We start from the raw sequence: 72,089 nt of genomic DNA, 5'->3' as shown, positions 1-72,089 counted from the left end.
AATATTTAAAAAATGATATGTATTTCATTTCAAAATAATCATGTGTAAGAGAGATTATTCAATGAATATTCTCCTTTTAAATTAAAATAATATTTTAATATTAAAAAATAACTTTTTAGTTGATCATTTTTTTTTCAAAGACATTAGATTTTATTGATGCAAATGAAGGAATGATGTCTACTAGTGAAAATTACAAAAAAGAAGTAGGATAGTGTACCCAAAATTATATTAAAGAAATATAAAAAATAAAATATCTAATTGAGAAAGAAAGAACAAAGAGTGTGTGGTTGATAATTATTACAGTCTCTCAAGTTCTTAGAACAGCTTGACCGAAGAGAAAAAGATCTCTGCCAAAGCTCGTCGATCACTTTCAATGACCCAAAAATTATGATTTTTTCAAATATTCCAAAAGAATAATTATAAGATGGAGAGTCAAATGGGTTGAATTTGTTTTTACCTTGACTACATTAAGAATTCTCAATCATCATTCATAAAACTTGTTGCTACCTCCAACAGCTCTTGCCAGATATGATAATAGCGGACTTTGATTCTAGATTTCTTCCATCGTTTTGTATCTAAATGAACAGTGTACAACTGTTTCATCTTTTTTTTAGCAATTTGAACAAATTTTCGATGTGGAAAGGGAACCGCCGATGGAGAAGGTAGAGCACATGGAGTCGTTCATGAAGATACTTCCACAAAAAAAAAAAATTTGTGCAGAGTCCCAAGTCTCCAAATAGAGTTTCAAAGTTCTGTTTGCACGCATGAGTGGGGTGCATAACTCAATAGGTTCATGAAGAAAATTATATGCAACTAGGTAACTTGAGGCTATAGTATAAGACTTGTTTTTATTCAGTGTCCATTGGAGTTGATCCTCCTCTTCCTCAATTTTAATTGAAAGATTTTATTGTTGATTTCTTTAGAAAAAAAGGCTTTGAACTAGTTGCTGATTCCACTGCTTTTCTTCATGTAACGGGTCTTTGACCTAAATAATTGTTGTAGCTATTGCGTGGAGAGTTGAACTTCGAAAAATGGTGAAAAAGTATGGGGAGGTAGTCAAAAATCGTCAAAAATTTTTATGGAAGAGCCCGAGCCAACTTGCCAGTTCAGGCCTTTCTCAACAATATTTTTACCGTCTAGCAAACTTCACCAGCCCCATGAAGATAATGTCCCTATTTCTGCTCTTATTGCATCAGAATATCTGAAAATACTTTTCTTTGAGAATTCTTGCTAGTAAGGATTTAGGTTGAGCGATTATTCTCGAAAACTATTTTTCTAGTAGAGTTAAGTTCTGAGATTTAGATCTTTAATTTCTAAAACACCTTCTTTCTTTGGCCTAGTTAGTGTATTCCAGCTTATCCAAACCATTCTCCTCTCAGAATCCTTTTGCCTCCACCAGAATTGTGAAAGCATGCTATGAATTTCTAAAATTAAAGTATCAGAAAATTTGAAGCATGACAAAGTATATTGGGATTGCTTCACCAACTGCTTTAAGCAAAACATATCGTCCACCCGATGAAAGAAAGCTCCTCTTTCACCCCTATTATATTCTTTCAAATTTTTTCCTTGATTAAAATAAATGTCGCCTTCTTTGATCTATGCACAATGGAGGGTAGACCAAGATACTTGTCCTGTGCACCAACATGGCTAATATTTAGAGTTTCTGTCAGTTGAGTCCGTAGTGATTGTGGAGTATTACTACTAAAAAAAATAGTAAATTTGTTGAGGTTAATTCGCTATCCACTAAATCTCTCATAGTGCTCCAACAACTCTAGAACTCTACCTCAACTATTACTAGATGCCTTACAAAATAAGATAGAATCATCTACAAATAGAAGGTGGTTTACTCTTGGGCATCGTCTATTTACCTGGATACCATGAATTGCACTGCTTTGTTCAGCTTTGTGTAGCAAGAAGGAGAGGCCTTCTGCACAAAATAGAAAAAGATATGGAGATAGAAGATCATCTTGTCAGATACCTCTATTTGGTTTAAAGAAACCATAAGGTTGACCTTTCACAACAATATATCAAGAAACAATAGTTACCAATTCACGAATAGAATTCATCGCAATATCATCAAAATCTAATTTGTCCAATATAAACCACAAAAGTGTTATTCCACTCTATCATAAGTCTTGTTCATATCTAGTTTCATAGCCATTTCGTATTCCATCCCCTGCTTTTTAGTTTTTAAGTAATGCATACACTCATGAGTTATCAGAATATTATCAGATATTAGACGACCTTTGATACATGCACTCTGATTTAAGCTGACAAGCTTATTCATTAAACATTGAAATTTGTGCAATATCACCTTAGATATAAATTTATAGACAATTGTTAAGAGGTTAATAGATCTTACCTGAGCCATGTTGCTTGCATCCGGTATTTTTGGAATGAGACAAATATGCGTGTGGTTGAACTTTTGAGAATTTGACCACCCGCAAAGAAGCTCCATACTGTCCAGAAAACATCACCATTCACAATATCCTAATAAGTCTGATAGAATTTTGAGGTCATCCCATCATCACCTGGGACACTTTAGAAATGTATGTTGAATGTTGCTCGTTTTACTTCCTCCATAGTAACAGGCCTTCTAAGTTTTCGATTCATAGTAGCTAATACTCAAGGTTCAAAATCATCAAAGAAAGGGGTTGGATTAGCATGACACTCTAATGAGAATATACCTTTAAAGTATCTTTCAGTAATCACGTCAATGGCAGTGGTAGCTTCCTCTCCATTATCATCAATTAGCTTTCATATCTTATTTTTTTTATTCTCGATCTAAACTTTTGATAAAAGAACTTAGCGTTTTGACCACCCTCATTAAGTCATTTGACTCTTGATTTTGCTTTTTAATAAAGCTCTTGATCCAGAAAAGCAATTTCTAGCTTCCTTTCAAACTCTGTGAATTTGGTGCCCCTAGAATCCCTGCTGCCCGAAGATCATCCATGCGACTAGTGAGCTGGTCAATTTTGTTTTTAGAGTTATAGTTGCTCTCTTATTATCATTGAACAATTTTGTGCCTACATCTTTTTATTTTTTGAGATAGGGTGAACATGAATGAGCCATTAATCTTCTCTCTCCAAACCTCTCCCACTATCCGTCTTATTTCCTCCATTGCACACCATCTATTTTTTGAATTTAAAGCATTTTTTTTACCTTTCTGAATTTGAATTAGTGTCAAGTAATAAAGGGGCATGATCCGAGCCTAGTTCAGAAAGTCTGATAACCATAGAGTTAGCATATTGACGCTACCAATTAATCCCTACTAATACCTTGTTCAATCTCTCATGAATTAATTCATTTTCTCTATGTCTATTTGATCATGGAAACGGTCTCCCAATCATACCCAGATCCAAGAGAAAATTATCATCAACAAAATCACTAAATGCAGAAATGGTAGAAGGAGCTTTATCACATCCACCCTCTTTTTCTAACTAAGACAAAGTAGCATTAAAATCACCCAAATAGGATGTAGCTCCACAAATTAATGAAAGCGTGTATGTTCATTAGTGCTTAAATACACACCAATCAAGCCCCAACTCTCATTAAGAGTAGTATCCTAAACTTTGACAGTAATGAAATATCAGTTTGATTGGGTAATTTGCACATTCAGCCCATCTTTCCATTCAAAAGTTATCCCATCTGCTGTTCTATTCGGCTCCATAATATGATGATTATAACCAACTAAATTAAGCTTTTATTCCACTTGTCGAACTTGGTTTTTAGTTTCACAAATGAAATCAAGCTCGGGAGGGTGAGATTCTTTAAGATTATGGATTGTTAGGGGTCTCCCAAAACCCTGACAGTTCTATGATGTTAGCCTCACATCTCCTTGGATGGCACTTGACGGCTATCACCCTCCACCTAATCATCCTATTGCATGTTGATTTCCAAACAAATTTCTTTTAAGTTGTTTCCATTCTCCTTTTCCATCTATCTTCCTTTTTTCTCGAAAATTTTGGTTTCGGATCTAATCCTTCTGTCTTGCTAACTTCTTCAGTTTCAGATTTTTATTCATTTTGGGAGATCTAGAATAAGAGCTCAAAGTTGAGTCCTTCATATTTTGTTGGTCAGTGATGTCTTGCAAGATTATTGCTTTTCCCATGTTGGCTACTGATATCAAACATCAATCTCCCCTCCTCTTAAATCATCAGCCAAGACTCTAGGTGCCTTTTCAGTTATCTAATTCTTCTTGTCTCCCGCATTAGCTACCTTCAATTTAGAAAAACCCTCCACCAACCAATTAGGAGTGGGATTCTTTTTTGGTTGGGAAAGCTTGTACCAACTGTAGTTGAGATAGCAAATCCTGGTTTTTTCTTATCTTCTATTCTCCTCCCCACTTGGTCTGTCCTTGTCCACTCTCCAATTTAGTTTCTTTTTACACAGTTCTAGACTAAATCTTCAATGAAGTCATTACATCCTTTTAATTCATGGCCTATCTTTCTACAATAGACATAAAATTTTTCTACCCTTTCATACCGAAGGTGAATCTCCATAAAATTTTGTTTCGGTCCTACAATTGTAAGGTTGTTCCTCAATTTTCGATCTCCACATAATTTCACTCTTGCCTTGAGAATTCTGGTTTCTTTACTCTTAATCTCAAAGAAACCAAGAGTACCTCTCCCATACTTTCACCCACTTTTTGCCCTACCTCCTTTGTTTTGAAATTTTCTGACATTTTTTAAAATTATAGCCAAACCGAGAATGTCAAAATCACATCTCTTCTAGTCTCATTCTCCTTCCTCTATTTCCTTACGTGCAGAATGAAGCCTTTGAAAAGCCATGATGAGCCCCTCTCAATATGGAGCAGTTTAGATTCTTGTTCGAAAAATAATTGACAACAATTATGTCTAATCGCACTCACCCAAAATTTCTCCGGGTTGCTCCATATTGCCTTCATTGCATTCTACATTTTTCCAGCAAAATAAGGTCTATCCGCAAACAGCCAGCCTTTCAAACTTTTCGTGCATTCATGGATACCATTTTGAATGTCTTCCTCTAAAAAAAATGACTTTCTCATTTTTGCCATCAGTATTTGGCTCATTGTGATTATGATTCTCCTCTCTTCTAGCCATGCTGATTACTGATGTGATGAAAATAGAATAGCAGTTATGGTTTAGTGATCTAAACAAATTTGAATTTGAAGAAGAAAAGTCAAACCCTGGTAGGGCACCTCAAAACCCTAGCAGAGCGCTTGGTAGCCCTAGTGCACTGCGTATATCTTCTTAGTTGATCCTCACTCTTTTACTTTTGACTTTTAATATGACTTTTATTTTAATATTTAAATTCTATAGAAATACATAAACCGCTAGTGACAACCGTAGTTTACGTGGAGTAGTGTGCAAGCAGAAACCGTTATAGGCAGCGACAATTTCTGTATGATTGGGCTTGGTCATAAACCGCTACAGGCAATAGCGGTTTATGTGTGGTTATATTCTTGTTTTCTCTATTGCATATGCCTGATATGCTGATTTCTATCCTGGTCATTTTCCTTTATTTGGTGTATAATTTGATCAACGTGAAGATTTACAATTGTTGCTAATGCTTGTTTTCATGCAGGCAAAAATTAACCGCCATTCCTCTCTGTAGTTATTAAAACTAGGTTTAATTACTATGTTGGTCCCTATAGTTTCGTGAAATTTTTATTTAGGTTTCTATACTTTTTTTTCCTTTTAATTTGGTCACTGTACCAATTTTTTTTTTTAATTAGGTCCCTCTTACCAGTAATTGGTTTAATTGTATAGGGACCAAAATAAAAAAAATTTGATGCAGGGACCTAAATAAAAGGAAAAAAAAGTTTAGGGACCAAATTAAAAAAAATTGGTACAAGGACTCAATTAAAAGAAAAAAAGTATAATGATCTAATAAAAAATTTGGCGAAACTATAGGGACCAACAGAGTAATTAAACTTTAAAACTACTATATTTATTTAGTGAAATCCAAAATATTAAAACTAGTTAAATATAGTATTTATTTTACTAAATATTTTAGATTTTACTAAATAAATATAGAAGTTATTTTAAATATTTTAATATTTTAGATCTCACTAAATAAATATAGCAATTATTTTTAAAAAATATATTAAAATATTAAAATTCAACAAGTGATTTTACAAATCAGTTCTTTATTATTGAGTTCTACCATGCATATAAATTAAATAATAATAAAAATTATAAATTTAAAAATTTAAAGTTTTAAATTTTAAAATGACTACTATATTATTTAGTGAGGTTTAAAATATTAAATGTTTAAATATATAATCAACAATAATTTGATAAACTCGTTTAAATAAAAAAATTTCACTATAAAAAATTATAATTTAAAATATAAAATTTTAAAATACAAATGACAAAATAATTTTATAATAATTTAATTATTTTTATTATTTTATGTTAAAATAATTTTGTTTATTAAGATCTAAAAATTAATATTAAAATTAGTACTATCAAAAAATAATTCAAATTTAATATTATGAAAAAAATAAAAAAAATTATATAAGGACTAATTTGATTAATTTTTAAAATTTTTAAGGATCAAAATGACTTACATTTGTACTTTTAGGGACTATTTTTATTATAAATAACTTTTTTACACATTAAGTAACACGTAGCGTGCTAGGTGTCACTAACATGACATGTCAATCAATTATCTTGTGACACGTGGCATTAACCTGCCACGTGGCACTTAATGTGACACGTTATTGTCTAACTAACGAAAAGACCAATTTTGACTTATCTTTTATCTTTCAAGGACTAATATGACTAAAAAAATTACTTGATGACTAATTTAAAAAAATGTATGATCTTTCAGAAATAAATTTGGCTATTAACTCGACATAATATCAAATGAAAATTACTTATTTGACCAATAACAAAAATAATAAATACATACATTCTTTAAAGAAATGCTTACATAATATTTTTCTTATAATAAATTGAAATTAGTTAACATATGTCCGGAAAACATATGAAAATTATTAATAATAAAAAATTTTAATTTTTTTAATAAATACAAAATAAATACATTAAAAAAATTATTTTTTATATTTTTAATAAATTTTTTCAATTTATAATCTTAGAGTAATTTCAATAGGTTACTTTTGGATATCATTTTTGATATATATGTAATAACTGAATTGATTTAAAACTAAAATTTACATTAGACACAATATCTGAAATGAAATCGATATCAATAAAGAGAAACCATATTACTTAAAAAAATCAATTAAATGTACTCTTTGTATAATTTATTAAATAAAATAATTAAAAATAATATAAAATCTAAATTAAGTTGAGACTAAGTATTGGAGTGACAAATTTCACATTAAATCTTAAATTAATTTTTATAATAAATAATCTCACAAATTTTTACATGACATCTTGTAGAATCCAAAATAAAATTAAACTAAAACAAATATTAAAAATACTCTAATACATGTCTTTAGTATACAAAATAACAAAATTCTAATAAATTATACTACCATCAAATTATTTCAGCTGTTTTTTTTTAGAATTATAAAATTAATTTCATATTCTATCAATATACAAATATTTTATATAAATAATTAATTATATATTAATATATAAATAAAAATAACTCATTTTTAAATTTATTATTTAAATATATAAATATATTAATCATTGTATAAAATTTTTATATTATTATTATAATAAAATTAAATTAATTTTTTTATAATTATATTATGTTAAAACTAAAAGGTATTTCGTACATAAAATACTTGCAGTGCATGAAAAGCATCGAGTAGTAAATTAATTGTTTAACGAAAGAATTGCAGTATCTGTTATGTTGGATTGACTTTATCTTAAATTCTTAGTAGTTTGTCGTACATGATGGAATATTTTCATGGGTCTAAAAATTAGCTAACAGATTAGTCCAATTTAAAATAAAAATTAACTGTCAGTAAAATAATAAAAATAAAAAATTCTGTACTTTATATTTTAATTTTTAACGAGCCTTGATGTATTCATGTATAGAAAAAAACGTAGAAAATAAGCAAATCCTAATTTGGGTGAAATTGAATAGAGTGGACGGTTAATGATTTGATTGCAGAGTGAACTTAAGTAAGAGTAAGAGTGAGAGCAAGTCAGCGAAACTGGGAGAGAGAGAGAGCAAGGAATCAAAATGTTGGGATCTAATAGACAAGAATGAGGACCCTACACTTCTCACCTGTCCCTCTCACTCTGTCGTCTTCAGCGCCTGCTTTCGTCACGTAATGTCTCCATCCACAATCTTCCTAACCTTATTTGTTTATTTATTTTTTATTATTGTCGGGTCAATTGACAAGCCCCATCCTCCATTTTATGTAGCTTTCAATGACTTTTGGACAGATTGCGACTACAGAGTACAGACTGTTTTTTCTGTAATTAATTTTTTTTGAATGAATTTGAGTTCATTGATATAAATATAGTACATTTATTTATTTAAATAAGTATGAAGGCATTAAAATAGAAATACAGACTATAAAATTATAATAAAAAATAAGATACTAATAAAAGATATAATTTAATTTTTATTTTTTATTATTTTTATTAATTTTTTATAATTATATATATATTTTTTTAAATTTTTGAATAAAAAATAGAATAAATTAGATTTTTATAATTTGTTTTACTTTATTATTAGATAGAATATAAAAATACTAAATTTTATGTTTTTTTTCAATATTTATTTTTAATATCTTATCTTATCCTATTCTAAAAAAAAACATGGCTTACAAATTTAAATTTTGTACATAAAAATTTGAACATCATTCTATATATTCTAAATAAAATTTAAATTTATAACTAATTAGTTCTTGATCTATTAAATTAAAAAATATGTTAAAAAATAAAATAAATATTTTTTTAAGTGACAACCAATAATTGGACATGTCTCACGTCTACTTTCTACTTTACTTGGCAAAGTGTGCCATACTGCCATTAACCATACACCTGGACCTAAACCATGGTGCCACACATCTTGTCATCTAAAGTAAATAATATATAGTAATGATTAATCCAACTAAGAACTTGTTGCATACATTCCTTAATTGGAGACTTGAAGTTTTCCATTTGAGCAATGACATTGAATCAGTGAAGAATAGATAATATTAATTTCTTTAATCTTACTTAAAAAATAGGGTAATGTATTTAGATTATACAAACTTGAGTACATATGCATCAAATGCAGGCTCACTATCTAGAAAGAAAATAACCGAAAAAGATTTGGAAGCAAACACATGGAATAGAGAAATACTTTTGCTCAAAACGTTGATAATAAGAAACTTAGGAAAAGGGAAGAAATTAAGAAGACCATTCTTTAAGAAAATGAAGTTAAATACACTACAGAGTCATGGAAAAGAACACAAGTGAAAGAGCATCAGAAAAAATAAAAAACTGCTGAGAATGAAACAGAACCTCCCAAAACGAAACAGCTAATTATTGGATGGAAATCACCAAAAATAAAAGTATGTACCAGAATCAACAGGCATAAAGCAACATGGCTATGGCACAGAAGACACAAGATTAAGTCAGCAATTCAAAACAGAACACCAAAAAACGCTGTTGATGAATAACCAAAGAAAAACAGATACAGACTGCCAAAAGTTAGTCGAGTCGGTAGATCCCTTGGAAGATTAACGAGTTTGAATCTTTTCAGACACATATCTCAGAAAAATATTTCTCTATTACATGTGTTGCTTCCAAATCTTTTTCGGTTTCCTTTCTTCTAAATGGTGAGCTTACATTTGATGCATATTGTTCTTTGGCTTCGGGCATCTTTCTCTCTAATTACTTGAATCAACCTCAAAATTATTAGAATCTCTCAAATACAAAAACGATACAAAAACGATACGTGAATGTCTCAATTGATATTTCTATGTAAATCGAATTATAGAATTTGAATTAGAGATTTTAATAGTAAATCCAATTCATATAATTCGAATTACTCAAATTTCAAATCAACTACTAAATCGAATCAATAATGTTCGATTTAGCCTCCTCCATATTAAATTGAATTGATTGTTTCGATTTAGTAAACTTGTAAATCGGATCAAGTAATTTCAATTTACTACTCATAACATGTCTTTGATTATATCGAACCAAGTAGAATCGATTTACCATTCATGATATATATTTTTTCAAGCCTTTCATAGTACTTCTAATATTTTTTAAGTAATTTTTTAAAAATTATTTTGCATAGAATAAAATATTGTTTATAGTATAATTTAAATAAATTTATTTAAAAAATTTATTAAAAAATATATTTATTCAAATTTTAAATACAATATTCTTTTACATAATTAATAATTCTAAAATTAAAAATTTATTTTATTTCATGCAAAATAATTAAAAAAATTAAATTTAAATATAAATATTCATGCATGTACTCAAATTTTAAATAAAATAATTTATATAATTAATAATAATTTAAAATTTAAAAATTATTTTATTTCATATATTATAAAAAAATAAACTAACAAAATATTTAATTATGAGATTTTTGTAAAATTAATATTTATTTATTAAATTAAAAATAAAATATAAAATAATATATTTTAATATTCTTTTTAAGTACTTTCAATAATAATATTATTATGTATGAATTGTTGACTTTTTGGACAAAATAAATAATAAATTAATAATAAATAATAATAATAATAATAATAATAATAATAATAATATTATTATATTATTATTATTATTATTATTATTATTATTATTATTATTATTATTATTATTATCGAAAGTATTTAAAAAGAGTACTTTAACAAAGTGGATATAATATATTTTTGTTTTTTTCTCTTATTGAAATATTTTTAAGAGTTATCAATTTATTCTTATTAAAATTAAAAAAATTAATATATAATACAAATTTATTTAATTTTTATATATTTATATTTATTATAATATTTTAAAATTTAATAATGGTGCTACCAACAGCATGATGAAGTTGGATTTAACTATGTAACTTAGGGGTATAAGATTTTATTCACATTATCTTTTCTAGAAGAATAATAAAAAACTAAGTTAAGATGATGCCAACTTAAGTAATTAGCTAGACCATAGTTATACAATACACAATAATAATAAATATTTTGTTAGTTTATTGTTTTTTAATATATAGAATAAAATAATTTTCTTAATTTTTTAAATTATTAATTGTGTAGAAGAGTATTGTATTTAAAATTTGAGTAAATATATTTTTTAATAAATTTATTTAAATTATACTATAAAAATAATTTTATTCTATACAAAACAATTTTAAAAAAATGACTCAAAAGATGTTAAGAATACTATAAAAAGTTTAAGTAAATATACTTTATAGGTAGTAAATCGACTCTATTTAGTTCGATTTAATCAAAATGCAATATGAATAGTAAATCAAAGCTACTTTATTCGGTCACTAAATCGAAACCATTTGTTTCGATTTATTATGGGCAGATGTACCCGATAATTTTGGGGTTTGTTTGGTTTATTAACGTAAATTACTCTAAAAATATATATAGTGAAAATTATACTTTATAGTATTACTTGAAAAAAAAAATTGACAGGTTTTATTTTCTGAAAAAATAACTTTTAGAAGACCTCACAAGAAATTCCAGTAACTGAATAAAATTTAGATACTAGAGCGTAACTTGAGAAAAAGATGCAACAGTGTTTCGATGTAACCAATAACGTATGATAAACTGAAAATAGGATAACACTAAACTTGTGTTCTCTCAAATTTTATTCGCGACTTAATTTTTCAAATTTGACGTTGTATAATCAAGCTAGTCCTTTTATCAGTTGTTAAGGTTCAACTTCCTCTTGACTCTCTGAGTTGCAATTCTAATCCATATTCCATTAGCGAGATATGATTTCCAGCAAAAAATACAATTTCTTCAGTCTAAGAACTTTCTTACAGCACATCCCATTTTCTGTAAGACTTTTATACTGTTCTAGAGGACTAAAAGACCGACCTATCTAAGAACATTATGAAAAGAACGAGATTAAAAAAAATATGAGATGCAGAATCAACATATTAATCCATATAAAAGGTTAAAAGTTCCCTTCAAGAGCTTATCTTCTGACCCTGACAAGTGTTAGGGATATATCATGAATGTAAGAAAAAAAAAATCAATACTACATATTTTACACGATTCTAGTAAACTAATAGCATACAAATGGTTGCACTGATATGATAGCAATGAACATGGACAACCTATTGGTTACGAAAGTCTACCAGCAAGTAGAACATATTGTCAGTTCAAAAAATATTCTGCCATCAGAATCCAATTCTATATCAATGGTTAAGAAATTATCAAGAAAGTTCAAGGCTTCCAAGCCTGGTACATGAGAGAATAACAATGAAAAAGGTAAGCAAGCAAGGAGCATAATGTGCTCAGCAAAGTTCTACAATACAGAAAAGTATAACTGCTATGCATCATGGACTGCTATGCATCATGGAAAGATCTTTAAGATACTTTCGTCACCTGCTGATGGGAAATTGGTGCGACGCAATAGCTGCTACACCTGATCATAACAAAATGGTTCAACTCCCATTTTTGTTCTTCGTTCTATCCGTTCCCTATGCAAGTTCAAATATGAAAATAGTGGTTAGATTGAGATGACCCTAAATGATGATATTCACATGAAATGTACACGTGACAGGATCGAACTTCATCCATACATACATGCAGAGATATAGGCCTGAGAAGTTCATGTTACCTCATGGCAAACAAATGTCTCCTTTATTTGTTAAACATTGATCTAACTTACATCTTAGTTTATGCTATCACACTCTTCATATAGAATTGACTGCTAACAAATACTAGCATTCAAGTTCCAGTTAATAATTTGCATTTAAAAGTTTAAGATAGAATTAAAGAAAAAAATGGTTAGGGTTCCTCCAACTACAGGATTTGCCAAAATGAATTTATCCTCCCAAACTCGAGCTTTATACTTCAGTTTAAAGAAACTTCTTCCCGCCAAAATTTCTTTCCTTTTCCAGTGACCAGTTGCAATATTAATCACATCAAAGAAGTTCAAGCCTCAGCCAATACTAAAGTGAGCATGCCTCTTTGCATCACCTTTTCAAACTATTTATGTCTCTATTAAGTGTCGCGAAATTTGGTCAACAGATGGCTCCAACAGATAGAACTTAGAAAAGACCCCCTTGCTTCAAGCTCCAAGTACCAAAACAGAGATACTAGACTAGGGGCTAACAAGCGTTGGTGCAAATAGTTTGCAGAAGCTTGCGAAATCAAAGACCTTCTCCAGATATGATATGGCATTGGTATCTAAATCTAAAACACTGAATTGTAACAAAGCTAAAGACGTTCTAATTCCCTGTTGAATCCACTATTCTTAGCAATACACAAAACAAAGCATAACAAATTAACATTATTTCATACCTTCATTCCATTGAGGCTTTTGCTCCAACCTCCTTGAGCTTGGCAATGATGGCCTCAGCCTCCTCTTTTGTCAAACCCTTCTTCAAGACCGTTGGCACCTTCTCCACCAAGTCCTTCGCCTCCTTCAACCCCAAGCTCGTGAAAGTTCTCACCTCCTTTATCACCTTGATCTTCGCCGCGGCGTCGAAAGCATCCAGCTTCACGTCAAACACCGTCTTCTCTTCCTTCTTTGCTTCCTCTCCGGCAGCACTAGCGCCAGCACCACCACCTCCCTTTGCCGCACCTTTTCTCAGAGCACCCTTCAATCCCCCGAGCTCCATTCCCGGGGTCATCAGCATCATCAACGGTAACTCGTTAATTCCCTTTTTCTTCTGCATAATCTCCACCAGGTCCACCACTTCCATTAGCGTCAGCGCTGTGAGCTCGTCCACGATCAACGAAACCTTCTCGGATTTCACGACCGGGTTCGAATCCTGGGAAGAAGAATCGGTGCTGAAACTGCGCGCCAAGATCGCAATACGAGATTGGAGCTGCGATTGGTGGTTGGATTTAGGGTTCTGTATTAGGGTTCTTCGGATTTGTTGTGATACGTGTAGGAATCGCGAACACCTCATTCTTTCTTCTTTCTGGTGTAGGATAATTGAAAGGTTAATCGAAGAACATAACTCTAACCGAATCGTGAAGTTGAATTTCTTTTTCTATTTTAATTTTTGATTTAATGAAGCTGAATTTAAACCTAAAATGCACAAAGTTGTTGGAAGAATTTCAGGTGATTTAGAATCTCTGGATTTCGGCCATAAACCCTATGGGGAAGACGATGGTAGTTGATTTTACGTCTTTACCCCTGTGCTCATGTTTTTGGATCTAGGCCCAGTTCTCACCTTGGGCTAGATTTTTTTTTTTAGCACACATCTCAGGACAGAAGTCCATAAAAGAATAATTAAAAAAAAGGCAAGAAAAGAAGCTATATCTTTATATCATTATATGTGACTTTAAATTATGGATATAAAGTTGGCGATATAACATAACCGCTAAACATTTTAATTTATTTTATAGAAGAGGCTTCGTTTATCGTTTTATAAAAAGTAGAGGAACAATGTATATAGTGCACAACGGTTTAAAAAAAAGATAAATTCAAAATTAAAATTAAAATTTTTAATTAATTAAATAATTATTATAAGATTTTAAAATTTGAAAACATTAGAATTAGCACCTAACCCACTATGTACGGTTACACATTTATTTATTATACGTTTTTTAATTTTCACTCCATCCCCAACGGCGTCGGTTTCTTCTGGAATCGTCATCATCGTCATCGCAAAGGTCTTGACACCACCGCTCCCTCACCATCGGAGCAGGTTTTCTTCTAACCCTGGTAGTGATGCCGTTTTTCCCCCTCACCAGCGTCAATCTCTTCCACTTCTGCCAACTATTGTTCATTGAATGACACCATATTGCAATGGAAATTTATGGTGTCGCAGTAGTACCAACATTTTCTCGACAAGACAATGTCGCACATGCTCCGCCGCTGGATTGGTTCCTTGATCATTGCTTGTATCTACATTCTGCGTGTATACTTGATCCAAGGCTTCTACATCGTCTCCTACGGCCTCGGAATTTACATGCTCAACCTCCTCATCGGCTTTCTTTCTCCTCAGATTGATCCCGAAATTCAAGAACTCTAGCCACTCTCCCCACCAGGGATTCCGATGAGTTCTGTCCCTTTGTTTGCCGCCTCCCTAAGTTCAAGTTCTGTTATTCAATTATGGCTAGTTCAGGATGGTCATTGTTATTTTAATTTTTATGTGAATGGTTATTTGATTGGATTTGGTTTAGTTATATACAATTAAAATATGTTAGATGTTCAATTCACTAGATATGCTGATGATTATTTTTATTCTTAAGTGAATGGTTATTTTCACTAGAAGTGAGCGACGCTGTTCGTTTCCAGTCTGGAAGAGAGCAATACCAATGAGGGTCCTTGTTGACGAATCAACGGCGAGGAGGATCCCAACGACGACGTTGGGGGCTGGTTGGAGACCAAACGACGACGACGGTGGAGAGTTTGGGAAAAAAACTAGTGCTTTGATAAATTAAAGTATAATGAATGGTTAAAATTTTTAATTATTGAATGAGATTTTTTTGTTAGGTAATTTGAATAGAGTGTTTTTTTATTTTAATTTTATTGGGCCAAATTTTTAATCAATTGTTCGGATTGTTCAAAATTTTCGTTATCTACTTATTTTATGATTGTTAAGATCCAAATCCCAAGTTAGGCTGGGTAGCGCATATAAAGTCCATTTAGAGTGTACATGCCTAAATAAGAAAATGTATCCTACAAAAAGAATCAAATAGAGGTTTTTTTTAGATCTTTTCGGTCATCAAAGATTATAAACACTAAAAGCATCTCAAGGTATCTTTTTTAAATTTAATTTTTATATCTCTTGAATCTCAAACCGACTTAATCGTTAGAGTCTTTGTAGACACTCACCTCTCATTCAGCTCCGAAGTAACAGGTGACTGATGACTTCACTTCTTAATTCCCTTGACTTCTCTTCTTAATTCCCTTTTAATACTGTAAGTAGTTCTAGACCATAACAATGATTTTCTTTTATCAATCTTCCCACGTATGGCCATCATTTCCCTGGTGTACAATAATGTACAACAAAACCATTTATATTATTTCGTACTCAATTAACTTTGTACTATATATATAATTGTTTTCTTGCGGCTAACAAGGTGAAAGCAACTCAAGTATATATAGAACATGACAATAACAAAGGGCAATTCTACTACGATAAACTCGGGTGTGAAACTTGCTAGTTGCTACTACTTTCTATCATTGTAATATAATGTGATATCTCCTACATTGACAATAATTTCTTCTCTGCCAATAAGGTCATTATTGTCAAGAAAAAAAATTCTTGAATAATAGACTTTTAATAATACACTCAAAAAGAAAATTAATTAATGGGACCCATTGATAAAGTTCATGTGTATACTCCTTTCTTTTTTCTTTTGAATATATACAAATATGAAGTGTGAAAAGTGCCTATAAAAAATAATTGTCGCTGTCCGAAAGTAATAGTTAATTAGTGGCTATTTGGTCCCCCTCCAACACAAATTGTCACTTGGGTACCACAAGTAAGCTTGATGGATGACCAATAACTTATAAATTTACAATTATAACCTCATATAACATATTTATCATTTTAGATGGATAATGCTGATAATCAAATGACGAAAATAGGTCAAGATAGAGCACCAAAAAAGGAAAGAAGATAACCCTATTTATACTTGTGGTGAATATTGAATAATGAAATTTATATTACTTGTTTTTATTTGATTAAATCTAAGTCCTCATGTTACATTAATTACTCCACGTTTTGGTTAACTAATAACTATGAATATTTCATGGGAATGATCTTTTACCTATGAGTTTGTTGTAATTATTGTTGAGGGATAATCAAGCTTTGACTTCCACTTAAAGTAAAATAATGTTTGGTATTTCAGCATCATTTCTATTTTCTAGCCATGCAGAAAGCATTAAGTGTGATTTTGATCACAAACTTAGTAAAAGACTTGACACATTGTTGAGATATATATATATGCTGGTTTTCTGTTAAGAGAAGATGTGCTACCACTTTTAATTTGACTAACTTTTCTTATTAATTAGCTAAAGATATATACACATCATTACATAAAAATAGAAAAATATCAGATTTATGGAAAATGGAACAAACTTTTAAGATATTACTGCAAACAATAATGTTTAGAAAAAAAAAATAGTTCAAACAATCAAAATTTGTCTTATTTAATATTTATTAATTATTATTAAAATTAATAAACACTAAATAAAATAAATTTGAATTCGATAGGCCAAAGATTAATCCATCGCAGATCAGAACTCTATTTAAGAGTCTGCCGCTAATGAGTTACTGCATGCACAAGACGAAATTCGAACCCCCGACACTTTTTTAAGCGGATGAATGAGTCGATCACTCGACTAATCCAAATTGATTTTTGCTTTCCACTTACAAACTATATTTAGATGCGATATTATTGAGAGATACAAGGCTTTTAAATTTTAATACATTGATTGTTAATTTGAACCTTAGTTTATGCTTTAACAACTTTACAATTTGATATAAATGTATGTGTTCATTGATAGATTTCCTTGAAAAAAAAGGAACTAATAAATAATTTTTTTCTTCACCATTATGAAGATGGTTGTCTCTATATGAATATTTCACATTATTATTATTATTATTATTATTATTATTATTATTATTATTATTATTATTATTTAATACCCCAAGCAAGCATATTGCTAAAAGATAGAAAAGTACAACATGAAGTATTTAATTTTCTTTTTATCATGTGCGAATCCAAGAATTTGCAGAGAGGTTGATTGGGCCTAAATAGCATGACGTATTGGGAAAAAACAACCCTATATATTTGCCAATTGCTTTGCAACTTGATAAATAAACATCATATCCGGCAAGAAATGAGTGCACGTGGTGGTACAAATGCTAATAATAATAGCCTCCTTACATTTACATTTAACTCTTATTGATATATATATGTGGAAGAGAATGAAATAACCATTCAATTCATTTCAATATATAGCTATCTACCTCAACAACAACGTTAGCATATATAGATATAGCCATAGCCATAATTTATGCTCCACTTTTTTTTCTTAGATTTTTGTTCAGTTTCTTCAAATTTACGGTTTACACCAATTTGTTCTTTAAGGTCTCAATTTGAGATCGAATTTCGGACATCATGTATAATACTTCTATAATTTTTTTCAATGCTAACTCAGCAAACACAATTCTCTTCTAAATATCAATTAGAATCTCAATAATCAAATTAATGCAAATCGTGAATCCAAAGAAAGAAATACCGTAGATATATAGTTGATATTTGTCTTTATGTATTGTTTTTTGAAATTTATATAACAAGAAATAAAAGAATAAGAAGAAATACATGTGTTGGAATAAGATTGTCTTAATTAATTGAATGAAGAAGCTAAGCTCAAAGGGTCATCACATGGCTGAGCAAGCAAAATAAATAATGGCACAATGAACGTAACCATAGATGTTTGAATGGGTCAATTTGTCAATTGAAGAAGATGATGATAATAATAATAATGATGAAAAGCATAATCATTAAGTTTCTATTGAGAGATCCTGCTCTATTAGCTGTAGGGGACCCCGGTGCTGATGAAAGTCTATAGTCTAAACAGGAACATGTACAATCATTGGGACCCTTTATGTTCTTTTTTTCCCCTTTCTTTTATAGTCTAAATAGACCATATTGCAAGCGACAAAAACCAATTCTAACACGAGAAAAATCAAGTTGTTATAATTTTTTTTCAAAATTTATAATATTTTTAGTTTTAGTTTTTTTTTCTATCATACTTGATTTATTAGTATCTGTATTCTATAAAGGTTTAATTACTCTATTGATCCCTATAATTTGGCTGAATTTTTAATCAACTCCGCTACGTTATTAACATGAATCTGCCAACTTCTGCCAATTTTATTGGACTGGATCCATCAAATAAAAAAATCCAATTATTCCAATTTATCCTAATTCTAATTTTTTCTTCACCCATTGCTAGCTTTGTATCTAGTCATTTTTCACCACCGCTGTATGTTTCCATTCTCCCTCCCCCGTTGCTGAACCTCCCTACTTTGAAGACGCGTTGCTAACCTCCTTCCAACGTCGTTTCCGTCCACTTGTGGAACGTTGCCTAGCGCCGCCTCTGCTGAAACCCGCGACGTCGCACTGCCACCACCATTATTCTGCTGGGACACGTGCAGTCTGCCACTACCCTCACAGCGCGCCGACGCTTTTTTCATCTTTTGTTGCGGGCTGCTGCTGCTCCTTCACTCCATTTTTCTCCAACAAGTTAGAAGATGCTTAGAGTTTTATCTAATAGATGATTCTTTGCACTGTCCTAGGATTCGTAAACTAGGATTAGTAGTTCAATTGAGGTGTTCTTTAATTTTTACTGAATAACTGGATGTTTCTGTTTTTAATGAAGTTTACATGTTTGACTTGCTAATTTGAACTGATTTTTTCATGGTATTGGTTTTGCCTGTGATGCTGATTAATTTCTTAAAGGTTATTAAAAGGTGCTTCCTTTTCTACTGTTAGTGTATACTAAACCGAATTATTTTCATTTAGTAATTTACTGGCATCCTTTGAATAAGCTAGTTATGTTGAGTTCTTCTTATTCAGAAACCTCTGTGTTACTGTATTCATGCAATAGACATTGATTTGTCTTTTTTTGGACCTTTTTCTAATAGATGTGTCCTCTTTTAAAACTTGCTTGAATGTGCCTTTTGTTAGATATGTATTTAATAGAGGTGTCTTCTGTTTCAATTTTATTTTTATGCACTTTTTCATGGTTCAGATTATACGTAATGTTGTGAGTAACTAAATTTAATTGGTTTATCTCAACATTTTAAGTTTTTTATTTGATTAATGGATGTTGCTATTGAATGGTTTTATGTCTTGTTGTTGTTGTACCTTGTACTTAATTGATGCTTCCATGGTGGTTTGAGAGTTTCTAAAAAAAGAAAACTTGAGACTTAGATTATTTTTTTGCCAAATTAGTCTTGTTTTAAAATTTATTGATTTATAGGCTTTAAATGGTCTCAATTATGTAAAAGTATTTGAAGTTGCTCTTGGTAGTGAGATTATGTTTCTCTTGTTTTTTTTTTAACTGTGCGTCTAGTTGAAATGTGATTAATGGATAAGCTAATTTTTCAGAACTACATGTGGGTGGTTATTTTTTGAGCTGTAATTCTATTTTAATCTAGTATTAATTGGGGTCTTTTATTGGATGTGTTTTTAATAGAGGTGTCTTTTGTTTTCATGATTTAGATTTTACGTAAAATTGTCAGTAACTGAATTTAATTAGTTTCGATCAATATTCCAAGTTTTTAGTTTGATTAATGGATGTTGCTATTGAATGATTTTATGTCTTATTGTTGTTGTATCTTGTACTTAGTTGATGCTTCCACGGTGGTTTGAGAGTTTTTGAAAAAGGAGAACTTGAGACTTAGATTATTTATTTGTCAAATTAGTCTTCGTTTAAAATTTATTGATTTATAGACTTTGAATGGTCTGAATTATGTAGAAATATTTGAAGTTTCTCTTGGTACGAACATTATGTTCCTCTTGTTGAATTTTTTTATTGTGTGTATAGTTGAAATGTGATTAATGGATAGACTAATTTTTTCATAGCCATATGTGGGTGGTTATTTTTTGAGCTATGATTCTATTTTAATTTAGTATTAGTTGAATTTTTGGCTTTTGTTAAACACTTGTTTAAAACTTATATGGATGTGTCTTTAAAATATGTCTTCTATTTAAAACTTATAGAGATGTGCCTTCTGTTTAAAACTTGTTTGAATGTGTCTTTAATGGATATGTCTTTTATTGGATGTGTCTTCTGTTTAAAACTCGCTTGAATATGTCTTTAATAGACGTGTCTTCTGATTAGAACTTCGATGTTGCTTTTTCAGGCCTAGATTTTTCTTCTTTGTTGAACTTATTAGTGCGTGTCTCTATTGAGACTCTTGTGAAATTTTATTTTTGGTATGAATGTGTCTTCTTCGTTAGGACATTGGTGTGTCTATTTTGTATTTGTTAAACACTTGCACTATTGCATTACAACTTTGTCATCATTTTTCTTTTTCTTGTGTGTTTATAGGGGAAGCCTTCTCAAGATCAATGCTTTGTGCGGCTATCTGGCACGGAGGATGTTGTTCCCGTGTATGCCAAGGTCTCTTTACAAGAAGCAGCAGATAGCCTAGCTAACTCCATGGCTAAATTTGTGGACCAATTCTTGGATTGACGTGCCTCTTCTCTGCGTCCAATATATATATATAAGAGCTTGATTTTTCAAAGTTTTGTAATTTTGAAGAGAAAAAAAATTCTTAAGAACTTTATTTTATAGAACATTTTACCAATTGCTGAGATAACTCTAAATCAAGTGATTATCCATTATCTTACATGAATATGTTATATCTGTTTTTTCAATCCTTTGCATTTGAAAAAAAAAATTCTATTGCGATATATTAGAACCAACTAACTTTATCACATAAATTAGCAACATTAAGCTTATTATACAGTTTTAGTAGAAAGATTATTATTAAAGAGATTGTGAAAAACGTAACTATAGCCTATAATTTACCTAATTACTTCATTGAATTCTAAATTATTCATAAGATACTTTATGAATTTGTATTTGCCAATATGGGCTTCACTAGCGTATTCATGGCCAAAGATAATACACAATGCTACCAGAAATTAACCTCAAGATTTTGCTGTCTACTTAAAAGTAACATTGGTTATGAACTATATATTATTACAAATCGCCCCCTAAACAGAATTCAAAATGTACTACTTGCACAAGTAATTCATACTCAACAAGCACAAGCCTTGTCAAGTGCATCCAAAGATACCATAATTTTGGACTATTATAATCCTTAATTAGAAAGGTAGGCTTTGCTTCTATCAGTAAATGCTCTACATTCCATTTGGTTATACCAATAACAAGCATCCCATCAGCCACTCTAGTTTTGATCCGTGAGACAGAATCTTATAACAACAAAATATAATGAAAGTCAAATGTATAAGTTGAATTATTGATACCACAATCCAATAAGATTTAGGTAAAGAACAAAAATCATTATGGCATAGAAGAATACAGACTTTAAATATAAATGTGAGATCCTTTGATGCTTTGAGAGCTTTAAAACCTTTAAGGTAGAAGCTGAAGAGACTAACTACTCTTTTATGAAAGGCATAAACTGAAGAATACAACTCCAACCATATAACCAATCATATCTAATTGCTCATGGAAGATAAATAACAAAAAAAACTAGAATTTAATTTTCAACATAAAAAAAAATAACATCCACAAATTAAAGGGATCATACATGCTTGAATTCAATTTTCAATCCAAAGAGAGCTACATTTCAACACAAACAATGTATATTACAAACTTGAAAATATTACTTATACTTTAAGATAATCACAATTTATGTCAATTAAAAAAAAAGACCATAATAGATTGACAATTAAAGAGTTAAAAACACCTTCTAAAACCTAAAACTTTCAATCTAATTTATAATATTCACATCTTTAATTCGGCCAAATTTTCATGATTTTTGACGGGGCAACAACTTTACAACAAAGGTCGAATCATATTTCAAGAATAATTGCATACCTAAATTTTCATTAGCAACAATATGACACAAATTCAACAAACAGTGCAAATTCCAAAATGAACCAACAACCAGAAAAAAAATCATAAATTTTGACACAGATCTATCGTCTGCCACATTCATCATCATAGTATATAATAGAAACAACATGTATATTGGAACAACCAAAACAATTAAAAAAGATTGATTTTTAAATTAAATTAGAGAAAAAATAAGAAAATCGGGAAAGAAAAAAAATAAAAAAGATGAATTGGCTCACCGGAAGCAAGTAGAAAAGGATTGAGAAGGCAGATACGAGAGAGAGGGAGTGCGGTGCGGTGATCGGCAGCGACACAAATCACGAGGGAAGGGTGCTACAGTGGTCCTGCGGAGGAGGAAACAACACATGCAGAGAGTACATTGTGGTAACGGGGGTTGGTTGCAGAGGGAACGGGCACTGCGTAAAAGATCGTCGAGGTAGAGACCGCGGCGGCGCAAATGCGGGCTTGGCCTTGGGTATGTGAGTCACGAGCGGAGAAGATACGACAGGAGAACGGGAGAGTAGTGACGTGCACGGTGCATTATAGAGGAGGGGATGCAGCGGTTTGCATGATGGGAGCCACGACACATCCGAAGCTGCGATGAAAAGGAGCGGAGACGTTTATGAAGAGGTTTACTATTTTCTTAATCCTTATATTTCAAATTCTATTTAATGCTAATTATTTAAATTTTATTTTTTCATTTAAATTAATAATTAATTATTGTTGATAAATCTTGGCAGACTCTAACTTGGTTACGAATACTTTTCTATTTTTAATTAGGTTCCTATAGTTTTTTTCCTTTCAATTGAGTCCCTATACCATTTTTTTGTTTTAATTGGGTCCTTACAGTGACAAAAAAATAATTGAAGTAACGGAATATTCTGTTTCCAAATTGGATATACCTAGTTACAAACGTTTTTTGTAATCCTCAGTGTATTTACTTATTTTATATTGTCGAAATTTTCCTTACCTTAATAAAGGAATAACCCTTGATCTTCAGTAATGAAAAAATAACCCTTACTCTTCATCCCTTTTCACTGAGGCAAAAGAAATCCTTGCTCTTCACCCATCTCCGTTTATGATTGTTCGATAACACGTTTACATCCGACATTGTGTGATCAAGGTTTAAGGTTACTTTATCGAAGGAGCTACTGTCGTCGTTGTTGCAAAGGTACTAGTTACAGTTTTTTCCATTCTTCACTCTTTCAAATGTTGCTGAACGTTATGATGTTAAAGTGATTGGCGTTGTTGGTGATGTTTGATTAGGGGATGACTAATCAACATTTTTCATTTTTTGTTGTGTAGCAATGAGAGAATCAGAGTTCACAATAGAGCTTTATCACGGAGGAAAATTTATTGACACGGGTCATGGACTAGAATATTTAGGCGGGTTGGTTGTGGAAGACCTGTATTATCAACTAGATGAATGGTCTCTGCAAGAGATAGTGAGTTTGCTGAAGGGTCTAGGCTACAAGGGTTATGCGAAGCTATGGTGGAACGAACTTGGAGTGGACTTGAAGTTAGGTCTCAAAGAGTTAAAGTCAGATTGGGATGCCGTTAGAATGGCTAGGGCTTTAGTTACTGATTCTATCAAGCATGGTATAGTGTATGATGTTGATGGTTACAGAGAAGGTAATGGGGTTGAAATCACATCAATGGATCCAGATGATGTCCCAGATGAAGGCAAAGATAGTGGACTGATAGAAGTAGAAGTCGATGCTGAGTCAGAACCCTCTACTGAGAAGGATAGGTTTAATGACAGTGCTGATGATGGTGAACATGAGGATTACTTTGGGTTTGATGTAGAGGATGGTGTTGATGGTGGACAATCAAATGCGTTTGGTGAATTCAATAGCCTGCTAAATCAAGAAGGGACAACATATAGGGGTGCTGAGGATAATGAAGCTGCTGGAGAGATGGATGAACAAGTTGGAGACATTTCGAATGGTTATGAGACTGAAGACATAGATAGTTATGGTGAATTATGCATGCTTGTTATATATAAAAAGAGGAAATCAAATTCTTTTTGAAAGGGGGAATATCTCATCCTTGAGATTAATAGAGAAATTGAACTTAAAAAATTCATTGTTTTATGCATGCTTCTATGACACATTTCAAACTCCTTTCTTTTTGATAATGTCAAAAGGGGGAAGAAAAGTTTGAGGATATTTGAAGTTTTGAACTTTTGAAAAAGAAGAAGTTTGAGGATTTGAAAAGAAGAAATAAGTTTGCGAAACAATGATTTCAAAAAGACTTCCGCTAAGCAAAAACTTTGATATCTAAATCGTTTTCTTTGATAAACGCCCTTTAAGGGAACAAATGCACATATTTAGGGGGAACTCCTGCAAAATTTTTTTGTGAAGTCTTCTCCAAAGCTTTCTATAAAACAAAGTGCATTATTGTTGCATTCAAAATCATTTATAAATGCATATCCTCAAAATTGGTTTGTCATTATCAAAAAGGGGGAAATTGTAAATCATGTTGCTTGTATGCGAAGTTTGTATTCGTAGGTTTTGATGAATGACAAACCAACAAACGACATGAAAGACAAACCAACAAACAACTTGAATGAACAAGCATGTTGAAAGATCAACCAACAATTCAACGTTGAGGAATGAAGAGTTGAAAGCAACACAACAACAACAAGAAACTCAAGTCCACAACATTTGAAGACAAGTATAGTGTCTTAGGACTTAGGTAACTTCTTGTTAAGAACCAATTGCTAAATCTCTCAACACACACTCACAAAATGTTTTGATGCACATCTTGCAATTCAATGCTAGCCAAATGGTTTAAAACTTGTTTTCAAAGGTACAAAAGCATAGGAATTGACTCCAACAAGTTTGAGATCAATCCTAAGTATTTTAAGTGATTTTAAGCCATTCTTTAAGGTTTGCATCGATGCACACTCATCTTGCATCGATGCAAAGCATGCGACGACTTGTTGCATCGATGCAAAGATGTTTGCATCGATGCAACCTAGCTGAAAATTCAAATTTCAGCTTCAAAAACACATTTGCATCGATGCAAAGTGTTATGCATCGATGCAAATGATTCAAAAACATAAAAAACGGCTAGTTTTGACAAAAAGGCTCCATCCCATTAACTCCCCAACGTTTCTAAGGTTTGGGGAGTCTATAAATAGATGGATTGAAGCCTTATTTCAAATACTTGAGTATTTGCAAACTATCTTGTTCATATTCTTTCATTCTACACATTTTTTAAGGTGTTATAATACACAATTTGAGAGAGCAATATCAATTGGTTCAATAGTGCTAAACTTGTAATCATACACTCTTCTAGAGAGTACTCATTTCGTCTCAACAATTCTTTGAGAATTGCTTTCTTGTACACTTTGTAAATTGGAGTGTGATCTCCAAGGTTGAGTCAAGAGTTATAAACACTATAGTCGGTGAGGATACCAAAGAGGTATACTAAGTACTCAAGGCAAATCTTAGAGAAGGTATCTCTAAGTGGAGTGGGTTAGTATACGAGTGGTGATCATATACCGTGAGGTGTTAGAAACTAAGGACTCAGATTGTAAAAGGTTTTGCGCGAGCACCTTGAAGCTTGGCAATAGTGGAACTTCTCAATAGCGATTGAGAAAGAAAGTGGACGTAGGACAAGGATTGTGCCGAACCACTCTAAATAGCGTTTGCATCTCTCCAAACTCATCTCTTCAATATTATTGTCTTTTACCTTTGAGCAAATAAATTGTGATCGAAAAGTAGCTTCGTAAGTACTTAAGGAATAGCTTAAGTCCGATTGGTGAAAAGCTTGATCAATTTATTTGAGTTGGTGTCTATTGGAAAGTAAAAGCTCCTTATAAATGCTTAGCAATTGAGTTAAGCTCTTGGAAAAATACTAGTACAATAACACTTTTGTATATTGTCTTTAACTTTCGCAAAAAGATTCATTGTTGTTGCAATACTCAATTCACCCCCCCTCTTGAGTAATTGTGCATAGGTTCTACAGTTATCACCCTATGGTGTTCTGTCCGACCTCTCAAGAGGTCAGTCATATGGTAGATATTTTTTGAATTTTTATATATTTTTTTGCCTGACTTATATTTTTGGGCCAAATATAAACAGTAATCTTGATACTACTTTGATTAGTTAATTAAGTAATAATCTTAATAGACATGATCAACTAAGTCATTAAAAAATGAATAGTATTAAAAAATATCTTTGAGCATTCTACATCCATATTACAATAATATATATATATATATATATATATATATATATATATATATATATATATATATTCCAAGTGGACTAATCTAATCTAACACTAATCTAATCATAGTTAGTTATAACAATTTTTCTTAAGTGGACTAACACCTAACCATAGTTAGTTATTATAGACTCTTGTTCACTTCTTGATGATGACTCTATCTTTCATATATTTAAGTTTTGAATTTTATTAAGTATGGGATGAATCAGACGTGTACAATGTAGTGTGCTGGCCATTTTTAATAACATAGAATGAAATTATCCAAGTAGCATGATCCTACTTTTTTGGCACATGAATGTTATAAGGTAGGGTAATCTATTTTTTAAAAAACAGAATCTGAAGCCTGATTCTTTAATTCATTCTCTTTTATTTTAGAAAAATTTTGGAAATAGCAAAAAGGGAGGAAATGTAAACAGAAACCAATAGTATACAATGTTTTGTGCATTTGTTTATTTGTTATTATGTTGTTTAGTGTTGCTTCCAGATATACATTGTTCTCTGTTTTAATATGTTAATTTTTTTGCTAGCAGGAGAACATGATATAAAAAAAATATTTTTCATAGCAAAATGAGATGAGATAAGTCTCATATATATATATATATATATATATATATATATATATAAATGTAATATTTTGATGTGTTCTGTATTTTTTGTAAACAAACTTTACTCGATATTACATGTAATGGATAAATTATACCGTATTTTGATTTGTGTTGTTTAGACTAAAAATATATCTAGCTTATAATATAAATTTTATAATATAGATTTCTTGAATTTCTCATTTTTAGACTTATTTTGTGATTATCATAAATTTGGGATGCGATTATACTTTTAAAAAATAAATCTTATAAAATAGAATAGGTTATGGTCACGGTTTTAAAATAGGATGTCCATAGATAAGACTATGGTCACGGTTTTAAAGAATAGTGACCATAGATAAGGCTATAGTCACAGTTTTAAGGTGGAGTGACCATAAAGACTATGGTCACGACGAAAAACTGTGACCATAGATAAGGTTATGGTCACAGTTTTAAGGAGGGGTGACCATAGAGGCTATGGTCACGGCAAAAAATCATGACCATAGATAAGGCTATGGTCACGGTTTTAAAGTGGGGTGATTATAGAGGATATGGTCATGGCTTTAGGTGGGGTGACCATAAATAAAGTTATAATTACGGTTTTAAGATGAGGTGACCATAAAGACTATAGTTCCAATTTTCTTCTTTTACTCAATATCTCCCCTGACTTTCTTGCCAGGAATTTAGTCTGCTTTCCTTATACTTTAAATATTATCTGGAAACTCTCGAGAGAAGATTTAGTAGCATTCTTATCCCTAGCACGGCTCTCAAAAGAAGAAGATTCGACTATTTTTCAACAATTTGATAAAAGGTCTCTCAAGTGTCCCGGTAAACGCAACATTGTGGACAAATTCTCTTAGTCGGTGCTCCATAATACGGCATCGTAACCATAGATTAGGTTATGGTCACGATTTTTACACGTGACCATAGATTAACCTATGACTACGGTAAAAAAACATAGTCTAAGATATCAAAATTTAAACACTACAACTGTAATCATAGAAACTGTGATCATAGATATAAAAAAAAACTGTGACCATAAATCTATGATCACGGTAGAGTAAGTCACGATAAAAAAATTGTGACCGTAGATAAAAAACCATGACCAAAGACTTTTTTATATAATATTAATAGCCGTGATCAATTAAAGTTTGGATTTTTTTTGTCAAAATTTTAAATTTTTTTAATATTATTTTATCCTTCGAGTTATTCAAGGATGTTTTTGTCAGTTTTATAATTAACTTTTAGTCTTTTATGTATATACACACACACAACATCCAACAGCACTAGTCGTTTTGGTTGGTTTGCACTAAAGTCCGTCCTCGACCAATAAGGAAAATAGAGTACTCTTACATGGTCGCTTCTTAAGATAAGAGTCGAGTTGTGTATTCATCTAAATACAGTTTTGAAAATTGAATAAAATAAAATAAAATTTTAGCATGTATAGTGCTTTGATTAACTAAAGTTTATTATTAAAACACGTGTAATAATCGTAGGTAGTTAAGAAGAAGAAGGAGAAGTCACAGCAGGGTGCTGCCAACTAGAAAAGCGGTTGGAAATTTTAATTTAGAAGAATGTGATGTTGTAAGGGAGCTTGGTGATCTGAACTAGACCTAGTACAATGTATTCCTCGGAGTGCAATAGAAGGTGTTACATGGTTGCTGCAAAGGATGATGATTAGATGAGCACTTTTTGTTTTTTGTGTGGGAGGGAGAAGGGTGTATTTCCCAATGATGTGAGAAGAGAAGTGTTTAACTTCAATATGGGAGCTACAAATTGGAGGCACCGAGTTCTTTTATTTTTTTTCCAAACAATCACAAATCGGACGGTCCGATTTGTGATTTCGAAAACAAAAAAATTTTTAATGTTGAAATCGGACCGTCCGATTTCTATTTTAAAAAATAAAAAAAAAAATAAAAAATACAAAACGGACCATGCGATTTGTAGTTTTTTTTTTATCAAATAAATCGGACCCTCCGATTTGTAGTTTACTTTTTTCTTCAAACAAATCGGACCGTCCGATTTGAATAAAACACCATATAAAAAAAAAACACCTAATCTTCCCATAACAATGTATTACACATATATTTATACAATATAAAAAAAAATTAGCCGATGAGATGAGTAATCTGCGGTTCATAACAATTACTAACATATTTCTGACTTGTCCACTCGCAACTTGACACGTCTCATCTCACTATCTGATTGTGGTTTCCCTCCAACAACCCCTGGTCTTAGATTGTTCCTGTTCCCCAAATTCAAATTTTATTATACCAAGATATCAAACTACTACAAGTTATTCAAACGAGGAAAAATCGATCAAGCTACCTAATTAAAGATGAGTTTGATTTTGATTATTACAGTTATTTAATTATAGAGAAAAAATCTTAAATAATTTTTTATAATTATTTCGAAAGGGAATGAAATTTTTTATAAGAAAATATACTTTTTAACTTCTGATTTTTATTTTTATGATTGATTAGTTTTTTTGTCAATATTTTTTATCTGTATACTGTATTAATTGAATAAGTCTACATGACATATTATACTGTTAATTTATCTATTAAAAACCAATTAAGATTAATAAATTCTTTTTTGTTAGGAGTTCCATTATCTTTTAAGAATAATTATCAAGACAGATTAATTTTTATTTTTATTTTTTTATTTTTTTTAAATATATTAGCTAAACTTACTATGTAAAACTAAGAAATGTTAATAAATTTTAAATTATTTTTATTTATAAAAATTAACTAAAAAATATATTAGTTATTAACGTGTTATACAAGTATATTTTGAAGAGAAATTATTGACAAATGAGCTAATCAATCTCATGAAGTTAAATATCAAGGGTCGAAAAGAATTTTTTTTCTGGGGCTTCGTAGTCCTTCGACTAAATTATCAGAGACCCAATTAAATATTCACTCTTAATTATATCCGTTAATTTAGATAACTACTTAAAAAGACATACAATATAAAAGGTCACTATTTTTATTAAGGCAATGTCATGTAATTGTATTTTTTTTGTTCATAGTATTTTTCAATTTGACAAATCAAGGACTAATTTATCGCAAATCTAAATTTTATATAAATGTATACTTGTAAAATTGCTTTATATTAAGAGTACATCAAAATTAAATTTATTATAAATTAAGAAAAAGAAATTAAATTATGCACTTATAAAAATTTATGTAACAATAATACGCCATGTTTATGTCTTTTATTTCGAGGGTAATCGTAAAATATAATTAGCAAACCAATATAGGTAATAAAATTTGGAGAACTATAATGTTATCCCAACAGTTCAGTTAAAAAAATCACGGATTTTTTTTTTTAAAAAAGGGTAGATATACTCCTATTTTGTCTAATTCTAAGATTCTTTTTTTTTTTTTCATGTACAGCGAATGCACTTTTTTCTGATCTTTTTTCCTTTTCATAGTTACCTAGCACAATAGGTTTTTTAAATTGAGTTCCTGGTGACATATCATTTTTTTTAGAAAGAAACTATTATAACTGTTGATCTCTTTCTTTCTTAAGAAAAAATAAACTCAAGCTAATGGGGTTAATAAATTGGAACGTGCGTAAGCATATCCTTTTTTAGACAAATCAATTAGGTATCTGATTCATCAGATGAGTAAATGTTTTGGCTTAAGTGCTTTTAGAATAATTGTTTTGTTTGGCTTATAATAATGCGTTAAGGACGAAAAATTGGATTCTTTCCCTAAATATATTATAATAAACAAATTTTATATACATATAAAAATTAACTATTAATATAAATTAATTATTATATATTTATATATATTAACTTATACATTTTAGTAATTAAATAATCAGTCGTTAAAATAATTAAATTTATTATAATTGACAAAAAATTTATTAATAATATTATAAAATATTTTAGAAGATATCAAATACATATTTTATATATACATTTATAAAAGTATAATTTCTCTATCTTTATTTAAAGATCTCGAATTTGAATCTCACTCTTAATTTTAAAAAATAGAAAAGTATAGGTATCAACATATTATCTGCTAACTTATTGCTAATAATAATTAATTATTATATTTTAAATATATATATATATATAAAGAGACACATCCAAAAAATATATCTATAAAGACACTTCTATTAAACACAGTTATAAAAAAAAAATTTTATTAGACACATCTATAAAAACACATCTATTAAACACAGTTATAAATAAGAGTTGGTAAATATTGGCAGAAACACTGTTGATAACGTAGCAGGATTGTTAAATATATATATATATATATATATATATATATATATATATATATATATATATATATTATACATACATGCATTTATTAATTATTGATTTTTTATACACACTTAACCTATTTGTAATACATCGTAATCCCTGACTCAGTTAGAATGGAATAAAAAGCAATAAACAAAGCTTTAGAAAAGGTACTGCATTACACCTCTATAGTATGTATATGGAGATATTTGTAATAAAAAATTATTAGTAAAAAATTATTAAAATTTATTATTTTTGTTTTTATTTAATGTATTTTATAATAAATAAATATTAAATAAGATAAATTTAAATTATTTAAACTGATTGTTTTTTGTTTTTTTAATATTACTGAGTTTATTTTTTTTTGTTTTTCTAATATTATGGCGGATATACACAAATATATATAATTTAATTTTAATGCACTATTAATATAAAATAATTTTATATATGCATTCAAGTATATAACCCCACACGAGTAAAAATAACTACTTTTTATATTGACATTTTATATTAATCGCGTGAATAGTCGTCATCTAAAATAACAGATATAATTATATAACTATATAAAATATTTTACATGTATATCAAAATTAAACTTATATATATATATATGAACAAACAACAATTAAATACTTGCTTGCTGGTCCAAATGGTTATACAAACTACCGAAAGTGGAAAATAATGCTAATATATTGGCCTAGTAAAAACTCTTCGTTGCAAATTAATTATAGTTAGTTTACGTACATCCTTAATTATATTTATCTAGAGCTAAGACTAAAGAGTGAGCAGATCGACGATGCAGCAATCTGGCTTCAATGAAGTCTCCACCAAACATCAAGATGCTCTCAGCTGTTTGTTTGAAAAAACTCTACTTTTTAATTTGGATGCCCAGCAACTCTTTATTTGCGTTTGAGATTGGTGCATGTTTTGTCCAACACAGGGATATGTTCTCCCTTACTAGGTTGCTAGCTAGGTGTTCAACTTTATTAGATATATAATTATTTATATATTTTTTAATTATTAATTTAAATTTTTAAAAGTAATTTTATAATATAATATTAAAATTTGTATAACCTAAAAAATTATAATTCGATCCTTGTTAATTTTCAAAAAGATAATTTTAGCATAACACCAATAACAAAAAAATACAAAAATATTTATACTACTTTTTTTTATTAGTTTAAATTTTTTAAAAAATAATTTTATAGCATAATTGATATAAAAAATTCTTATAAAAAAAACCTATTAAAAAATATAATTATTATTAAATTTTTGAGAATGAAACCATTTCGTTTCCTTCTAAACATCAAGCTAGGAATTTATGTTGTAATTTTAATTTTTTTTATTTTAATATATTTCATACAAATTTAAAATATTGTGAGGTCTCATGTAGTCAATTTATTATATTTTTCAACTAGCTTCTTCTTTTTAATTTTGGTATAAATTTTAGAGCTAGTAATAAATAAGGTAAAATAGAATTATGAGTTAAAAAATAAAAATATATCTAAAATTCAATTCTATATCTTATCTGTTAAAATTTCTTAATTCAAATTCTATTTGCATCCTAAAGACCTATATCCGATCCTACTTGATTTGATCCAAAAGAAACATTAAAAAAAAACACAATTTCTAATCATACAATATTTAATATATTTAATAAACATACTAGTTAGTAATATAAAAATTATCAAATTAAGTCTATATTAAAATTAAAAGTAATAAATCATAATTAAATCTACGTTAAAATTATAAATAACACAAATATCAATTCATCACCAAGTTCTTATTAAAAAAAATAGCACAAACAACAATAAAATGATTGGATTAGTAATTTGAAGAAATTATACAAAGGAGCATGGGTGTATCCAAACCTCACCATTCATAGTATATAAAATACACTAACATATTAGAAGTGCTGCAGGTAGATTGGTAGGATTAGACTTATATCCATACCCTACTCGACCTGCGATTCAACTCGCTCCACCTTTAATGTTATTCAACCTCGTAGTAAGCTGTGTTATTATCAACCCTACTCACAGCGAATTAAATATCTACACAAATAGAATTAATTTTGTCAACCCTAAATATAACTGATTATAGATTTTTGCAAACTACAAAATACTAATAAGTGAATCGCGTCGTATCAAATAATAAATTTAAGTAAGTGAGTGTCGATCCTACGAAAATTAAGGATTAAACAAACAATAGTTAATTGATTATTTTAGTCAGACAATTAAAATTTGAGTTTTGAAAACTTTGAAACATAAACAACAATGAAATAAAGGCAAGGCAATGAGTAACGTAAAGATAATATGATTGAAAGAGTTAAGACTTTGAAGATGTTAAAACTTTCGGATTAATATTTTTCACTTTTCACCTTAATCATGCAAAGATACTTCTATGACAAATCATTAGTAATTAAACCTCAATTTCTTTGGTGATTTAATTTCTCTTTAACCTAATTAATCGCTAATTCTTTAGTCAATTATTTAATAAAAGAGTTGAAGAATGCCCACTGATTTATAAAACCACACAATTCATAAGAATCTCCCTTAATTGATTTTATGTCACTTATCAATCCAGTTTCAAAACTTAAGAATTATGAGAATTAGTTTTTAAGTTTAATTCAATTAATCAACTTTTTCAAAAAATTAAAAGAATTCAAATTAGAAAAAAATATTTTTCAACATATTAAAACCCTTTAAGATGAAGAACGAAAATCTTTTCTTAAGAAGTAATCAATTGTATAAATTAAAGGTAGAAAAGCTAATGTATTAAACCATGGAATTAACAGAGTTCCTAACTTTAACCGATGAGAACTAAAAACTCATGTTCTTCAAAGAATCATTAAGAAATTAAAATGATAAATTTTATAAGAAGAGAAAATGAGAGACGAGAGAGAGTCCCCTTCTCTGTGAGTAATCTCGCTTATTTATACTAAAATTTTTACTAATTCAAATTCAAATTCTAAAACTAATCTTATCTTAACATTTAAATTTAAAAAATCTAAATAATATTTTTCTAATAAAAAATAAATTCAAATATAAATTAAATACACAAGACTTCATTGCTGAGGACGTGGGACCACTCTGGGTGCAGGAACTGGCGCCAAACTTGAAGTTGTGGCGTTTGGCGCTAAGGTTGCTTCGCAAACTGGTACTAAACGCCAATGTCATGATGTTTAGCGCCATGATGCCAGAGAGAAAGTATGGCTCATTATATATTGTTGGAAAGCTCTGGAAGTTGGCTTTCTAATGACATTAAAATCGCGTCATTTAGGCATTTGTATCTCAGGTTATGCTCATTAGAGTGTGAAGAGGTCAGGATTAACAGCATCCACGAATTCTCTTTACTTGTTTTCAATTTTTGGTTCTTCCTTGTGCTTTTACTTTTTTTTTTCTAAAATTTTTCTACAAGAATCATGGAACTAAGAAAATTAAAGTACTAATATAGGATAGTCTTAATAATCATATAATTATCAAGCAAAAGTTATGAATTTTCTATAAAAAAATGTCCAAAATAAAATGCTTAAGATACTCATGGGTCAATAACTATTTCGAATATTTTTCTGTTAAATTGACTACATGACACCTATTAATATCTGAAGTTATATTAAATTTTCTCGAAGAAACTAAAAATAATTTTTAGAAATTATTCCTCTTAATTTCATTGACATAACAAAGGAAAACAAAACATGATGTGGAACACTTATAGTAACATTTGGGAGGTTCAACTTGAGTTTAATATAATTGGCTTCAGGTGTGTCCTATGTGATGGATTGGTGAAAAGAAAACTTAGAAACCTAACTAGCTACCTTTTTTATTATCATCAATTTTTATTTTTCTCCATTATTAGTACGCCCTATACTTAGCACCTAGTAATTGTGGTATACAACACAAGCCAAATTTAAAGAAAATTAAATTGAACATTTTGAGGTACAAACATAAAGTTAAAAACCATATATACTAACACTAGCAACGAAAACATGAAAAATATTTGGCATTTATTATTGGTTAAGCCAATTAAGCGTATGTATATTTTTGTGGCTGTAGAGAAGAGAAGATAGTAGTAGTAGAGTATAGTACACCAAAGAATACAGATATTATAAATAAAGAAGAGATAGAAGAAGAAAGCACCACTACTAATAAAAGCAGGAGGGAAACCCTTTATTATTTCTACTTATATTTGTTGAATTGCACTACTACTACTACTACTATTGTTGTTTTATCCCTTTTGGTACCCCTAGCATAGAGGGCTTTTAAGAAAGGACTCTCTTCACTTAACCAATAGAGGAAAGAGAGGAGTTGAAGACATGGGAAGGGGTAAGGTTGAGTTGAAGAGGATAGAGAACAAGATCAATAGGCAAGTTACATTTGCAAAGAGGAGAAATGGTTTGCTCAAGAAGGCTTATGAACTCTCAGTTCTTTGTGATGCCGAAGTTGCCCTCATCATCTTCTCTAATCGCGGCAAACTCTACGAGTTTAGCAGCACTTCCAGGTATATATATACTTTCTAATTTTTTTTATAGATATGTAATTCATTATTACCGGAATAGTTACCGATTTTTTGAAAATAAAAAAATAATTTTTTTTTAAATTAAACAAAATCTTGAGATGTATCCTTTAATTATTTTTGGAATGTTTTAGTGTGTGCCTAAATGTTTGTGCATAAACTAAGTTGCAAAAGAATGTTCTTTTATCTACAAGTGTTTTTGTTTTGGTCATTTTTGTGCAAGATCTGTGTGTTCTTTTACTCAACTTAACTACTTGCTGTTTTTGAATATAATCAAGAACCAAAAACTATGTGTGAAGTGTGTTCAAGTTCCGATCTTTCCAGTTTTTTTCACTTTTTTTTTCAAGAATTTAGATTTAAAAAAAATTGACAAATGAAATTGTTAGATATTTCTAGTTTTTACCCCTTTGATGAAGATCTGAAATCATTGAAAACTTTGCTTTATTTAAAGATGAGTCATGTTCTTGAAATAGCTAGGGTTACAAACATACTTTTCTGGACACCAGGTGTATGTAGCAATATAATGGTGTATGTTACAATAATTGATTTTTCTTCTTTCTTTCATATTTTTTCAAAAAAAATAAAAATAAAAATTTTGCTCAATAATGTATGTTCGCTGAATTTAAAGGTCAATCCTCTCATTTTTTTCTCCCAAGTTTATTAAACTTGTTTGGAAATTTTCTATTCATTCGGATAAAATCAGGAACTAATTAATTCATTATTTAACCCTTGACCTTAGCTTGAATATATATAGTAATCCATCTGTTGTGATTTTTAGTTTTTTTTTTCTTAAAAAAACAAAACACTGCATCTGATAAGAGATTGATTAATGGCTTTTTTTCTTTCTCTCTTCTTCCTCTTCTTTTTTTAAAAAAAAAAATAATAAAAGAAAACCATATACTAAAATTCTATCATTTAGATCCTCTAAAACTTTTGGCCAGGTTAATCAAATTTTACAGAATACTTTTGTATTCAATTCCTTATTAAGATAAAAACCGGGAATTATAATTTATAACCCTCACAAAACCATCCGTTTTGAGTTTCTAACTTTTAGTGTATTATTTTCTTAGTCAAGAAAAGTTTCACTAAATTAAATGTGATTATTATAAATAAATTATTTATTAATTAAGAATGGAGGGTTTACTGTTATGATTTTGGTGTCAGATAGATGGGATGTTTGATATGATAAAACCTGTTTTAGCTTTCTAAAGCTGCAAAAATTACCGGCAATCCTTTAAACCGTTGTTTAATAGTTGTATTTGGTTTTTCATATACAACTATTACTTCCACCTTCTCCTCATCAGGTTTTGCAGTGAAGCACTACAGAGTACACAAGACTATTATGTGCACCTTTCAATAATGTTTGTCTATAAATATTATAAATATAAGTATTTATTAAAAATCAATTTTTATGTATTTATTTATAAATATATAATTTATTTTATGTATTTTTAATGTATATTTTGTAATTTTGTTAAAAATAATTATTTATATATCTTTTTATCAATTTAAATTTTTTAAAAAATGATATCATAAAGTAATATCAAAACTTCTATTTTTAAAATGTTGAGTTTGAATTTTATAAGTTTTTATTAAAAGAAAAAAATTTACAAATTAAAAATTGTATGATGATAATATTTTAATATTTATTTTTTACAAATAATTAAATTTAATGATTAATTTTCAAAACATAATTGACACATATTATAATCCAAGTCAATACATTTTTTTTACTTACTAGAATACTAGCAATTATAATTATTATTATTATTATTATTATTATTTGTCTTGATCTAATGAAGTCTATTTGTAAATGCAGTTGTCAGGGTGTTCGTTAAATACTCAGTTTTTGTTTATATTTACATATTATCATCTTCGTATTGACCATTGGATCATTATAGGTTCTCTCTAAAACGTTACCTATGTTCGGTTAATTGGTGGTACCATAGAAGGTTGTTATTATTGTCAACTGTTAAAACTTAAAAAGTATACATAGGTTAAGTGCTAAACTTGCTTTCGTAGCTTAGTTCTTTAACTTTAATATGCCATTATTATAACAATAATTTTCACAGTCATGATCCCAAATATTGTTGCACCTCTAACTTAGACATATAAAATCTAGTTTTATATTTTCCGAAAAGATTAATATATAAAACATTTTTGTATACAACTATTTTATAAAAGGTTAGCATTGTTAAATAATTAAAAAATGTTATTTTAATTTTAGCAGTATTATTTTTAAAATATCATAGCCAACTGTAACATAAGTCTACTAGAATATATATATATATATATATTTACAATCATTTTAAGGTTGAGTTTGTATAACTTGCTTCTTTCAAACGAAGAATTGCAGTAAACTTTATGCAGAAAGTTGTGAGATCGCAACATCCCTTAATTACCATCAGTCCATCATGTGGAAATATTGCCATAAATTAATTACACATTGATTGAAGCTTAGCTTTAGGTTGAGTTCACTTATTTAATTAAATGTTGATAAGGTTTAAGTAATGTTACATATTTTAATTTTTTTATGAACTAAATCTAACTAAATTAAATAATAAAACTTATAATAATTTTAGCTATGGTTTTCATTCTGTGAGACCAACTTTATAACTAAAATAATTAGTTAAAAATAGTTAGAATTTATTTTATTTGACAATCACTAATTTTTATATTAATGAATAATAAATAAAATAAATTATAATTTTTTTTGTTTCTTTAATATTACCAATCAACATGTTAATGTGTCATATATATTTGTACACATTCACGTCAAAACTAAGTGTGTAAATTTATAAATTAGTAATTGTGTAGATAGACTAAGTGTGTGTATATATTGTGAATATATATATTGACCAAAAGATTAAAGATAAACTGTTAAACTCTAGTTTATAGTAAAATTATTTATTTCAAAAATATAATTATTTATATATTTTTATTTATCTATAATTTAAATGCTTTAGATAAATAATAATTTATGACATAATATTAAAATTTTTATATATAAAAGCCTTGAGTACAATTTTGGTTTAGTTTAAAAAATAGTTACGGAGATTCGACTATATTTTTATATTAGTTGTCGAAAACCTAACACAACCCTTCTCCTTTATCTGGATTTAAGACCGACTATGTACCGCAAGTGTAACATAAACAGAATTGGTTTAAAAAATAGTAATTTAAAAAAAAAAGTGGCATACAAAAGATAAGTTAGTGTCTAATATTTTATTTTTAAAAAAATAGTATGGTAAAGAAATTACATCATTCAAAAGACAAAAAGAGTAATTTGTTATTTTATTTATTAAAAATTAGTTTGTTTTTTGCTATTTGAAAATAATATAACTAAGTTTTAGAGTGATTTATGTGTGACAGCATGATGAGAACTCTGGAGAAGTATCACAAGTATAGTTACAGTGCTCTCGAGTCTGGTCGACCAATCAGTGACACGCAGGTAATCAACTACTTCCTCACAAACATTATTACATACATTTTGTTACAAACTTGTATGTGAAATTCTGATTTGCGATGAGTTGGGTGACAGACAAATTACGAGGATTATAAGAGACTAAAAGACAATGTAGAAGCTCTCCAACGTTCTCAGAGGTATAATATAAATAGGGTAATGTTAAGTTGACAAAAAAAACAGCCAAAACTTACTTTTATTATTTAGCATTTATTAATTGTTACGATAATTAATGAATGCTAAAAAGGCAAGTTATGCCTGTTTTTGGTTTATTTTCTTTGATTACTAAACACCGTAACAACATTTAATAAATAAGGTCATATATATGTATGTGTTAATAATAATTATTATTAAAAAGGAACCTACTGGGGGAAGATCTTGCTCAAATGAATACAACTGAGCTGGACCAGCTTGAGAATCAACTTGAGGTAGCACTCAAGAATATTAGGTCAACTAAGGTATTCATCATTCCAATTCTTTAATTGGACTAATGTCATCATAACATATTCACATTTAATAATTAAGCTTGCAATGCTGTTATGTTTAAATATATAGTTAGTAGACTTGAATTTCTTTTATTTACTGCTGGCTAGTTTGGATATCTAGTCTATCTTTAAAGTTTTGCAGGTATTTAATTTCCTGATTATTTTGGTTTCTTCTCTAAATAATTCTTTTCTATATTTTTTTAGACTCAGTTTATGCTTGACCAACTTGCTGATCTTCAGAACCGGGTATGTGTTATTGGTTTAATTTCTCTTTTTTCTTAATATTAGACAAGTTAGGTTACTTGCAATAATACTCCTTTTTTATACACTTCCCACTTTTAAATATATAAAAAAAAACTATAATTGAAAACATAAAAAATAAATGTATACTATTTTCTAAATAAAAAAGTCAATAGGTTAAGATATAACAAAAAATAATGTAAGTATTACTTCTGAATGTTAGAGTTGCTTATAGGTGTCAAACAAGTTGGTCTGGTCCATTTAGGCCTGCTTGACTAATTATATTATGTATATGTGTCTCTAAAATGAAAGCTTAGTCCATTTATTTTTTATTTAAATAGGCAGTTTTTTATTAAAGAATAAAAAATGGGCTAAAATAACTTAAGATACTTTGGTTAAAATATGAGATATTTGGATTAAATTATTAAAAACATTATTAAAATATGAAAAAAATTAAAGGAATTAAACAAATAGGATCATTCTATTTATTTTATGAGTTAATCAAGTTAAACTCGTTAAAAATTTAGATATTTAAAATGTAAAATAAATCAGTTCGACAAACTCAACTTATAAATTTAACTCATAATTTATTGACACCTTTAATTTTACTGAGTGTGATGCAGGAAATGGCGCTTGTTGAAACAAATAATGTGCTAAGGAGTAAGGTAACACATTGATTGATTTTAACAAACAAGAATATGATTAGGAAATGAGTAATGAGTAGTGTTATGACAGGTGGAAGCTAAGGTAGTGAATGTTATGTCATACATAGAATCATTCTGAATTATTATTTGTAACTGAAAGTGAAAGAGATAGATAGATAGATGAGAAGCTAAGGTAGTTGTCGGTTGATACTGATGAGAATTGAAAATGCATGATTCTGTTTAGATGAAACAGTTAGAAGAACTGAATAATCACTCATCAGAAGTGGCTTTGGAAGACGTGGGCCCCACCATTCACTACAACCGCTTTCCTTCTCAATCAGATCACCCATTTTTCCAACCTGTTCTAGGAGTTAATTCCAACTTGCAAATTGGGTATGTAAATTCTTCTCTCTCTCTCTCTCTATCAGAATTTTATCATGGTTATAACTTATAACAACTGAATTCAATTCGCTAATTTGTCTCCATTAAGTGATAATTGCTTAGTAAATTAGCTCAGTTTAAGGTAAAATTTATTTATTAACAAACTGATTAAAAATTACAAAAAAATTGCCAAAAATTTAGTTAATAGATCAAATTGGTGCAGTTTTTAATAATTAATCAATTTAAAATAATAAATTATAAAATATTATATATTTTATTATATTCGGTTCAACTCTAATTACACCTGTTTGAATTTTTTAACTTTTAAATTTTTAATTTTATCAGTTTGATTTTTTATAACTCTAATGTTTACATATACTCGCTTAAAATTTAAGATAAACTATTCTTAAGTTTTCAAAAAATTAGATTAATAAAGTATTATTTTAATCGTTTTATGTCTTAATTTTATCTTTAATGTTTAAAATATTTTATTTTTATCTTAAATATTTTTTTTCCTCTAATCAAATTAAATTTTTTTAAATATTATTTTCTTTCTATTATTATTATTTTTTTCCTATTCTTCTATTAATTTCACTCTTTATTCACTGCAACTTCCACTATGACCAATATAATTACTATTTTTGTTAATTAAATGAAAAAAAATAATATTTTTTGAAAAAAGATTTTAATTTAATCAAATAACTAAAATAAGATAAAATAAGATGTTTGAAATAAATATAAGATATTTCAAATATTAAAAATGAAACTAAAACTTAATTGATGCATTAGAGACTAAAACAGTGATTTACCTACATTATATTATTATACAGGATATAATAAATTACTTTTGATTTGTTAAGTCCATGATTTTAAACTATGCATGGCTGTGATTTGTTAAAATGTGAAAATTATATATATATATATATATATATATATATATATATATATATATATATATATATAATATTGATGAAGTCTAAATTGACATTTAGTTATGAGTATAAAATATTATATAAAATAAAATCGTTTGGTATTAACTAAAAATTTTCATTCGAGAGAGTCCAATATAATATAGTAAGTGTTTACATTTCGGTCAAATTTCTTATCACCTAACTAACTTTTTAAATAATTTATTTTTTATAATATTTTTTTTAATCAAAATGGGACTTATGTTAAAAAAAATTAACCTAAATACAAACTAACAAGGATAATACAATCTTTCTCTCGTCTTCGAAAAAGATGTTATTTTTTTTTTCTTTTGGTATTGAGATGTTAGTTATTTCTCGAAAAGTTTATCCGAAAATAAAAAATTTTTAATGTTTAAACAAAAAATAAAAACCGGCCCAACATCTGAGTGTGCTTGTTGGGATGCTAGTGCTGTATAACCTGAAATTTAAGTGGAAAATTAATGTATATTTTTACAAATAAAAGATTTAGTACACATAATATTTTACAAAATAAATATTATCACTTTTAGTTTAATAATACCACTTTTTTTTAAATTATATTAATATACAATAAAAAATTATAGATAGATTGATATTATTAAAAGAGGAGTTCTAAGGCGAGTAAGTTTTGTGATTTGTAGCCATTAATTAACTATCATTGGTAATTTTAATGGTGTGAGATTACTCATTTTATTTTTACTAGTTAAATACTGACCAGATTTTAATAAAACGGCTGATTCCTACACTTTTTCTTTATTAAAAATATGAACAACGATATTATTCCCAACATTATATGAGTTTAATTGTAATTAAGAATAACTTATCGTTAAATTTATCCCCCTTTTTTTTCTATATTATTACAGATACAATCAAAGCATTCATCATGATGTGAACGTTGGAGCTTCATCCTTAACTATGCAGGGATTCGTCTCTGGGTGGATGCTTTGACTACATTAATGGCTGGAGTTAATTGCATTCCACAAAGACCAAATGCACTAATGCAGTATTTAGGAATGGAATTAATGATTCTACCATATTTATCCTCAACTTATATATTTTTTTTTCCGTTTTTTGCTTTCCCTACGCACACTATTAATTATTTACAAAATGTTTTAAATAAATGAAAATTGTTAGTATATATATCCTACCAAAATACGAGAATCCTAGAACGTTGTATAATTAATTGTATTATTTGAAGTTAACACTTGTAAGCTCGCTTTTTTAATGTTAATTAAGTTTTCTAAAGTTAAGATGCACCTTGCTTTCATTGGTTTATATATTATTATAGATAATGTTTGGGAGATAATAACTAAAATTATTTATTTTATTTAATATTTATTATATAAATATATAATACTTTTTTGTTGACTTGGAGATAAAAAAAAAAAGAAAACATAAGTCAATGCACATGATAAAGGATTTATTTATATTACAAAAATGTTACTTAATGGGGAGACCCAATTTTATTTTTTTCTGACATCAGTAGATCCCAACCGTTGAAGCAAACCAAGTGAAGGTCCTCCCACATATTTCTAGGGGAGCCAAGCCCTCTGAACAAGAATTTTGGCAAACCAATAATAATTTCTCAAGTGGCAAGTTATTATTTAAATAAATAATTATATAAAATTATATTAATTATATTAAATAATTATATTATAATAAATAAGTATATTAAATAAATAGATAATAATTAATTTAGTAATAATTATAATAATTATTTATATTAAATAATTAAATAATAATTAATGTAATAATTATTATAATAATTAATTATATTAAATATTGATATTCTTATTTAATTAATAATTTATTAATAATTATAATAATTAAATAAATTAAATAATTAAATTTTTATTTAATTAATAATTTATATTAATTATTTATATCAAAAATAATATTAAATATTATTTATATTTATATTATTATATTAAATTAGCCGTTGCAAAACTAGCAGTTAGAAACTAGTTGTTACTATATTACCATTATTATTAATAAATTAATATTTTGTTACTTTATATATACCACTTAGATACACTTGTATTCTCACACTCTCTACTACTCTTCTTCATCTTCTTCCAAATTTACAAAATTAGTGTAACTCCAAATTATATATTGTGTATTATTATTATATATGAATTTATTTAATATTAATATCTTTTAATAGTGAATTATTTATAAATTTATAAATTTAAATTACATTATTAAAAAAATTAATTATATTAATTTCAAGTATTTTAATTAATTAATTAAGTGGGACCACAATAGGGACTAAAGTTAGTTCCTCTTAATGGAGAAGAGAGAGATGTTTTGAGTTCCTATTTACTGTTTATGACGCAAAAACTGATGTAGAGTTACTTTTTATGACAGGTGGGCCATAAACAGGAACTGGGATGAGTTCTCTACTGGAGATGATCTTATCCTTTAAAAATTTCAGTGTTTGTTAAGCTTTTTTAAGAATTTAATTAATTTGAATATCTATTTTCACATACTACCGTGCACGGTACCAGCCATGTTGTAAAATTTAAGGCCTAAGAATCTTTATGAAGATAAAAAGGTAGTGACGATATGATTTCATGAAGATATTATTGATATAGCCCAAGAATTGAAATCTGTGGATGTTACTAAGCTTGTGATGATAATGTTCCCTCAGTTGGGCTGACCATTGATTTTTCTCAAGCATCTGACACTTCATATCATTGAGGGATACATTATTTCTGATTTCCCTTCATCCTCGTAATTCTGCTAAATAATTCCATGATATTTTTTTTTGAGATATTATAACAAGTCCCAGTTTAAAAATATCTTAAAGATATTATTTTCTCATGTTAGATTCATTACAATCAAGTTTTGTTCAAACAATTAGAATCAGTTAGTTATATCAGGAATGTATATCTAATATATTTTCAAATTTTTTAAAAATTGATATTGTTACATGTAGTATTTTTTAAAAATATCTTCTCCTAAATGTCTTTTCTTAATCCTTAAAAAGTAAATAGTAAATAATTGCACTTTACAATTGAAAAATAAAAGAAAGAATTCATTCCTATGAATATGAGAAATGATGACATAAAATAACTTTTAGAATTTGTCCATAATATGCTTCAAAGAGTGTAATAATATTTTTTGAAAAGTTTTATGTACTTAATATATTAAAATTTAAGATTTCTAATAATTTTTTGTAAAATATATTTTTTTATGATATTCTTAACTAATATTTTTAAAAATTAATTTTAATTGATCGAATAATCAATTCGATTGTCTATTTAAATAAGTGTCAAAAATTCGAAAATTTTTTTGCATGTATAAGAGTCTATTAGTTAGCAATATATCCTTAAATGAAGTTAAAATCTAGGACAAATTAACTCTAAACGGCAAATCTAAAAAATATCATAGAAAAAATCGCTAATATCTTTAAGACAGATATTAATAAATTATATTATTTTCTGACCTTCTGAAAAAGGTTGGCTAATTTTTTTAAATATAGAAAAAGATTATTGTGTATAATTCATCCTAATAGTTAATTTGTGTATTTTTCTTTGATATGAATTTAGTTTTTTTAATTTTAAATGATAAATCGAACCTTCAAATTTAAAGAATAATAAAATTTGTAAAAAAATCGGAAAGTCAAATTAAATTTCTTAAGTTCACAAATCTAAGGATCTAATTTGTATTGAAATAATTTGTTTTTCATTATGAAATAAATCGAAAAATCTGATTTATATATTTAAAAAATTAATATTAAAATACAAATATGAGAATCAAATTTGTATGTTTAAAAAAATTTAAAATAAAAAATCTAATCCTCAAATTCGTATGTTAAATAAAAAAATGAAAATTACGAATCTAACCCTTAGATTTATTCTCTCCATATAAAAAAAATACATCGAGTCTTCACATTATTTTTTAGTCAATACAAGTATACAACACAGAACACATACCCACCCCACTTACATACTCTCTTTTTCATCAAAAGAAATTCAAACCCATGTGACATTTTTAAGAGGCAAATGTATTTACTATTGGGACAAAACACCATTGAAAACCTAACACTAAAATTAAAAATAAAAAAGGTTTGTTCTAAACACAAACAATTGATAGGACTGTGGAACTTTTTTTTTTTTGGGTCAGAGGATTGTGGAAACTTTAAAGTCAAAAGGAAAAAGCAGCAGGCCAATATTATGGGTTCGGCCTCAGACCTTGGGGCCTTAATTAGTAATGAAATGAATGCCTTTTGGTAAACACACCCGACAGACACACTCAAATATGTAATCCAAAAAGAATATTCTGTTCATATCAAATATTTTTTTATGTTTTTATTTTTAATCATAATCTCCATTTTGTTTCTCTTTTTTTATCACATTCAGTTCCCTTCTCACCTTAAATGTCATTTCGGGATACAAATGCTATGCCTATGCTGAATTAAAAGTTTACGCGCACATGAAACGTATTGAATAAAATAATATTAAACAAACTAAAGGTTTTCACTAAAATCATAAAAAGTTATGCATTTGTAGCAAGTAGCAACATGGAGTTTGATTGAACAACAATAATGTTTACATTTTACAACACAAATCATTTTAATTTATTGTGTTTATATTATGTTCAGCGACGTAAGAAGACAGAGTGGGGCAGCTGTCGTCCCCAAATAGATTGATCATTGATTAGGGATTCATCATTGAAGGTAATTATTTGAATTATATTATTTGTATTATAAATTTATTGTATTATATTATTTTATTTTAGCGTTGAGCACGAAAACCTAAACCGGCTAAACGCGAAAGCAACAAGGCAACAACACCCAAGACAACTACATAACAAGGGTGTTAATATTTATTTATTTTTCTTTAAAATAAAGCAAAACCGATGGTAAATTACACAAACTAAATTAGTCCCTATTTTTTATTTTTAAAAAGTATATCTTTTATATTTTTAGATTCACTAAAAGAATTAATAAGCACTAAGTTTGAGAATAAGGACTTACACTACCAAGTACTCTCTGGTAGAATTTTTTTAGAAGAGCAATTCTTTTTTATTGGTGACCTATTATTATGCTGTGACTACAAGATGCATACATTGTATGACAGAGAAAGGGAGAATTGATGGAAAATAATGAGATAATTTTGAAAAAAATGATTGTGAGGACCTGCAATTTGATTCAAACGATATCAGGATAGAATTGGAGAATTATGGAAAAAGTCTGATAAGACGGCTAATAGTAGACACTACCTTCTCAGTTGGTACTATGGAAGCAGTCCTATGAACAATATGGGAGAGACCTGAGGAGTTTAGGGTTATAGGCCATGGTAATAACACGTTTTTTTTTTTTTTACAAAGAAACAAATGCTTTTAGAATTGAACGTGGATCACCATGGTTATTCAAAAACTTTATCATTCATCCTAGGCGATGGAAGGAAGGAATGGTAATAAAAGAGGAAGATTATTCGCATGTACCTATTTGGATCCAAATTGGGGGTCTTCCAAAACACTGTAAAACTCTAAAATTTGGACAAAAATTAGGCAAGCAACTTGGAAAGGTGTTAGAGATTGACTTTTTCAATGTGCAAGAAAGGAAGGGACGAATTGTGAAAATCAAAGTCAATATTGATGCAACACTGGTTCTGCGAAGCAAGATGAATCTAGTAGGACCAGATGAGAAACGCTTGGAAGTGAGATTTAGGTATGAGAGGATAGGCATATACTGCTTGTTTTGTAGGCATGTAAGTCACGAGGAATGATAATATGAATGCCTACTAGAGGATATTGCAGATGGAAAGCAGAGAGAGAATCGAATCAAAGAAGATGACAAAGCTGATCAGGTTGGATGGAGGATAGGAGGAAAAAAGAATGAGGAATCCAACTTTGTGGTTAGAGATACTTCACTTCCAAGATGACCGACCCCTGTGAGTTTACTTAAAGGATTCTCTAAACTCAACACGAGGGAGGAGACTTCTGGAGAAAACAAAAATTTAGAATCACAGGGAAATTTAGTTATTGAGGGAGCGCGATATTTAAAAGGAGATCAAAGAACACTAAGCATAGGTAACTCGGAGAAATCAACATTGAAAGAATTAAATGATAATGATATTGTTGCAATCACAATTAATGAAAATTCATTTGAATTCAAAATAAAGGACCTTAAGGCCTATAATTTGGAGGAGAATGTCTTCCATTCACCATTACAAGAAACTACTAACAGAGAGGATCTTTCTTTCAATAGGGGATCAGGAGGTACAGAAGGCACAGAAAATGTTGAAAAGTGAAAAGAATGGAAGAACTTGGCCAGAAAAAAGAATGTTGACCAGAATCAAGTAATAGGTGCAAAGGGGAGAACTAATGAAAAACCAGAGAACAAAAGTCCTAAAAATGTGTGTGTGCAAAGAGACTGTACTATTACTGAAGAGGTGGAGGGTGCCAGCCCACAATCAGCACCCAACCCTCAATAAATATGATCATGTGGAATTATCGGGATTTGAAAAAATCCCTAATAATTTATAACATCAAAGGGATTAATAAGTCCCATTCCCCTAAGGTGGTGTTCCTTTGAGAGATTAAGAATACCTCTTTATTTGTGGAGCAACAACGAAGAAGCTGTGATTATTAATATAGGTTATGTATGGTGCCAGGGGATCTCGTGGTGTGGTGAACGAAAGCGTACAAAATTAGTGCTAAAGACACTGAAGATTTCTATATTTATTGTTCGGTGGAGGATGAGAACAATCTAAGGCCCATCGATGTATTTGCTGTTCACCTTCATAGTTGTGATGCCATAAGGCAACAATAATTTAACACTATTATTCAGCTGATTGCTATTGCAGCAGATAAATATATGGTGATTGGAGATTTTAATACAATTTTATCATCTAATAAAAAAGAAAGGGAAAGAGAAAAGCACTAGAGTTCTATTCAACAATTTCATTCTTTCCTTAATTCGACTGAGCTACTTGATCTCAGTTGCTTTGCGAAATGCATTTCTACAAGCATCTCTAATGCACCTAGAGGATTTGGGTTTGGACTATAGGCCTTTACTTTTTTTTCCTTAGCTGAGGAACAACCTAAAAAGAAGCACGGTTTTTGGTTCCAAGAGAGATGGTGCTCGAATGAAGAGGTCACTAGTATTGTTGATGAGATGTGGAAAGAACATATGACGGATTTGGCTATGTTAATTCTATTTTAGAAACTCAAATGGTGCAGGCATAAAATAGCAAAATGACAAAAATCTCATGTTTCTAATACAAGGGTGGTAGTTGAAGATCTGTCGAAGCGGTTGACTAAAAAGAAAAATCAGATTGTTGAAGTGAGCAAGATTGAAATTGAGTAGTTAGAGGAACAGCTAGCACAGGTTCTTGATCAAGACAAATGGTATTGGTGAGAAAAATCTCGAATTCAGTGGTTTCAATAGGGAGATCAGAACACATGGTTCTTCCATACTAAATATCAAATGCACAATAGGCATAACAAGATCTAAAAACTAGATGATGGAAATGGGAGTTGATTATACTCAGACCAGAAAATTGGTTCCCAAGCCCAACGCTACTTTTAGCATTTGTTTATTGCAAGTGTTCCTATTAACCCCGAGAGTGTCATGGATAGTTTGCAATAAAAAATATCTGCCTCCACGAATAGAAATTTACTCAAACCCATCACAGATTTGGAAATTAGAATAGTAGTGTTCTCGATTTCAACTGAGGCAACCCCCGGATGACGACAGATTTTCTGCCAAATTCTATCAACACTTTTGGAGAATTATTGGTATCGATGTTAGAGCAACAGTTAAGAGTTTTTTCTCTGGAGGAAGGATGCTCAGAAGCTTTAATCACACATAAATCTGCCTAATCCTGAAGATGAATAATGCCTCCTCTATAAACCAGATTCGGGTGATATCACTTAGCACCACTTTTTGCAAGATAATCTCTAAAATCTTAGTGCATAGAATACAACCTCTTATGACAAAGATTATTAGTGAGAATCAGATTGCTTTTATTAGAGGAAGATTAATTAGTGATAACGTGCTTATTGCTCATGAATGCATGCATTTTCTCAAGAACAAACAGGCTGGTGATGTAGAATTAGCTATGAAGCTTGATATGAGTAAGGCGTATGATAGAGTGGGGTGGAGTTACTTATGGTTTATTATGGAGAAGTTAGACTTTGGAAGACAGTGGATTAGTGGGATCAAGGAGTATGTTACTACAGTCTCATATTCTGTTATTATGGAAGGTCATGGTTTATAGAATAACACGGCTCATGGTTTGAGACTGAATGCCATATGTCCTCTAATTAGTCACCTTCTTTTCATGGACAACTCTATACAATTTAGCAAAGCTAACTCAGAGGATTGTGCTAATTTAATTCAAGTATCACAGACCTATAGTCATCTAAGTGGGCATTAATTTAATTTGCAGATATCCTCATTTTTTTAGCAAGAACACTCCTCCTACTCTATGGGATTAGCTTTCAAACACTCTTGGGATTTCTCACGTTGGAGCTCAAATCAAGTACTTAGGAATGCGAGAGTGATTCAGAGATCAAAGAAACAGACCTCATTCATATTAAAGAGAATGTTACAAAGAAACTGCAACACTGGAAGAGGTCTCTCCTCTCAACTAGTGGGTGTAAAATACTTATTAAGGCAATGGCAACGATTATTCCTATGTACACTCTTAGTTGTTTCAAAATTTCAGACTCCCTTCTTGATGAGCTTCACCGGCTCATGACAATTTTGGTGGGGACAACGGAATAACGAGCGAAAAATGCAATGAATAAGTTGGGATGTGATGAGTAGGCCGAAACAATTGGGAGGGCTGAGTTTCAAAGATTTTAAAGCCTTTAATTTAGCAATGCTTGCTAAGAAAGGTTGGAGGCTACTTACTAGAGAACATTCTCTACTTTACAAGGTTTATAAAAGTTGATGTTTTAAATACTCATCGTTTCAAAGGGCTGAAACTGAATTAAACCCATCATGGGCTTGGCGAAGCCTATTGGAGGACAGAAAATATCTAGAAAAAGGGATCAAAAGACAAATCGACAATGGTGCAACAACTAGAATAAGGGAGAATAACTGGTATGGGACTACTCTACCGTTTAGAATTTCAGAAGGGGGCTGTGGGAATCTGAATCTAGTTTGGGTGCAGCAACTACTTAATTCGGATGGAAACTGGAATTAAGGAATTGTAAATTCTAATTTTAATCACAATAAAGCCAGAATAATATGCAACACAATTACAGGGCAGGGTGAAGATTGTTGGACTTAGAGTAAGGAAAAAAATAAAAACTATTCAGTATCGTCAAGATATGAGTAGCCTACTATTTTTTTTATGTTCATGAACAACAACTTGATGACAGAATCAGAAATAGAAAATTATGGACCTCAATTTGGAATATTCAGTGCAATCCAAAAATAAAAACTTTTCTATAGAGACTGAGTCACAATGGCTTACCTACCATGAAAAAATTTCACTCAAGAATGAATCACATCTCAAGCCAATGTCAACGATGTCATCAAACACCAGAATCAGCTTACTATTGTCTATTTTCTTGCCCAACAGCAACTACAGTATGGGCAAAACTGGGCCAGTACCTTGTTCCCTCCTCCCTGCATGAACAAACACTATGGAAATGGTTAGATTCAAGCTTTCAAACAATCAATTTAAGATCTCATTGCACCAAAACAAAAACTTAATTTGTATTCACTCTCTGAAAAATGTGGCTGGCTCGGAACTTACAAATTTTTTACGGTAAATGTATGACACCTGAAAAAATTCTGACTTAGGTAGGAACCCTTGCATACGAGTTCACCACTGTCTCCTCTCAACCTTCTTCTTCGAGATAAATCCCCTGTTTAAAAGACCCTTCTCTTCTCTTCTCTTCTCTTTTCTTTTCTTTTCTTAGTCATAAGTTGTTTGAGTTCTTTATTATATTGCTTGCTTTGAAAATTCCATTCTTGGATGCACTAATTGTGTTAGGAGAACTCCAATCTTTTGCCGTATATATCAAGTTGTCCAATTGTGGACTCCATGTTTCACTTTTATGAAATGAAATAACTTACCTTTGGTAAAAAAAAAAAGGACATACTATTCAAAATTTATGTCTAACAACACCTAATAATGATCTAATAATGTAAAATAATATATTTTTTACTAATAAAAATCTCATAAAGAACAAAGTATTATTATATGATCAAGAATAATTTAGATTAAAATATAAAATAATTATTTTTTAATATTATGACTATAATCGTCCAATTTATCTATTTATGAATATTATCCTCTTTGACATTTTGAATTTTATAATTTTATTCTTGATAAAAATAATAGCAGAAATTCTATATTCACTCATCAAAACGTGTTTATAAAGGAGAGATTGATATCCACACCTTATAAGGCATATTTCATTCTTATCTCTAACTCATGTGAGATTTTATAATCCACTCTTAACTTAGACTCAATTTCTGTGTTGGTATATTGAACTTTTTTTTATATAATCTATAATAACCTGGCTCTTCCACTTGTGAATATTATTTGTTTTGCCAATATTCTTATCATAAAAAATAAACTTTTGAAAATAAAAGTGCCAAATAAGTAATAATTTAACAACAATAATATCAATAACAACAATAACAATGATGATGATCATGTTCAGAGGTATTTATTTGAACAAATAATAAAAATTAAACCTGGCGTATGACGTATGGGTGGTCTAACGTTTTTTAAATATTTTTTGGACAACAATTGAGAATACTTTTTATGAAATTCTAATATCAGCAAATATGAACATAAAGTCTAATTAATTAAAAATGAAATATTACTTGAGTTGGTATTTATAGACAAAGAAAATTGTAAAACGTTGAAATAAGTAGTTTTTTAATAAAAAAACATACAACAATTACTAGTGAAATTTTTTATTTAAATTATTTAAATATAATATTTACAAAAATATATAAATGATAGAGTATTTATTTATATGCACTCATATTTTGGATCCGTGCCTAAAATCACGTTGAAGAGACATGTCAGTTACATTGCACCCTAGATATGACACAAATGTTTAAGACCAATTCTAATGGGTGAGTTCCTCTCCATTTTTTCTGACAAATTTCAGTTCCATTCGTTGGAGAGGAGACAAAGTGAGTTCCTTCACATAATTTAAGGGAGAAGAGTTCCTCTTCAAAGAGACTCTTGATAGCCAATGGTAATGGCAAGTTACCTTTAAAATAAATAATTATATTAAATTATAATTAAATAAATAATTATATAAAATTTTAATTAATTATATTAAATAATTAAATAATAATTAATTAAATAAATAATTATATAAAATTTTAATTAATTATATTAAATAATTATATTTTTATTTAATTAATGATTTATATTAATGATTTAATAATAACTAAATCGTAATTAATTTAATAATAATTATAATAATTTATAATTTGATTGAACACATATGGCAATTTCACAATGTTTGTTGTCAACTATAGAGCTTAATTATATTTTTTTTTGTATTAAATAATTTTACAAATTAGTGTAATCCCAAATTATATATTGTGTATTATTGTTATATATGAATTTATTTAAGGGTAAAAAACACAAATAAGCCATGAAAGGAAACTTGTTACATGAATAAGCCAAATGGAAAAGTGACTCACGAATCAGTCAAAGCCTATTTCTATATAATTCGAACCTAATAGGTTCGAACTCTATTTGTACATAAATCGAACCTAATTGGTTCGAACTTCATAGGTATAATTCGAACCTAATTGGTTCGAATTACTATTCATTTCGTAGCTCAAATAATTCGAACCTAATTGGTTCGAATTACTTTAAATGTAAATTGAACCAAGATGGTTCGAATTAGTAAGGAACAGAACTGAATATGTTACGTGCATGGGAATAAATTAGTGTACCAGTTACATTAATCAAGACATGATGCGACAATTAAATAACATCAAAATACTAAGTACAGATGTTTTCAGAGCAACACAGACATACATGTAAAGGTGGATACGAAGTAACACTGGTAACAAAATACATAGACCAACATGGGTAACATACAACTCGACACATAAATCATCTAAAAAGGTGCGACCCCGTGAAGCAACGACGTGAAACCCGTGTCCTCTGACCTCTCCGGATAAGCGGCTCCTCATCCTCGATCTCGTCCTCCTCGTCCTCGTCCTGCGGGGTTGGCTGTGCAGGCGTCCTAGGCTGGACATGTACCGGTCGGGATGAGGACGGCCCGGTAACTGAATGTGACCCAGCAGTATGTGCTGACGCTGGGGTACCACCCAAAGCGAAATACTGAGGAGGAGGCACGGAGGGCGGCTCATTAAGATCGATATCTAACGCTGCCTGTGTCCCCGTCGTCTGACTCCGCCCAGGAACAGCCTCATCATCATGCATCATGGCACTGATGTCATCAAAGAAAGGGGATCCAAGATCCCCATCAAACCCAACACCGGCAAGTAAGTCTGAAAATGTGCTGCCTGGACTCACCCATGGCCTACTCTCCTGATGTGTGTGGTCGTAAGGGGGAACTCCGACGAAGTAATCTCCCAATGGCACCTCCCCAAGTCCAGCCTCAGCATGGGCAACGGGATCTTCGGTGGCGTGCCCCTATCCACCAAGGCCACTAGCCTCACCATGGTCCTGGCCCGCAACGGGTGCCTTCCGTCTGCCTCCACACCCTCGTCCTCGATGAGCACCCCTACCTGCCTCATCAGCCTCGTCGATAGCCTGCTCTACCTACCTCCACTCACGCTGGCTCCGTCGTGTCCCGACACGAGCTCTGCTCTCAACCCGTCGCCTATCAGGCACTTTATTTCCCGTGTCCCCACGCACTGGCATGCTGTGCCTACTCACGGCTTACATGGGAGCCTTACGTCCACCAGGTGTATCGTCTTAGCTCGGTCTTCAGTGTGTATCGGATGGGTTTCACACCTCCCATTCTGGAGGGTTTCTGGCCACCATATGACGGGCCGACTGTCATCCCTGACCCCAATAAGAGGCGTGCGAGAGAGGGTCGGCCGAGGTCCACTAGGATACGGACCAATATGGACGAGGCAGATCCAAACCGACCAAAGAGATGTGGGCTTTGTCGGCAGCCGGGCCACAAACGTCGGAGTTGCCCACAGCTCGGAGGAGCAGAGCACACACGGGGGCATGATTAGGTGTTTTCGTGGATTTGGTACTTTTGTTGTTTCAATTTCGCGTTTAGATTCTACTATTATCGGTTTTCTTACTTGTAGTTGGTGACTGATAGAATTTGTTAACGTCAGTGTGATGTACTTTGAATGGGATTTTAGTTAATGAATATGTTCTTTCTCCACAGTTTTAAACGAAATGTATGTCTAATGCACACCGGAATAAATAACTGTGCGAGTTTTATTAAACCATGATGCAGAAACTATGTTCGTAACTTAAATTGCTGTGTGGAACAAATTCTTAGTAATTCGAACCATCTTTGTTCGAATTACTTGCTGGCTATTTCTTCACACTAATTCGAACCTAATTGGTTCGAATTATATGGTTGGAGTTCGAACCTAATTGGTTCGAATTATTTGGCAAACGTTTACAAGGTGTAATTCGAACCTAATTGGTTCGAATTACATGGAAATTGAGTTCGAACCAAATTGGTTCGAACTATATAGAAATGTCCTTTGGTTGATTGATGAACCAATTTTTGATTTGGCTGATTCATGTAATATTGACCTAGCTTTGGTTTATTTATGTGTTTTGCCCTTTATTTAATATTAATATCTTTTAATAGTGAATTATTTTTAAATTTATAAATTTAAATTACATTATTAAAAAAAATTAATTACATTAATTTCAAGTATTTTAATTAATTAATTAAGTGGGATCATAACAGAGACTAAAGTTAGTTCCTCCTAATGGAGAAGAGAGAGATGCTTTGAGTTTCTATTTACTGTTTATGACGTAAAAGTTGATGTGGAGTTACTTTTTATGACAAATGGGCCATAAATAAGAACTGGGATGTGTTACCTACTGAAAATGGTCTAAAGCACATAAATTAAGTATTGTGTACCCAAGATACGCTCAAGAAAATTATAGACCCAGTACTCGAGATATGTGTATTTATCTCAATATCCAAAATATGTGTATTATTATAACAATTCAACAATAATATTACGTACTCATTATTGTACTAATAATATTTTATTTAAAAAAAATTAATGATTTAAATTTTTTAATTAAAAAGTTAACAATTTAAAATCTTAAAATTATCCAAAATATATGCAAAACCTCTTGATATGTTGATATAATGTTTTGAACAGTGTTATGTTGAATTGATTTTTATGTTTTTATTTCATCCAATTTTGTTCAGATAATTTTAAACTTTAAAATTACAAAATATTTAATTTGAAATTTAAATTATTATAATTTAAATTAATGGTTTAATTTAAATTAATAAAAATAAATATACTTGTATTATTATACTAATATGGTTATTTATGTTTGTACTATTAAATTTATTTTTAATAAAATAATTGAATATAAATACAAATATTAGATGAATATTTGATAATTAAAAGAATACTATATTTAATAAAATTATTGTCTCTAGACGATATTATGTGACATTATTAGATTAATTTTATATCGTATGGATACTCTATCTTACCATGTTAATATAGAATGTGGCATTATTAGATTAAATCATGTGCTTAGATCATCTGAAGTATCACTACAACAATTCCAGCACTTTGCGGCGGTTCTGGGGCTAATTTTGTGGCGGTTTTTAACCGTCGCGAACCATATTTCGGCAGTTGAACCAGATGCTAGAAGATGGGCCGCGAGTGGTTTTAGCTAACCACTGGAATAACCGCCACGTAATAAAAATGATTTTGCGGTGGTTAGAAACCGCCACTACTAAATAAAAGGAATTGAAGACAACGTTCGTTTTGCAGCGGTTGACAACCGCCGCAAAATGCCAAAAAAAACTACAATATGCTTATTTTGTGGCGGTTAGAAACCACCGCCAAATTCAGTATTTCCATTAAAATGCTAGTTTTTTTTATTATTTTGCCTTTTTTAAAATAGTATATTTTTTTAATTACCAATTAATTTAAAGAACTTCCAACCAAATAACATAACAAACCAAATTATATATATATATATATATATATATATATATATATATATATATATATATATATATATATATATATATATATATATACATGACTTATATAAAGAGATTGTCATAAGTGCATGATTTAATATAAAGTAAAATTTCATAATTTGAAAAAAATAAACTTAAAGCACTAAACCAATATAGATTCAATAGTGTTTAATAACATTGATTTAAGAGGATTAATTTTATTGGGGGTCATGGTCACTAGATGAAGATGGCCTTGTGCACAACAAGGTCAGTTTATTGCCCAAATCATCCAATGATGCAGCAATTTCAGCTGGTAAATTGCCTCCTTACTGTTGTATTATATATCCCAAAATCTTTTTCATTGATTGTCTCTTCGCCTGCTCTTCCTCTATCTTAGTAGTTAATTTTACAATCCTCCTCTCATACTCTTTATTTTGCTCACCAGAACCTGACGGTTGTCCAGCAGTGTTACCAAATACTTGGGTGGGACATGGTCTGGCATCAAAGGCACGAACTCGTCCTGGGTGCTCCTTTCCAAGAACTTGTGCTAGCGAATTATTTTGTGAAAGGTGCTTTGAGGATTCGTCCTGTCTCTCAACATTCGCAATTGCTTCATACAAATTTACGAGAGATTGGAAATGCATGATTTAACATTAGCACGATATATACAGTAATCTAAGTTTACAATTTTCAGACATTACTTACACTAACAACACGCGCATCGAGATGGATATACGAGCCATTTTTTTCTTATGAGTGATGATAAACAACTCTCCTTTACTAACGGGCCTTCCTTGTTATTTCTCCTATGTCATTGATATCAACACAATCATGTAAATAACAACACCATATTCAGTAAGATTAATCAAAATCTCAATGCAAATAATTACTTATTAACACTTCATCTTTTTTTCTTGCCAATGTTTTGGAACTCCAGTATGTGTGTAAAGTTGCTTGCTCCAATTTAAAGCGTTTTGTTTACACTTTTCTATGAACAAATAATAAAACAAATATAAATGAGAAAAGGATATTGAATATAAAATGTAACGGGTATAATATGTATACACATGTATGTTTTTGTGGAAATAAAAAAAAATACCAAGGCTTACCTTTGTTTCTTCCTTCTAGCGATTGTCAAGGAACTGTTTTCATTCATTTTCTTCTATTTCTTTCGGGTGATGCTCAAGATTTTTCTCAAAAGTCCTTGTTTCTTTGTAACACGTATAATACAAGTTGTGTCTTGTATCCTTCCAGAGCTTTCCCATCTTCTGCATAATTTTGCGCTTTATTTTTCCTTCGACATCGTCCTCATAGTGAAAGATCTGCTGCAATTAGTTGCCATTGTCGTTAACCAAGACCAACTAACAAGCATAAGATTGGTAATTTGAAGAATATCCACAACCATTACAGGCTAATTTAAATTGAAAAACTATAACACTCAAATCTAGTACAAGCGGTTACAATTACGTATAACATAAAAATACTGAAATAAACATATGAAAAACGAAATTTGAAAACTTAACCAGCCATATAATTTACCCATGCAAAAACCTTTGCCAAAAAAAAATTGGATACTAAGATTGCTTAAATTGTTGCAGCTTAAAGATGTACCTTAATCATGTCATATGCACATTCCTTCTCAGCTATATTCACGTGCTTCCAACTCTCTTCATATATGGAAAACTGTGAATAGTCAGCACCCAAACTCCCTAAGAAACTATTGAATAGTCCAGCTACCTAACCAATCAGTTGCAACTCTTTGTTAAATGGAAGTATTATCTTCGTATTGGAAGGAAGTGCTATAGCCTCCTACAGTCTAAACACTTTTCTCACGCCGTCCTCTAAGGAGTGTATGGAAAAAAATCACTATCTAATAATTGCACAAAAAGAAAATAGAAGAAAAGGACTTTGAAGATAATTATTTACAAAAATAGGTGGAAAAAATGTTTACCTGATGAGAAGGACGTTCACCTTAGGTGAGAGTTTGAGAGTTATAGAAATGTTCGGACGTATAGAGAAAACAAAAAATGCTTAGAATTAGGAGGAGATCACAACAAGATTTTACCTATTGATTTAACATTAACCATTTCAAAGATTTTTTTCAAATCACCTTAAAATTGTATTATGCAATGTATCCCTGTTTCTTTATTGTCGCCCTAAATCTCTTATGAAGTTACGGGATAAACTTAAAAAGGTTAACTATTGATTCTTTTAAAAATTATATTGAACCATTTGGATAATTTATATGGACTTAAAGTGGTAGGTTAAAAAAAAGTAGAGAATATCGGTTTAATTTCAGATATTTGTTGAACTAATCAGTTATAAAAATCTGTGGTTCTCAAAGGTATATAAATGTGCCATTTCAATTAAATAAACTTTACTGATAAGCAATAAAATCAGTTTACACAATTTCAGCACAAATTATTTCTCAAGCATCACTCACCTATCTGGTTCTCCTCTTTCTGTGTTTCTCTCTATAGATTTATTTATATGCAACTTTGAGCTGTTTTCACACGATGAATTTGTTTTTTTATTTTTCAAATTTTTGAAGGCCTTAATTTTCACACCAGTAGACAGTTATATGGATCTTCAACAAGGTAAGTAAACATTTATCTGCGTCTCATGTATGTATTGAATGAAATCCGGTGTTATAATTTTTCTAACTTCAGTCTAAATCATAATAAACGCCCTTTGATAACATATTTTTTACCGAAAAAAGATACAACTAAAAAACATGTTCTCAACAGCAGACTCACAAATGCTCAACTCGATTTTCATAAATATTTTAAAAGAAACCATAAAAATTAACACACATGAACCGCTTATTAAATATTCCATCTTCAAAACTGATTTCACCAACAGCCACCAAACAATACAAAACCCAGAAATTATAACACCACTAGCCTTCAACGGAGAGTATGACAATGCAGAGATGAGGGCGATCGGCGATACGGCAGCAACTGGGTGAAATGGCGGAGAGCAGTGAGATGGCAACGACCGGTCGAGACGGCGACGAGCGACGAGACGACGAGCCAACCAGCTCAAAGCTAGGGACAGACGACACCCACGAAAGACAGCCGTGAAACCGTTGTAGCAATCGGATTTGGGGGTTGGAGGGTTTGGTTTTTCAATACTGGAAAAGAGAGGTTTTGTGGCTAATGAGACCAAATTTGAAAAAATTGAAAGGAAGGGATTTCGAGGAAGGGGGATGCATTGAGGTTTTGGCCTTTTGGTTTTATTTTTTGGTTATGTTATGAGTAAGTGTGTTTATTGTTTTGTAGGTCATAATTTTTATTATATTACCGTTTCTATTGAGTTATAAAAAATTCTATATTTTTATTTTTAAAATTATAAATTTAATATCAATAATTGAAAAATAAATTATAAAAAAATAAAATATTTTAAGTTATTTACTATATGTAAAGAAAAATAAAATAAATCAATTTAAATTCAAAAAGTAAAAAAAAATATGTTATAATTATGTGTAACAAAATCACGATAAAAATTTACTAACATTGTTCACAAATTAATTATTTATATATTAAATTTATTTATTTTCTCAATTCTATTTAATTTAAAACAAATATAAAAATCTATATTCAAAATTCTCTTATATGAGTTATCTACACCCCTATAAATATAACAAATGAGTAAATTTAATTTTTTTACTTTAAATATTTTTTTTTATTATCTAATGCATACAAAGTCACATTTTCATTTATGATAAAAGTTAAAAATTAAAGCTAAATGACATTAATATTTTTCGGTTTAACAAAATTAAAATAAAGTAAAAAAATAAGGATAAAAAGTAAAACAATAGATGGGTTTTGATAATATTAAATTTTATATCATTATGTATGAAAACAATGATTTATTTTATTATATTATTTTTGTATCACATAACAAAAAGTTAAATTTTATGTACGTTTTTTATTACTTATTTTATTTATCCATAGTTGTTTAAATTAAACTTTATAGTTATTGAGTGCATGCATTACATCATGACTTTAATAATTAATGTAAAATTTAATAAATTAAATAAATTTATATTTATTTTGATTACATTGAAGAGTGTATTATATGTACTCACATAGTAAAAAAATAGACTAAATTTTTTTTATAATAAGTAGTTTTTCTATCATCTAATTTATAAAAAAGTTTTTATCTTTTTATTTATCCTAAAAGTTAAAAATTAAAATTAATGCTAATACTTTGTAATTAATAGAACTAAAACGAAACATAAAAATAAACCTTGAATAAAAATGAAAATACAAAATTTTGAATTCCAATTTAGAAAATGGTTCTTAGATTAAAAAAATACTTAAATATAATTTTTTTAAGGTATTCCATGAATGAATTTAAATGAATGAATATTATATGTAAAATGAATCATTATATATCGATACAATAAAAATTATTTTATGTAAATTTTTTTAAAACAAAATTTTTAATCTATTTTACTTTTATTCTTTTAAAAGTATATCTATAATAAAAATCCGCATGAATAATTTTCATCCAACAGAAAATTCTTAATAAAGTTGCTGTAAACAATGTGTAGAAGTTTATTTATTTAACGTGGCTGACAGATGTACGGAAAAAAATTTTAATAATAAACTTCTCTCATTAAAGATAATATTAGAACTTAAATTTAAACGCCAATTGATATTATATATTGTGTAGGTACCTAGAGTCTATTAAAATAATATGATAATAACTTGAAGAGAAAAATTATTTTGTGTAAATTTAATTTTAAAAAAATAATTTTTGTTGAATTATTTTACTTTTATTCTTTAGAAATATATCTAACTTAAAAAATATCCGCAACAATAATTTACATCAACATAAAAAAAATCTTAAAAAGATATTTGATAAAATAATTTATGTAAAATAAATAGAATTTACGTAAAACAAATAGAATTATATAAACATTATATAAACAAATAGAATTTAAAACAAATAAAATTTACCTAAAATAGAATTCGACAAAAAAATACTTATATAAACATTAATTATACATTTAAATATTTAACGAATATCAAAGGGCATTTTAAATAATAACAACGTAAAAAAGCCATAAAAAGATTTTCATAAGACTATTGATTGTTGTATTATTATTTAAATATTATTGGTCACGTTTATTTCCATTAAATTGGTAGTAAGTAAAGGAAAGATATTTTAAGTATTGTACAAATCTATGTAAATTTCATAGTGACTGCAATGCGCTAATATATTAATTAAAACAATAAACTAAACTGGGATCATTCTGATGGATGAAAATTTTTACAAGTTTGTTTTCTTATAATTCGTATGTCACTATTAATTAGTTCGATATATTTTGATACTATACTAGATATTGATAAAAGCTGGATTACAAAATCACGGAATAGTGTGGAATATAGGCAAGGATTGAACAGTTTTTTAAATTTTGTATTTGCAAATGCATCTTCCGATGGCGTGATAAAATATCCATATTCTAAATGTGGGTTTCAATTTATGCAAACAAGAGAAGATGCATACGACCATCTGTTGTTACGACCATATCCCTCTGGATATAGTATTTGGCTGCGTCATGGTGAGAAGTCGGTTGATGAGAGGTCTGGATTGGGACGAGAAGATGAAATTCCGACATCCTAAGGGAATCAAATACACCAAATGATCAACGAGGCATTCAATTTCACGCTTCAACATGATAGTGAAGACACAACAACAATCGAACAAGTAGAAGATGATGAAGACATGTTGTCGTACTTATATGAAGGTCCAAGTCGCTCGGCGCGGGATTTTAACGATCTATTGTTAGATGGAGAGCAGGAGTTATATCCCGGATGCGCAAAGTACTCCAAATTATCGTTCTTAGTGAAGCTTTATCATATTAAGTATATGTACGGTGTGAGTGACAAGCCAATGACCATGATTCTTGACTTATTGCGGGACGCATTCGAACAAGTAAAACTTCCAAAGAGAGTGTATGAAGCTAGGAAGACAATAAGAAAGTTGGGTATTGAATACACGAAGATAGATGCTTGCCTAAATGATTGTATGCTGTATCGAGGTGATGATGAAAACTTGACCAGGTGCAAGCGATGTGGGTCTTCAAGATGGAAGCAGAAGACTAAAAAGGGCTCTATTATAAGGCTCAACATACTTGTGAAGAGAAATGGAAAACCTGTAGCAACCAAAACTGTTCGTTACTTTCCTCTCATACCACGACTACAACGCTTATTCATGTGCAGCAAGATATCAACTGACATGTTATGGCATAAAGAGGCGCGTAATAACGATAGTTTACTTAGGCATCTAAGGAACGCTGAAGCATGGAAAAAGGATGCAAAGTATACAAACTTTTCGAAGGATCCGCGCAATGTTCACCTAGTCCTGGCGAGCGATGGATTTAATCCTTTTGGGAATATGAGCACAAAGTATTCCATCTGGCCTGTGATTCTTATTCCGTATAATCTTCTGCCCTGGCTTTGCATGAAACAGACATCTTTCATTCTATCCACGCTTATTCTTGGACCGAAAATGCCAGGTAACGACATAGATGTTTATTTGCAGCCTTTAGTAGATGAGTTGAAGCAATTTTGGGATGGCGTGAAACTTATGATGCCAAAGAGGGAAACACTTTCAAGATATGTGCAATACTGATGTGGACTATCAGCGACTTTCCAGGGTTGGGAAACCTATCTGGCTGGAATACACACAGTGGGTTAGCGTGTCCTATGTATAACTTGGATGCTAAGCCACATCGACTGAAAGACAGTAAAAAATGGTGTTTCAGGCCATCGTCGCTTTTTGAATCAATGACACAAGTACATACTAGACCAGAATAGATTTGATGGGCAGGTCGAAGGTAGAGATCCACCGAAGAAGTTATCCGAAGCAGATGCATTGAGGCAACAGTCTAATGTGCACGTTTCAATTGGGAAGATTTCAACTGTGACATCCAAAAAAAGACGCAATGGTTAGGATGCGGATGAAGATGACTCGCATTGGAAAAAGAAGAGTGTTTTCTTTGACCTCCCATACTGAGAGGATCAGATGTTGCATTATAACCTCGATGTGATGCATATAGAAAAAATGTGTATGACAATGTGGTCTTCACTATCTTAAACGATAGCGGCAAATCAAAAGACAATCTTAAAGCTCATAGAGATTTACAATGCATGGGCATAAGGCATGAAATATGGCCCGACGAAGGTGGTAAATATCCTTCTACAATATTTGCGATGTCGAATTCACAAAAGGATGTATTTCTGAAGACTCTGCACAATGTGGTCTTTCCTCTAGCAATGTTACTCGTTGTGTTGATTTGCAATAGCGCAAGTTGTCTGGGTTGAAAAGTTATGACTGTCATATTCTAATGGAACAATTACTCCCAATTTTGGTGAGGAATGCACTTCCGAGTCCGGTGTCCAATGTGATTGCAAATTTGTTATCATTTTTCCAGGAACTTTGTGGGAAAGCCATAAACCCTATACAGCTTGCTAACCTTCAGAATCATGTTGTGCAAATCCTATGTCAGATGAAAATAATTTTTCCTCCATTCTTCTTCACTGTCATGGTTCACCTCACGATTCATCTCGTTGATGAGTTAACTCTTGGTGGACTAATACATTATCGGTGGATGTATCCAATAGAAAGGTTAGCTTGCTGATAAACCCCTGTAGTACACTTAATTGAATTAATTATGTATATACTGAGCGTTATATTGTATTTATATAAATGGTATTTAGGGCGTTTGAAGTAAGATGATCGTAATAGGGCTCAACCAGAAGGCTCAACCAGAAGGCTCAATTACAGAAGGCTATTTATCTGAGAAAATCCTGACATTCTGTTCTAGATATTTGGATAATATTGAGACTAGAATCAACCGACCAGGGCGAGTTGATGATGAGCCCGTTGATGTTACAAAGAATTCGGGAGAAACTATGTTCCCAGCTATTGGAAGGGCATTCGGGGTTGTTTCGCATTTCGAACTTACTCCAATTGAAAAACATCAAGCACATCATCATGTGCTAGTCAACTGCAATGCCGTGGTTCCGTTTGTTGAGTAAGTATACACATATATTTTTAAAACACTAATATAACTCTTTTCTCTCAATGACTAGTTGGACTAAATTTCTTTTCTCACATAAAGTACATTTAGGGAAAAGACAAAGCGAAGCTTACAGGCTCAAACAAGATCGCAATCAAAGATAGACAGCGTTGTGCATGCAAAATTTCCTCGGTGGTTCAAGCATGAGGTTGATAGAACATTAAACTGACCAATGTGCTTTTAGCCTAGGATTCATACTTTATAAAATCCAATTTTAACAATAAAACATGAATGTTATGTGGTTCCAGGTTTCAATGAAAAGTACACTTCATTCGAAAGAAATGAAGTTGTTTGCGTGCGTTTCCATGATTCAGGCAAGACGTTTTAGGGCGTACAACGTTAACGGGTACAAGTTTAGAACTATTACAAAGGAAGATGGGCTGAAAACCCAAAATGGTGGAGTATATGTATCATCTAATACAAGAAGTTATGCAAGCATGCGTGATAATAGAGTCGTTGTTGGCAGTGTTCTGTATTACGAAAAAATTATGAACATAATTGGGTTGAATTATAGCTGTCATTTTATAGTGGTATTGTTCAAATGTGTTTGGGCTGATACCACTACCAGTAGAGGCATCAAACAAGACCATTTGGGACTTACCAGCATTAATTTCTCTCGTCTGATACACACTGGTGATCGAGAAAAAGATGAACCGTACATATTGGCGACAGAAGCTCAGCTTGTATACTATGTGGATGATGAAGTAGCTAAGGAATGGATTGTTGTGGTTCATGTGAAACCACGAGATTTGTATGACATGGGAGAAGAGAATGAATAAGCTAAAGTTGATTTTTCTCCACAGCCAAGGTTGAACATGTCAGCAGAAGGTGACATTTGGAGATTTACATTTGACAAGGGAGGATGATATAGAAGACCCCATAGAAAATATTTCAGAGAAAATCGATGATGTTGCGTAATGCTTATATGAAGAATTTTAACGTAATTTAAAAAGATCTTTGTGTCACGAACTAAGTTAAACAAACTCAACGTTGTACGTTATTTTCTTTTGTTATAAAAAACTTTGTGTATTTTTGATTTGCAGTTAAGTATTTATTTTATTGTGAATTTTCATGAATAAAAGCAGATTTTTCGTTTATTTGAACGATTTTTTTTCGTGAAAAGTTAGTTTACGTTAAATCTTTAATGCTGCGTCAGTTGTTGTTTTTCTTAATGTTGCAATTTTGATTATCTTGATATCTATTATTCAATATCAATTTCAGTGGTGTTACATTTTTTAAACATTAGTGAACATAACATGACCGTGAAACATGACAAATAAAAACTGAGGACTTTTTGTCATCCTTTGCAAGCACAACATACGCTACAGAGCTTCTGTCTAAGAAATTTGCCAAACTACCAACAAGGGAGATGACAATTGTCAAAATTTTTTGTTTAGTTTTAAAATTTCCTAGCGTATTGTTGTCCGTTTTTTTCTAAGTCAGTATCTAATGACTTGGGAGTTCTCAGTTTCTTCTGGGTATACTTATTTTTATGTATTCATCTTGATATTTTTAGTATTACCTAAATATTTTAGAGAAATAGTCCCTGACAGTCTAGGTGGGAAATAGTGTGATTCAGAAGACAATTTATATGATATCTTCTCTGTTCGAATTGACGGATCCATGCAGTTTGATCTCAATAAGGTTCCAGAAGAAGACAATGAAACTTTAGAATACCAACAAAGAGGAAATGATATACATGTTAAGAAAATGTGCTTTGATCTAAACAAAAAGCCATGGTATGGAGATAAAATATAGATCTGTAAAACGCGAAGCCCATAGATTCTTGACAGAGTATTTTTCGCTAGGTCAATACGATGTTGAAGAGAAATTTTGATCTTTTATTATAAGAGTTACATTGATTCCTTAATTTAATGATTTGGGTCACATCTTTACATGTTTATCTACTTTTAGAGTTTCTTGATTTAGGTTTAGTAAGGCATAACTTCAAAGAGGAGTAACTTTGATTTATGCTTGTTATAACTTTATTTTAACTTTACAAATTCAGAGTATGACTTTATTTTCTTCTTTTACATTTATGTTTGAATGCAAATTTAAATGCCAATAAAGTAAACAAGGAAATCTTATTGGTAAATTTGTTCACATAAGTTAACATATATAGCTTATTTAACTTGTGAACTTTTTTACGTAAAACGAACATAGAAAAAGTGTTACAAGTTTAAGTAACAATAATTTAAATATATGTAGGTTAAAATAGTAGTGTTTACTTAACTGGTTTATACCCAGATGGTTATTACTAGAAAACATTGTAATATGTAGTAATACACATTTTGCGGCGGTTGGAAGAAAACCGCCTCAAAATGTTAAACAATAACTCACCCGACGGTATATCTAACGGTGGTTTTTTCGCTAAATGCAAGACTAATTGCAGCCCCAACCCTAACCGCCGCAAAATTTCTGCCGCTATCTATCAGAATTATTGTAGTGTGGGAGATGCAAGGAGTTCGAAAAATGTTGCACGTAAATGATCTAACTCTATCACCCGGTACTCAACTCCAGGACAGATACTATAATCCTTTACGCTCAACACATCTTCCTCTTTAGTTTGGAAAGATTGGCCAATTGAAATTTCCCAGAAGAATTTTTATCATGTAATCCTTGACCTCCAAAGGTAGGATCTATGTCCGGTTGCTGGCCGACGGCTTCTAAGTTTAACGTTGAGAAATGTGAAGGGTGTTGCTATGACCCAGAACTGGATGGCCCCTGATGTGTAGGTGGGTTCCTAGGAGTATCCTCGTCACTGTCCCCCACAATGTGAGTTGGCTCATTGTCTGAATCATCCTCTTCATTGCATATTCAACCTGATTCGGTTCACCGTCACCTAAAATATCCGGAATCATACAGGGTGACCTAGCTATCCCAGCTGCTAATAGATGAAGAATCAGCCAACAAACAACCAGGTGCAATGACAGGCATCGAGGTAGAAGCACCCCCCACCGTCGTCGACTGAGCATTCGACGCTGATTCCCCGAAACTGTTGATACCATCTTCCAACTTGGCATACAGCTCGTGTATTCTCACTTCCAAAAAACTACGCCGACAATAAAGCAAAACCTGCATGTCTTTGTCCAACCCTATCACAAATGTTTCATACTACGCACCAGTTAACACAACCGTAATCAGAATCTTGTAGATCACCTTCTTCACCCACTTGGCCCCACACAACCCTCGCCTTTTGTAATATTCTCGTCTTAGCTCTGACAAAGTATTTGTTGACCGGATAAAAATACTCACCGATTTTTTATTAGTGAACTTAACACCGTGCCTTTTGCTTTTTTTAATTTTTTCCAGAGCAATGGATTAGAACAAAAAATCTCTCCTCATTATCTACTTGTAAATTTGTGAAAATGACCCTCTACTATCACACCACTCCCTCCTACTTGGTATTTATAGTCGTTTTCGTGCATGCATAAACTGCAATACCCTTCTCGCGATTTATGCGTTGTTGGACTTCGTGAAGAAATCACTGGATGGGTGACGCGGTTTTTTCTTTATTGTGTTCAAACGTAAACTGCTATACACTTCTATCGATTTATGTATATTGCTAATCCGCGAATTTCATATTGCGGTTTCTATAATAATGTAAAAATTGTATTTGCGTATACAATCTTTAAATGTTATAATCCGGTAAAATTAAAATGCAAATAATTTTTTTGATAACTTGTCCTAATAATAATAATATTTTGATATATAATATATTAAATTGTGATTGTTCTCATTATTCTCGACAATTATTTATATTTTTTTATTGTCATAATTATATTAGTTTAAGTCGATTGGCAACCAATGATAACACGTCGACCAAATTTTTTATTTTATTTTTTTATTGATTTCTTAAAAATTTAATTTTTTTAATCAATAATATAATAAAGTCGTGAATGTAAAAATTAGGAGAAGAAAAAGATGATTTTAAAAGAAGAAAAATGTTAATCGATTGTTGATTTAAAAAATATTATTTTATTTATTTATTTATTATTATTATTATTATTATTATTATTATTATTATTATTATTATTATTATTATACATCGTACTATAATGTATACAAAACTATTGGATGGTATAAATTGATAAAACATATATTTTAATTGTAATATTCCCATCCAGCACTACAGAATGGCAGGATGATTTCACATAATTTGGATGATTCAATATCAGAAAAAATTTTTATTTAAATTAAATAAATATATAAATTATGAAAATATATAAGTGGTGATGTATTTACAAAAATATACTATGAGATTTTAGATGTTAAGGGGTTAATTTAAAAATGAGCATATCTTGACATCTAAAATCTCATGCTATGACTGAGTGATATCGAGTCATATCCTGAATGCACTCGAGACATGTATTAGGGTAGAGATCGAGTACTGAGCACCCGAGATATGTGTAAATTGAAAATGGGGTCTCAGTACCCGAGATAAATACAAGCGTTGTAAGTGTTGTCTCAGCATCCGAAATACACTCGAATACATATATAAGGTCACAGCATCCGAGATTGTTGTGCATAAGCATCATTTTTTTAAAATTATTTGACCTTCTAAACGCTTAAGTTTGAGTTCCTTTAGGAAATATGACGCCCCGAGAATATGTCTGCGGTGGAGACATCAACAGGCTGAATGCTACTTGACACGTAGACTTTAGATTTTGAGGTGAGTAGTTTTTTCTTGTTTTATTTTTACTGAATAATAAGTTTAGATGTTTAGTCTTTATTAACTTAGTTAATGGGGTAGGTATAGTGAATAGACTAAGTTAAAAGATCTATATTAGTTTTTTTGGTATACTTAGTATGGTTTTATATTTTGTATAATTGATTGTAAGTAATTGTTGCTTAAGTTAAATAAATAAAATAGGTAACTAATTGTAAGTTAAGTTAAATAAATAAAATAAGTAACTCTCAATTAACATGTTAGTCTAATTAATAGGTATCTGTTGCATTTATTATAAATATTTATCTAGTTAGTTTATAATTTTTAGTAATGTTTAGCAATTAATGGTTTAGACGAGATTAATATATGAGAGTAAATGTTATGGAATTTCCGAGACCACGGTTACTATTGCCATGTCGTGTGACCCTGGGTCTCTCCCGTCGGACATCCTGTTGCCTTATATAAGGGAGGTTGAATTTGGGCATGCAGTAGAGTTGAAGGATTTTATATTTGACAATTCCTTGATCTCTACATTTATCGAGCAGTGGAGGACCGAGACGCACACGCTCCACCTTCCATAAGGTGAGGTCAGTATTACGCTCTAAGATGTTGCTTACCACATTGGTCTGCACACTGATAGAGAGCCGATCAAGGATCGTAACAGAGACTTCCAGCAATGGCATGACCACCCCACATGGGAGTGGGTTGAAGATTTACTTGGCGACAGGCCACCACCACAACCAAAGGGAGGAAAGCAGGTTTTCAGGGTGAGGATGACCTGGATGAGAGATAAAGTTGCACACGTTCCAACAAAGGCAGATTTAGATACACTCCGTCAGTATGCTCGGTGCTATTTGATGATGCTTATTGGGGATTTCTATTCACGAACAAGTCTGCTATACTTGTCTTTTTGAGATGGCTACCGCTGCTAGAGAATTTTCATCGTTGCAGCCAGTTGTCATGGGAGTCTGCACTGCTCTGTCATACGTACCATTTATTGTGCACTGCGGCAGGGCGTGATGTGACTGACATTGCGAGGTGCATGCCGCTCCTTGTCTCGTAGATTTATCATAAATTGCTGTATTTTAGTCCGGTGGAATACGACATCGTGCAACTAGATATGTACATATTGTAAATAATTTTTAAGCTACCATGTAGTAGACATTGAACACATGTTAGGGAATGTAATTAATTAAATTTTGTTCAACTATTTTTATTTTGCGTAGGTTGGGAGGACTAGAACAATAAGGTAGAGATCATCATGATGGCAGGATCTAGAGCCTACGTTGTCGCATCAATGCCCTGACATTTGACCAGGTAAAATATTTTTGTTTCTATATTTTTTCATGCATTGGTATATCATTTTTAATTACAGTACTTTAACCCGATGTGAACAATTTTGGTGTGTACCTTACGAGGAGCTCCAGCTACGTCAGATTGCGTCCGATTGGCTTATGAGTGACACGGAGATCATGGAGGGTTGTCGTCCCTCTCGTTTGCTTTCACTTTATAGAGTTTCATCATGTTGACATAGTCAAGAGGCAGCTAAGGGACAGCAGCATAGGCCAGCGAATCCGGTGAATGCATGTCGACGAGTATCTTTTCAAGATGACGAAGGGAGATGACACCTGGTGGCCTGACGTGCACTGTGAATGGTACGATCTATTCGGGGCCGCTACCAGCTATAGCACTTGGTTACGATTAATGGCCATCCGGACCTTTGTCCAACACAGGAGTACGTTACCTGGTGGCAACAGGCCTATAAGGTCAGATTTCAGTCGG

General features: G+C 30.3%; 2 protein-coding genes across 2 annotated transcripts; one reads left to right on the top strand and one right to left on the bottom strand.

The window, feature by feature from the left end:
• Positions 1-12,214: 12,214 nt before the first annotated feature.
• On the bottom strand, positions 12,215-14,196 carry LOC130960449 (uncharacterized). Its single transcript, XM_057885847.1, has 2 exons — positions 13,400-14,196; positions 12,215-12,573 (listed from the first exon to the last, which is right to left on the bottom strand). Exon 1 carries the CDS (start codon positions 14,011-14,013, stop codon positions 13,402-13,404), a length of 612 nt encoding a protein of 203 aa, XP_057741830.1. The 5' UTR covers positions 14,014-14,196; the 3' UTR covers positions 12,215-12,573; positions 13,400-13,401.
• A 21,867-nt stretch (positions 14,197-36,063) lies between these two features.
• LOC130936213 (MADS-box protein J2-like) lies at positions 36,064-43,471 on the top strand. Its single transcript, XM_057866254.1, has 8 exons — positions 36,064-36,248; positions 39,636-39,714; positions 39,805-39,866; positions 40,085-40,184; positions 40,416-40,457; positions 41,075-41,116; positions 41,349-41,488; positions 43,287-43,471. The coding sequence occupies exons 1-8, from the start codon at positions 36,064-36,066 to the stop codon at positions 43,369-43,371; spliced, it is 735 nt and encodes a 244-aa protein (XP_057722237.1). The 3' UTR covers positions 43,372-43,471.
• Positions 43,472-72,089: the final 28,618 nt, after the last annotated feature.

This window comes from Arachis stenosperma, chromosome 1 (assembly GCF_014773155.1).
Source record: "Arachis stenosperma cultivar V10309 chromosome 1, arast.V10309.gnm1.PFL2, whole genome shotgun sequence".
Classification (NCBI taxonomy): Eukaryota; Viridiplantae; Streptophyta; class Magnoliopsida; order Fabales; family Fabaceae; genus Arachis; species Arachis stenosperma.
This window is presented reverse-complemented; position numbering and strand designations above follow the sequence as displayed.

Bases quoted from the DNA above. Each gene is read 5' to 3' on its own strand.
- LOC130936213 (XM_057866254.1), top strand. From the start codon at position 36,064: ATGGGAAGGGGTAAGGTTGAGTTGAAGAGGATAGAGAACAAGATCAAT. The intron at 39,715-39,804 runs GTAATCAACTAC...GTTGGGTGACAG, and splicing joins GACCAATCAGTGACACGCAG to ACAAATTACGAGGATTATAA. The intron at 41,117-41,348 runs GTAACACATTGA...TAGATGAAACAG, and splicing joins ATAATGTGCTAAGGAGTAAG to TTAGAAGAACTGAATAATCA.
- LOC130960449 (XM_057885847.1), bottom strand. From the start codon at position 14,013: ATGAGGTGTTCGCGATTCCTACACGTATCACAACAAATCCGAAGAACC.